The sequence below is a fragment of the Leptodactylus fuscus genome, chromosome 2 (assembly GCF_031893055.1).
Source record: "Leptodactylus fuscus isolate aLepFus1 chromosome 2, aLepFus1.hap2, whole genome shotgun sequence".
NCBI lineage: Eukaryota > Metazoa > Chordata > Amphibia > Anura > Leptodactylidae > Leptodactylus > Leptodactylus fuscus.
Genome location: NC_134266.1, coordinates 243,859,896 through 243,931,984, shown reverse-complemented (window position 1 = coordinate 243,931,984; position 72,089 = coordinate 243,859,896). Strand labels below are relative to the sequence as shown.

Genomic DNA, 72,089 nt, shown 5'->3' with positions numbered 1-72,089 from the left:
GGGCCCCTATGGGGGATAATACTGTGTGCAGGGGCCACTATGGGAGATAATACTGAGTGCAGGGCCCACTAAGGGACATAATACTGTGTGCAGGGGCCACTATTGGGGATAATACTGTGTGCAGGGGCCACTATGGGGCATAATCCTGTGTGCAGGGGCCACTATTGGGGATAATACTGTGTGCAGGGGCCACTATGGGGCATAATACTGTGTGCAGGGGCCACTATGGGGTATAATACTGTGTGCAGGGGCCACTATGGGGGATAATACTGTGTGAAGGGGCCACTATGGGAGATAATACTGTGTGCAGGGGCCACTATGGGAGATAATACTGTGTGCAGGGGCCACTATGGGGGATAATACTGTGTGAAGGGGCCACTATGGGGGATAATACTGTGTGAAGGGGCTACTATGGGGCATAATAGAGCGTGCAGGAATGCGTAGGAGGAGTATCCTTGGCCAATGGTTATGGGACAAAAATGGATCCAGAAGCAATAGGATGTTTTTTTTATCTGATGAGAGTGATTGTTCTGATATCAGAGTTCATATATATATCTATATATATATATATATATATATATATATATATATATATATATATACATACATACACACACACTAGCATTTCCTGCGACTTTGTCCGTGGCCCCCTCACCCCCGCGCGACCCACCTCCAGTGTAGCCCCTTCACTTGTGCCCCCGCAGGCCCCTACAACACTCTAGCACCCCCCGCGCCCCAGGACCCCCAACCTCCCCCCACCCATGGCCCCCTCACCACCACCACGATAAGCCGCCCACCCGTGCCTACAGTCTACACAGAGCGTGATTTCGGTGCTCGTGGTTGCCAAGCCCGGCAATATACTACTAATATACTATTAATATTAAGGCGCCTATGTTCGATTCCGGGTGCCATTCTAGGTATGTGTGAATTTTCTGTGTAATCTGTTCCCCTGTTTTGGTGTGATTGAGGAACAAACATCCAAACACACAAACTTTCACATTTATTAATTTTATATTAATTTATTAATATTAGTAGGATATATATATTTACTTATTTATTTATTTCATAAGATATGCTTTTACTGAGTTATTCCCACCTCAGCAAATCCCTGTTGAGCACAAGGGTGAGACTTACAGAAACAGCCTAGTGTTGCTGGTCTACGCAGTTTCTGTAACTCCTATAAAGGAAAGTGGGAGCCACTGAAACAGCATCGCTAGGTGTGCTATGCTGTTCCCATAACTCCCATTCACCTCTAAGGGTGCGTTCACACGATGTAACGTGCCGTGTGATATGGCACATAGACGGTGTGTGAGTGTTTGAGCGCCGTAAACGCTCCCATTGATTTCAATGGGAGTTAGCATTGTACGTATACGCTGCGTTATTTTGCGCCCGTGATTTTGCGGCTGCATGAATGTAGTTTTATGAACCGACACTTGTCATAATCCCAGCTGTGATTTCCTTATTGTAGCCGGTTTATTTTCTTTAGGCGACATTCACACTACTATTAGTAGTGTCTGTTACAACAGACACTAACAGATCTGTTAAAAATCTGTTGTTTGTTTTCACCAAATCCGTCACATGCCCGTTATTTTAGCCAGCGCCAACGTCAGCACACGGCATAATTGGGCAAGTGCCGGGGCCCACATAGCCTCTGGGGGCCCCCCGGCACTTGCCCGCCCCAGCACTTGCCTGTCCCGATTTCAGCTCATTGGCGTCCGATGGAGCTGAATACATAGGCGATTAAAGCAGGAGCGGTCACAGCTCAGCTCCTACTTTAACGCTGCGGTCCGGCTTCTGCATTCGTAGGCGCGATGTGATGACGTCACATCGGGCCTACAACTATATGAGTGGAGTGAGAGCGGCGGGGGAAGATGAAGGGGGGAGAACGGCATGAAACTGGGGACAGAGATGGAGGGGGGACATGAAACTGGGGGCAGAGGAAGGGTGTATATGAAACTGGGGGAGAGATGGAGGGGGGGGGCATATAATTTATGGGTAACTGTAGCAGGATTATACTGTGTGGGAGCATATGAAAAATGAATGAAAATGGGTGGAGTCAACATACAAGTGGGCGGAGCTAAATGTGCCATGCCGCACATTTTGTCCCTCTTTCTACTCTTCAAAAGTTGGGCGGTATGGCGTAGGTGACGCCGTGCTCCTGCGTGACGTCACTCGCTTCGTCCTCCCCGCAGCGGCGCGCAGTGTCCCAACTCCCGCCTTCTCCACAAGGGGCCTACTGAGGCTATGTCGCCCAAGGGCCCTAAAACCTGAAGTCCGCCCTGATTTTAGCGCAGGGTGCAGGACTTTAGTGTTCTTTCAAAATAATGGCCATACGGCAGACATGAAGAGTCCATTATTTTTTTAAATTAATATGTAGTATGGCTAACAGACATTATACTGTCTGTTATGACTGTCATTTTTTTTTTTCTGCACATGCTCAGAAAGCAGAACCAAAAAAAAAAAAAATGTTAATAATGGTTAATCAACAAATAATATATACCAAAATTGAAAAAAAAAAAAGCCTGTTAAGGAAAAACTCACTGTAAAATTTGGCAAATTGCAGGACACAATACCAATTGGCATGACATGTGAGACCCTAAAATAAACCGCAGATATTTGCATGTAACTATATGGTTGGCCCTAGCCCCCCCACCCATTTTATTTGAGCCTCATGAGTACATAAGGACAATTTGGGGACACTGGACTTTCATGTTATGCCTCTTCATATGTCATCATCTCAGTTACCTATAAAGGCAGTACTATTTTTTTTGGTTTAGTGTTTCTGCTCTCTGGCCTTCAACCTCCGTAAGATACCCAAACATTCTAAGCACATTACAGCACAACATGTCGCTACAATTTACTATGATAAACTCATATGGCACCTGTCACATCCATTACCATGCACAATGCTTCGTGCGTCACTGTAAATTACAAGGAAAGGTGGAGAAGACCTCACTGTCTGTTACACAGAGAATATCTGCCGCAATGGTACTTTGTCAAATTCTACCATTGTCGCCCCTCAATGAGAGAGTCCCAAAGCATAGCTATAAATGGAGTGTGGCAGACTGAAAGTCTCCAGCAAGCAGCTAAATTATTTAGCTGCCCAAAGTAGATCATTGGCAATGCAAACTGATGATCCCAAATCAATAGTATGGCCCAGAACAGAGGTACTCGACTGCTTTTAGTATAGGTCCCTTGACTGGGTTCCGCTATCAAGTAAAGGTCCGAGCTGAATAGGTGAACAGGCCCAGTATTTATGCTATTTTTGGGGCGAAAATACAATTTTGACAATCAGATGAACAAGAAAAATTAGCAAAAAATATTTCTTAATGTGGCACTATACTGTGTGCGGGGACACTAAGGAGCATTGTACTTTGTGTGAGACACTAAGGAGCTTTAAATGCGGTTACACGCAACCTGTCGGAATATGTGGATATTCAGCTCCAAAAAATTGTTGTTAGTCTCCCTTCTTATTTACGGGATTCGAGCAGTTTACTCACTGATTTATTAATGCAACAGTGGAGCCCGCTATATTCATGGGCAGTATTAGATGTGACATCTTTATACTCAAATATCCCCCATGTAAAAGGATTGGAGATGATTAAGCAATCGTTAGACACGAGATCGGGGTTACCTGAGAATCAGAAGGGATTTATAGTTGACAGTATTAAGTTTATATTGGAGCATAACGTTTTCCAGTTTCAGTAACAACTGTTTCTCCAAGTGTGTGGCACAGCTATGGGGACGAAGTTTGCCCCTAGTTATGCTAACCTTTATATGGGGGAGATTGAACAACAATTTATTCAAGAACACCCCGTCTGGTCCAGTCATATTGTGTATTTTAGAAGATATATTGATGATCTTCTGTTTATTTGGAAAGGAACATCAGAATTATTTAAAGAATTTGTAACATCTTTGAACAATAATGATTGGGGGTTAAAGTTTTCTGGAAAAATTGAGAGTAAAACTATAGAGTATTTAGATCTGATTCTTATAGGAACGGATGATAAGATTTCTAGTAAGACGTATTTTAAAGACGTTGATTGTAACGGTCTTTTAGACTATAATAGCTCACACTATAGAAAATGGAAAAATAATATTCCATTCGGTCAGTTTAAACGAATTAGAAGGAACTGTACTGCTGATTTAGATTATGAAACACAGAGTGGGATTTTAGCGCATAGATTTAAAGAAAAAAGATATCCACGCAAGATTATTAGCGCTGCAAAAATTAGGACAGACCAACTCACGCAAACTGATTGCTTGATACCTAGATCGAAGGTTAACAATGATTCATTTAAATTCAACTTTTTGACTACTTATAATAGATCGCATCCAGCGATCCGAGAGATTTTATCTAGACACTGGTATATTTTACTTAGTGACCAATACCTGAAGAATCTTCTCCCAAAAAAACCAAGCCTGACATTTAGGAGGGCAAGAAGTGTGAAAAATATAGTGGCCCCGAGCAGATTGAAATCTGAGGTTACTCAGTCCCTTATCAATCGAGAAGGGGTAAAGGGGAGTTATAAGTGTGGACACACACGGTGCAAGTGTTGTCAGTGTATAGGTCACGGAGTGACTGAGATTGCTAGCAGATAAACTGGAAGATCATTCCAGCTGGGTTACCGCATGGACTGCTCCTCGTCCTATGTGGTATATGTTGTGGAATGTCCATGCGGCTTCCAATATGTAGGGAGGACAATAATGAATTTGCGCATACGAATAAATAAACACAGATCGAATATACTCAACGGGTACCTTAAACATAGTGTTTCGAGGCATTTCTTGTATAAACATAATAAAGATTTTACAGGATTTCATGTTGTCCCCTTGGATTATATTCCAGAAAATACACCAAATAGATTCGAGGCACTTAAACGCCGAGAAATCTATTGGATATACCAACTGAATACACTGAGTCCAATTGGATTAAACGAGGCATTGGAAGACATAACCTCCTAAATAGCTAATCCCCGGGGAGGGGGTTCTGACAGTTCTGGTGAGTAGTTAGTTTATTTTATTCTATGAATACAGGGTATAGTTATTATCTCTATATGCATTTTCTAAATGTGGGAGTTTATGTAGTCAGTCTATTCTATCAGTATAAGGTATAGTCAATATGTTTATTATGTACTTTAATGTGTGTGAGTTTATGTACTTATTTGTATTTTTTACATATTTATCAATTTTTTAAATGTGTTTATGTAGTGGTAGGATTATTTCAGAAATATTTGAATAGTATTTTAGGGTGAATAATATGCATTTTTTAGATCGGATACATTTTATATTATTAGTCTGATTAAGACAAAAATGCGTGATTTTTTCTATTTTTAGTAGCTGATATGGGTGAGGTAATAAGTTTCCCAGCGATAGGTTTGGGTGGGAAGATCCTGGGTTGGATCATGCCACTTCCGGTGTATGGAACGCAGGGGCAGGGGGAGCGCGTGAGCCCTGCATACACCATTTCCGGTGGTTGGAGCGCACTTGCGCTCCACCGGCATATGCATGACAACTTCCGGGCGACCTTCCCAACAGCGATGTGTAACGGGGGAATGGTAGACGCCGCGGACATGTGCCAACGGAAGGTAATGACTACTTTTTAACTTTTTCTTATGCTGGTATGTTATAAATGTTTCATATCTGAATTGTATAACTTGTTGGGAAATGAGAATGATGTGGATATTCTGTAACGGAACGTAATGACGAGATGAGGGGGCGGGTCTTCCTCTGCCTCCTTGTCTCAGTCATTTGTATATATATATATATGGAAGGGACATGTTGTTTTTTACTACCCTTATGTACACCTGAAGAAGAAACCGGCTATAGGTTTCGAAACGCGTTGTGTGAGTGGAAGGTTTTAATAAAGATCTATTGGCAAAGAATTCAGTCGGTAAGTGCGGATTTCTTTCATTTTCCCTACATTGTCTGTGGAATTTTGAATTGGTCCAGGTCTTGATATTCTATATACGCCTAGTGCGTTTGTCATCTGCTGCTTCTGGCTTCTGTTATGGATTTATGTGTGGGGCTGTTTTGAATGCTGTGATCTCTCACAGCACCACAAGGTGATTACAGTCCTACTAATACTTGTTTTGTGCTGTTATCAAAGGTAATGCACCAGGTGCCGCGCGGTGCTTTTTTGTGTTTTTTTCTTATACTGTGACAGGGGACACTAAAGAGCTTTATACTGTGGGGGAAACTAAGGAGCTTTATACTGTGCAGGGGGAACTAAGGAGCTTTATACTGTGCAGGGGGAACTAAGGAGCTTTATACTGGGGGGGAAACTAAGGAGCTTTATACTGTGCAGGGGAAACTAAGGAGCTTTATACTGTGTGTGTGTGTGTGTGTGTGTGGGGGGGAACTAAGGAGTTTATACTGTGGGGGGACACTAAGGAGCTTTATACTGTGGGGGGGACACTAAGGAGCATTGTACTTTGTGTGAGACACTAAGGAGCTTTATACTGGGGGGGGAACTAAGGAGCTTTATACTGTGCAGGGGGAACTAAGGAGCTTTATACTGTGTGTGTGTGTGTGTGGGGAACTAAGGAGTTTATACTGTGGGGGGACTCTTAGGAGCTTTATACTGTGGGGGGACTCTTAGGAGCTTTATACTGTGGGGGGACACTAAGGAGCTTTATACTGTGGGGGGGACACTAAGGAGCTTTATACTGTGGGGGGGGGACACTAAGGAGCTTTATACTGTGCAGGGGGAACTAAGGAGCTTTATACTGTGAGGGGGGGGAACTAAGGAGTTTATACTGTGGGGGGGGGGCACTAAGGAGCTTTATACTGTGCAGGGGGAACTAAGGAGTTTATACTGGGGGGGGGGGACACTAAGGAGCTTTATACTGTGTGCGGGGACACTAAGGAGCATTGTACTTTGTGTGAGACACTAAGGAGCTTTATACTGGGGGGGGAACTAAGGAGCTTTATACTGTGCAGGGGGAACTAAGGAGCTTTATACTGTGTGTGTGTGTGTGGGGGGAACTAAGGAGTTTATACTGTGGGGGGACTCTTAGGAGCTTTATACTGTGGGGGGGGGACACTAAGGAGCTTTATACTGTGGGGGGGGGACACTAAGGAGCTTTATACTGTGCAGGGGGAACTAAGGAGCTTTATACTGCGAGGGGGGGGGAACTAAGGAGTTTATACTGTGGGGGGGGGGGCACTAAGGAGCTTTATACTGTGATGGGGGACACTAAGGAGCTTTATGCTGTGGGGGGGGGCGACACTAAGGAGCTTTATACTGTGGGGGGGACACTAAGGAGCTTTATACTGTGGGAGGGACACTAAGGAGCTTTATATTGTGGGGTGGTACACTAAGGAGCTTTATACTGTGACGGGGGACACCAAGGAGCTTTATGCTGTGGGGGGGGGCGACACTAAGGAGCTTTATACTGTGGGGGGGACACTAAGGAGCTTTATACTGCGAGGGGGGGGGGAACTAAGGAGTTTATACTGTGGGGGGGGCACTAAGGAGCTTTATACTGTGACGGGGGACACTAAGGAGCTTTATGCTGTGGGGGGGGCGACACTAAGGAGCTTTATACTGTGGGGGGGACACTAAGGAGCTTTATACTGTGGGAGGGACACTAAGGAGCTTTTTATTGTGGGGGGGACACTAAGGAGCTTTATACTGTGGGGGGGGCACTAAGGAGCTTTATACTGTGGGGGGGGACACTAAGGAGCTTTATACTGTGGGGGGGACACTAAGGAGCATTGTACTTTGTGTGGGACACTAAGGAGCTTTATATTGTGGTGGGGGGGCACTATGGAGCTTTATACTGTGGGGGGGACACTATGGAGCTTTATACTGTGGGGGGGACACTATGGAGCTTTATACTGGGGGGACACTATGGAGCTTTATACTGTGGGGGGGACACTATGGAGCTTTATACTGGGGGGACACTATGGAGCTTTATACTGTGGGGGGGACACTATGGAGCTTTATACTGGGGGGACACTAAGGAGCTTTATACTGTGGGGGGGGGACACTAAGGAGCTTTATACTGTGCAGGGGGAACTAAGGAGCTTTATACTGTGAGGGGGGGGAACTAAGGAGTTTATACTGTGGGGGGGGGCACTAAGGAGCTTTATACTGTGCAGGGGGAACTAAGGAGTTTATACTGGGGGGAGGACACTAAGGAGCTTTATACTGTGTGCGGGGACACTAAGGAGCATTGTACTTTGTGTGAGACACTAAGGAGCTTTATACTGTGGGGGGGACAGACACTAAGGAGCTTTATACTGGGGGGGGAACTAAGGAGCTTTATACTGTGCAGGGGGAACTAAGGAGCTTTATACTGTGTGTGTGTGTGGGGGGGGAACTAAGGAGTTTATACTGTGGGGGGACTCTTAGGAGCTTTATACTGTGGGGGGGGGACACTAAGGAGCTTTATACTGTTGGGGGGGGGACACTAAGGAGCTTTATACTGTGCAGGGGGAACTAAGGAGCTTTATACTGCGAGGGGGGGGGACTAAGGAGTTTATACTGTGGTGGTACACTAAGGAGCTTTATACTGTGACAGGGGACACTAAGGAGCTTTATGCTGTGGGGGGGGCGACACTAAGGAGCTTTATACTGTGGGGGGGACACTAAGGAGCTTTATACTGTGGGAGGGACACTAAGGAGCTTTTTATTGTGGGGGGGACACTAAGGAGCTTTATACTGTGGGGGGGGGCACTAAGGAGCTTTATACTGTGGGGGGGGGGACACTAAGGAGCTTTATACTGTGGGGGGGACACTAAGGAGCATTGTACTTTGTGTGGGACACTAAGGAGCTTTATATTGTGGTGGTGGGGCACTATGGAGCTTTATACTGTGGGGGGGACACTATGGAGCTTTATACTGGGGGGACACTATGGAGCTTTATACTGTGCAGGGGGAACTAAGGAGTTTATACTGGGGGGAGGACACTAAGGAGCTTTATACTGTGTGCGGGGACACTAAGGAGCATTGTACTTTGTGTGAGACACTAAGGAGCTTTATACTGTGGGGGGGACAGACACTAAGGAGCTTTATACTGGGGGGGGAACTAAGGAGCTTTATACTGTGCAGGGGGAACTAAGGAGCTTTATACTGTGTGTGTGTGTGGGGGGGGAACTAAGGAGTTTATACTGTGGGGGGACTCTTAGGAGCTTTATACTGTGGGGGGGGGGACACTAAGGAGCTTTATACTGTTGGGGGGGGACACTAAGGAGCTTTATACTGTGCAGGGGGAACTAAGGAGCTTTATACTGCGAGGGGGGGGGACTAAGGAGTTTATACTGTGGGGGGGCACTAAGGAGCTTTATACTGTGACGGGGGACACTAAGGAGCTTTATACTGTGACGGGGGACACTAAGGAGCTTTATGCTGTGGGGGGGGGGGCGACACTAAGGAGCTTTATACTGTGACGGGGGACACTAAGGAGCTTTATGCTGTGGGGGGGGGGCGACACTAAGGAGCTTTATACTGTGGGGGGGACACTAAGGAGCTTTATACTGTGGGAGGGACACTAAGGAGCTTTATATTGTGGGGTGGTACACTAAGGAGCTTTATACTGTGACGGGGGACACTAAGGAGCTTTATGCTGTGGGGGGGGCGACACTAAGGAGCTTTATACTGTGGGGGGGACACTAAGGAGCTTTATACTGTGGGAGGGACACTAAGGAGCTTTTTATTGTGGGGGGGACACTAAGGAGCTTTATACTGTGGGGGGGGCACTAAGGAGCTTTATACTGTGGGGGGGGGGACACTAAGGAGCTTTATACTGTGGGGGGGACACTAAGGAGCATTGTACTTTGTGTGGGACACTAAGGAGCTTTATATTGTGGTGGTGGGGCACTATGGAGCTTTATACTGTGGGGGGGACACTATGGAGCTTTATACTGTGGGGGGGGACACTATGGAGCTTTATACTGGGGGGACACTATGGAGCTTTATACTGTGCAGGGAACACTAAGGAGCTTTATACTGTCAGAAGGGACACTAAGGAGCTTTATAATGTGGGGGACACACTAAGGAGCATTATACTGTGGGGGGGACACTAAAAAGAATTATACTGTGGGGACACTTAGGAGCATTTTAATGGGGTGGGGCACTTAGGAGCATTATAGTGGGGGGGCACTATGGAGCATTATACTGAGCAGAGGACACTAAGGAGCATTATAGTGTGGGGGCACTAAAGAGCTTTATACTTTGCATGGGAGCACTCACAGCTGCATTATACTGTGGGTGGGAGCACTAAGGCACATTATCAGTTTGGTGGGGGCACTAAGGAGCATTATACAAGACAATTTAAGTAATTGATAGATTAAAACAGTTGTGTGTCTGACAGTTCGTTCTCTATGAAATCGGTCCGCCCTTGTCCCTGTAAGAAGTAGTCCTCTGCGCTTCCTCTCTTGCACCAGTTTAGAGCCTCATTCAGACAGCCATGTTATAGCAAATCTTTGTGTGCACAGGTAGTGCACAAGTCAAGCAACTTGCCGCTGCCTACACTATTACCCAACTATGCGAAGATCGACATGTTGCATGGACTCTAACATGTCTCAATGCATAACTTGCGGTTCTTAGCATAGTTGGATAATATTAACAGATGATCGGTGAGAACGCCATGGCTGCGCAGTCTCGTAGGCAAAAGAGAACAAAAATGTTACCACCGAACACTGTAAAAACATGGCCTACTCGGATGAATCCAGATTTCTGGTCTACCACGCTTATGGGAGGGTCAGACTATGGTGCAAACTACATAAATAAATGAAGCCTTCCTGCCACGTGACCGCTGGTGGAGTAATGGTGTATGGTGGAACGTTTTCGGGCAAACCCTGGTATCTGTGGATGTCTGTATACACCTAGATGAATTGCTGCAGTTCTGAAGGACAGAGGAGGGTGTCTCTAATAAAGTGGCCATTTGGTGATTGTAATCCTGGTCTCCTGTAGGTCGCAGCTGCCGCACTGCGTCTCTATACTTCTGTGTTAGTGCAAACTCAGCTGTGAACTGCTTTACTGTGTAAACAGCAGGTTGTCATGTATGATGGAAGAGAGCAGCAGCTGCTGGCTGGCCAGGGGGATAACATCTTCATTGTGTCTCCATCCATCTCCGTGTTCTGGGGGAGACGCCGGATGATGAAGTGTCTGATGGAGTCGCAGCTTCTCTGACTGGTGTGACTACTGTGAGCAGGGCTATGGAGTCAGTAAGCCAAACTACCAAATTCTAGTTTTCCCACAGTCGGACTCCTTTACATATGGCTTACGTCTCATAATTCATTAATAATATTACATAATAATTAACGTTACACATTAATAGAATTAAGACTTAGGAACTTTCTTAAACTTTTTTTTGTCTGTCCGCAGAGCTGGATGACGGTAGTGTTTATTGGTACTATTTTGTGGTAGATCTATCTCATTGATTAACTTTTATTAACTCTTTCTGAGAATAGAAAAAGAAAAAAAAATTTACAATTGCATTTTTATGCTACAAATTTTGCACCATCACCCTGTGACTTAAATAACCCCGAAAATAGTCACTAAATTTGTATAGTTTTTTTTTTCAAAGTTTTATTACTTTTGCAAAGAAAAAGAATTTATACTAAATAAAAAAAATTTAGTTCTTTCCAAGGCCTGTCATTTAATATTTTTTTTTTTTTGGTTAGCGGAATTATTGATGTTATTTTGGGGAAGGTGATGCCTTTGTGTGTCTGTTTTAGATGATTTTCTTTACACCGGTAAGGGTTTGTTTACATCTGCTTTTGTATTCCGTCCGGGGGAGTCTGCATGAGGACCCCCCAAAATGGAATACCGAGCGCAACTGCAAGCGGTGTGCCAGTAAAAGCACATAGACCCCATAAACTATAATGGGGTCCATGTGCTTGCCATTAGATCTCCGCAGGCATCATGCGGACGGGAAAGTAGTTCACAATCTACTTTCCTGTCTGCATGATTTGTGCGGGCAGCGCACAGCAAGCACACGGACCCCGTAATAGTCTATGGGGTCCGTGAGCTTTCACTGCACGCCGCTTGCAATTGCATTTGGTATTCCGTTCGGGGGTGGGGAGTCCCCATGTGGAGTTCCCCGGATGGAATACCAACACAGATGTGAACGAGGGGTAAGTTTGTGGGTGAAATAACATTTACAGTTGCATTACACAAGTCTTTACTTTTTCCTTTTGTCTGCAAAGTGTGGATGGAATTAGCCAGAATCCCATTCACTTTGCAGGTACTGTATAAATGCAGCATTTTTTTGCTGCACCAATTCCACAATATCAAAAAACACTGCTTTTTCGCAATGTGGGGCTTCAGCCTTACATTGAAAGCAAATAATAAGAAAAAAAAGTCTGTAATAAATTACAGAATACTAATTATTATAACATATAATAGATTTGTGAGTCCTCAGTCCTGCATATATATAAAAAAAAAAAAAAGGTAGAGACTAAACATAAATCTGAAAAGTCTCCGTTTGGGCAGGTTCACATCTGCGCCCGTGCGCGTTTTAGGCGATTCAGCTGGATTGCCGTCTTCTGCCCCGAGGACCTGGACAGGGGACAGAAACCCGGCAGTCAGTTTTCAAACCCATCCAAGTGAATGGGTTTGAAAAGTGAGCGCCGGTGAGCATTTTGTACCTGTCCGCAGCGGACACAAAGTCGGACATGCAGGACTTTTGTGTCCGCTTAAAAAAATGGTTTAGCCGCAGACAGGTACAAAACGCTCACCGGCGCTCACTTTTCAAACCCATTCACTTGGATGGGTTTGAAAACTGACTGCCGGGTTTCCGTCCCCTGTCCAGTTTCTCGGGGCAGAAGACAGAAACCCAGCTAGATTGCCTAAAATGCGCACAGGCACAGGTGTGAACACGCCCTATGCTATACACATGACATATGTAAATGTATTAGAGTGCATTCACACTACGTAACGCCAGCGTGTATCACAGCTGTACACGCCGGCGTTACAGCAGGGCTGCCGGACACTTCCCATTCATTTCTATGGGAGCCGGCATGCGAGCGCTCCCCATAGAAATGAATGGAAAAAAGCAGTCCATTCATTTCTATGGGGAGCGCTCGCATGCCGGCTCCCATAGAAATGAATGGGAAGTGTCCGGCAGCCCTGCTGTAACGCCGGCGTGTACGGCTGTGATACACGCCGGCGTTCCGTAGTGTGAATGCACCCTTAAGGTGACAGGTTCCTTTTAGATATGGACTTGGTTTGTGTGATGACACCTGAAAATGTTCCCCGGTGTATAATCCTATGAATACATGAAATACATACAGGGAAGGACTTTGTCTATGAAACATTTATTTCCATTGTATACCTATCATAACAATGATTTACAGGTTTATACTAATCGCTCAATTACTAAATACAGTAAAAATTAGCCCTTTTATACAACATACAGTAGTAAAACCATGGCAGGAATCAGTAGTGACTTGAGCGCATTGCGCCATCATCTGTAATACAATTATACATATATTTATTTGACATTTCGTCCAGTAATACCAGCTCTGAGAATGGCAGTCATATTGACCAGAAAGCCTGTTGGTTCACTAATAATCAGCAATCTTCAAGAAACAGCGCCACTCTTATATACCAGCTGCGTCTGGTATTGCAACTTAGCTCAATTCAAGTGAACAGGACTGAGCTGCATTACCAGACATCACCTATGGACAACAGAGGCGCTGTTTCTGGAAAAAAGTTTGTTTAATCTTTAGCAACCCTGGACACTAAATTTTAATAGTACAACCACTTTAAACATATTGTGTTATATAGATGTATATTATGAGTGTGGCAATTTAGCTTCACTGACCACGTGACATCATGTTCACCAGTCACATGACCTGATCGCAGCTCAGTCCCATTCAAGTGAATTGGCTCGGCTGCAATAAGAAGCACAGGCATTGCATAAATGTACAGAGTTGTGCTTGGTAAGTACCAAAGAGGCAGTGTTTATGTCAAGGCCTCTTCAAACAGCTGATCAGCCAGGGGTCCGGGTGTTAGACCCCTCACGATCTTTAAATGATGACCAATCCTAAGGACAGATCAACAGTTAGATCTAGGGCAGTGAAAACACATGAATTATAAAGTCCTATATGATTTACATGTGAATTGTTAGTGTCCTTAGGGTTGTCACTGAGTAACGCTGGCCTGTTCTGCTCAACTACTGGACCCGACAATAAGGAGGAATATTTTCCAGCTCCGATGTCAGGTTTTTATGCTGGTGTCCCATCCTTAAGGCCCCCTTAGAAATGGTTGATATCTGTAATGGCCCACGACCCGGGCAAACTGCAAAATTCTGACTGCTCACTATTCTGCCAAAAGTGCTGAAAAATATAATAGAAACTCCCTATGACTGCCTTGCAATTCCGTTCATTGGTATGTCTTAGTACATTTCTTATAGTGCAGTTTGAAAATCTAATATTTAAAGCATATATCTATTACGAAAACCGATTATAAATGACAAGTACAGGTGAATAGAAGAAACTTTGTAATATATTTTATTAGAGAAAAATGCTTCTTTCTCCAATTATCAGGCTGCTTTTCCCCACTCCCTCCATTGGATCAGTCTGTTATCACTAATAAAACCAGTATTTAGAGAGTAAAAACAGCTGGGCAGTCTCACACATAGACGTCTATGGAGAGAGGAGGAGGAGGTAGTTATCGGCTGCCAGCTAGTATGTCATTTATTGTCTCTCTCTCCCCCTTATCTTACTATAGGTAACTCTTCCTTTTGGAGTAGATTTAAAAATCGGCATTGATTTACAGTAAGCTGCCTTTCAACTGGTGGCGCTAGAGGCACATTTTCCTTTTCCCAACCAGGAAACCTAATATGTATACCTCTTTCCAAAATTTCTAGGGGAGAATACATGGCTTTGAAGTCTTTATATGGCAATTTCTTCAATGGCTTTCTCCTCTCTGCTACATGAACTGCTCGGTCAGAAGTGCATAGCTGTGGGGTGTTTGGCGAGTTAGCCGTCAGCATTGATTGTTCGGCCAGCAACTATCCTATGTGATTGAGGAAAGTATCCTGATAAACAGGGATAAAAGCATTTTTCCTTAATAAGATATATTGCAATTTTTTTTTATTATTCATAAGTTTCTTATAGTCCTGTATGAAAGGTTGTTTAATAATTGGACTTACACTTTATAGTATATCTAGTCGCTTTAAAGATAGTGAGATCTTTCATGTCCGCAGAGATGTGCGGTGAGCTGACAGTGTGCTGAATTCAGCTTTCCCAGTATGTGCCCCAGTGCTCAAGATATCAGTGGTGTTAGTTTCGGCACCAATAGCTCTCTGCTGTCAGAAAAGCGGACTTTATAGCCTAGTCATCAGTAAGGGGGCGTTCACACTACCGTCAGTGTCCAACAGGTAGTGTCCGCTCCTAGTGTCCGTTCAAAATCTCGTACGGACATTAGGAGCGGACACTAGCTGTGTCCGTGACACCTGTCATTCAATTAAATGGCGATCGGGTGCGTTCTTTTGCACTCCGTGCCTGTCCTTCACTGTCCGCCTGTAAAGATGTCTGACTTTTCAAGTGGACAGAAAAACCCGACATGTAGGTTTTTTCTGTCCGCTTGAAAAGTCGGACATCTTTACAAGCGGACAGTGAAGGAAGGGCACGGAGTGCAAAAGAACGCACCCGATCGCCATTTAAATGAATGACAGGTGTCACGGACACAGCTAGTGTCCGCTCCTAATGTCCGTGCCAGATTTTGAACGGACACTAAGAGCGGACACTACCTGTCGGACACTGACGGTAGTGTGAACGCCCTCTAAGCAGTGAGGAATGTACTTTCCGGGGGACGTTCCTTACTACTCGGCAGTGATACTACTCGGCAATGACACTAGGCCGTAAAGCCTGCCTTTCTGACAGTGGAGGGATATTGGTGCCAAAACTAACACGACTGATATCTCGGACACCAGGCGCATACCGGGACAGCTGACAGTGCGCTGAATTCAGTGGGCGTGTATATTACTGCACATTGATAAGGACATGTAGAGGCGGATGCTTTTGAGGAAAGTCACTGAATGCATTTCTTCACTGTGCACTAGGGACAATAAACAGGCATTAAATCTAGAAAACTTGCTGACAATGGCAGTTATATTTCCTGACATTACCGTAACCTAATTTTTTTTTTTTTTTTAACAAAAATATGAATAAAAATAATAAATTAAATTAAAATCTATGCTATTCACCATAAAATTAGTATTACAAAGTTTTTTTTCTGAAAAATCTGCTAAATATGATCACAGTATTTTGCACTCCACAGGCTGAACATAATCCAACACAAAGTTTTACAGTTTTCACAGTTTTTATCATAAAAAAAACAGCATAGCACTGAAATCCATACATGTTTCATGACGTTAAAGGTTATGGTTAAAGGGGATGTGTGAGATTAGACAGGGCCGCCATCTTCCAGCGTTACTCTTCTCTAATGGTAGTCTGGTATCTGTAGTTCAGCTCCATTCACTTGATGGAAGCTGCGATACCAGGCATAGCCTACGGACAATAATGGTGCCCTTCCTAGAAGACAGAAGCCGTCATTTCCAATCTCATGAAACCCCTTTAATTACAAAAAAACTTCAAAAAACTAATAACAGATCTATTCATATAACTATATAGTCACTTGCTCATAAGTAATAGACTGTAAAAGCGGCCATTTTGTAAAAAACAAAATGGATTCATTGGCTTGGAACCTGCAAATTGGAAAAATCTAAATTTTTATCAAAAAAATACAACAGGACAGATTTATTAAACTGTCTAAAAGAAGAACTGTCTTTGTCGCCCCTAGCAACCAATCACAGCGCAGCTATCATTCTCCCAGAGCACTAGAAGAAATGAAAGCTGCGCTGTGATTGGTCGTTAGGGGCAACAAAGACAGCTCTTCTATTAGATAGTCTCATAAATCTCCTCCATATGTATTCAATATAGTTTAATTCACATTTTACCATTTTGCAGGGGAATTTTTTTTATTTTTTTTACATTTGACATACACAAAGTCTGAACGATGAAAAAAAAAGAAAAATTAAAAATTAAATTTAACATAAAAATGATCTGATACCCACATTTTCTATCCGTGAATTCCACTCTATAGATATGGGCGTCTTCGTGCAGTTTTGCATCAAACTGAATAGATTTTATTTTTAACAAAAGAAAAAGCTAAAAAATGTTTGCGGCTAAAAGTCTGACCCTGAGGCACAACAACTCTCTAAAAATGAAAAGTTCTAGATGTGCTAAGTCCACACATGAACATATCTTCACATAATCAAATATTAGTTTTCATAAAAAAAACAAAAAAAAACAACTGTGATCCAGTCAAATTCCAGTTACGGAGTAAACGTACGGTCTAGGCACAGGGGGTGATGTGCAAGTGTTCATTTTCTCACCCCTTATTAGAACCCCTTCCTCCTCTGTACAGTATATTTGGTAAGATGGTGAGAAGAAAAAGGTCACTATTACACTTTTAGGCCAGAGCCCCACTTTCTGGAAACGCCACTTTTTTTGTTGCAGATTTTGCTGCGTTTTTTTGAGCCAAAGCCAGGAGTGGATTGACCAGAAGATAGAAGTTTAAGGGTTTCCTATATATTTCCTATTCCTTGTGTAGCCATTCTTGGCTTTGGCTCAAAAAACTGCAGCAAAATCTGCAAAAAAAAAAAAAAAAAGCTTGGTTTCTGAAACGTGGGGCCTCAGCCTTAGGGCCTATTCATACGGAGTAAACGCGGCACGCAAAACCCGAAACGCATTTACTCCGTGTGAATAGGCCCTTAGGGTCAATGGGCTGTGACAGGAAAGAGAGCAATGCCAATCTGTGCAAATCCTCTCTACTTTCCTACTTGGACTCTTGGGCTACATGAACAAGGCCGTGCACATGTAGCTACGCCATGATTAAACACACATGGATGACATCTGTGTGCCGCTGTGACTCCATGGCCGCATTCACTGATGTCAGTGAGCATGGGTTGCAAAATGGACAGGAACAGGACCTTCTTTTGCCATGAGACTGTTAAAATACAAGGCCTTGTATATGGAGCAATAGAAATGAATGCACGGACTGTGCACGAGGCCTTACAGGAGAAGATTTCTGCCCAGCATGAACCCCCATTGCCCATAACACAAATTAACGCATGTTTAATGAGATTTTCACATGGCCCGATGCAAACAGCGTGGGAATGAACTATTAATACAATTGTTTATCTCCATGCAGTTTGCATATTTTCAGTAGTCTACAGGGGAATATTTGTTGCCAACAACAGTGATTTTTGGGCCTGCATAAAGGTTATGATCAACACATGGTTCGGCCATTATTTGACACATGTAGAAGGCCCTTTGGGGCTGGAAAATCCTTCTAAACTGCCAGTGGTTACCACAGTTCAGTCCCAACATGTACAGGCATCCTAAGGGTGATTTCACACGGAGGAAAGTGGAGCGCAATCTGGCACGTATACATGTGCCTAGAGATGATGCACTCAAAATGCTCCCATTCATTTCAAAGGGAGTTAGGATCGTATACGCTGCGTTATTTTGCGGCCGTGATTTTGCGGCCACAAAATAACGCGGCGTATACGATCCTAACTCCCATTGAAATTAATGGGATCTTTTTGCGAGCGCAATCTGCATGAGGTTACTAACTTAGCACTTCCATGTTTCTTACATCAGCCTAGGAGCCTCATGTTATCTTATAATCACTCTCCCATACATAAGGTGGGCACATGATCCCCATGCATGTCATGTTAAGTACAATAGGGACTAATGTAAGGTACATGGGACTGCTATAATAATGTAAGACACATGGGGTTATTACTTTACTAACTCAATGTGCCTCACACCATTAGTAAGTAACCACGTGCCCCATTTTATATCCATACACCTGAGTCTAACCCCATGACCCCCAGGTTTATGGGGTGTCCCAGATGTCTTGGAAAAGAAGCGTCTGGCGTGTTGGATTTCAATGTCTGATTTATTTGTTCTCACAGATAAGCTTCAATCTGTGGCAGCGCCTTCCTCACGTTTTCCTATTAAAAATGGCCGTAATCTATGGTATACCACCTTAAGAGTCCACAGTGACAAATTACCTCAAGATTATCTGACCATGTGAAATTTTTGTAAGCTTGCTTGACAATGTTCCTTAGTATACGGGAACCTACTCCATAGAGGTAATCCTACCATTCTGCCATGCATGATGGGTGTCTCCTTGCCGCCATAGGTCACGAGACTAAGTATTTTGTCTGATGGAAACCATTTCCTTGGATGTGAAGCACCTGAATGGACAATTTTATCTTTGTGTCTATGGTCATCTTTGTGCCTTAGTGTTCCCCACATTGTGAGACTTTGTGCCTTCGTGTTCTCAGCAGTGAATTGTTAGACGTTGTGACATTTTCCACTACTGCATCATTTTGTACTTACCTGTAAGATCCCACTAGCGGTTAATATACAGAACCGACCCCTGTAAGTTCTGCACCTGATCCTACATCCTCTTCCAGTCAAATACTATCTTATTATGTCCCTGAGTTTCCACTTACAAATAAAAAAAACATTGGCTACAAAATCCCCCATATCCGTCTGCACAGTTAGCTAAGGCGTGCCGTGGCCTTGTTACTTATGTTACATACAGACTAGACTCTTAATATTATTCATGCTTGTCATGGACTCCATCGCACTTTTCCATGCAGAACCATTAGTCGGAGAAATACTTTATGAAGGACTGGGTGGGCGGCCATCTCTGACAGCGACCCATGTCCTGGGAGGAGGTCATTTACATCTGCTTGGTGGGCTCAGTCAGACCAGTCATTTTCATCAAACTCAGAATCATCCTCAGAGTCGCTGTACTCCACGGCGATGCGTCTGGACAGGATTGTCGCTACGTCATTCCCCACTGGTTCCCGTTTGGCTTCCTGTTCGCGCTGCTCTTGTACTTTTTTCAACTGGATTCCTGTATTAAAAGTAACAAATATATAAAAGTGAGATCCCGAAGTGCTCGATTTATGCTAGACAAAAGAGAACCCATGACAATAGGCAAGCAGCCGCCGTAAAAATATATATTATTACCACAACCTTAGTGTTTCCCTATGGGACAAAGCTGTGCATCAGTCATAACATGCTCACAATTCTGGTGATCGACAAAAGCTACCTGAGACTTGTGCTCTGTTCACATCTGCTTTTGTATTCCATCCGGGGAGAGTCCGCATGGAGACCCCCCCGAACAGAAGACAAATGCAATTACAAGCGCTGTGCTGTAAAAGCACAAGGATCCCATAGACCAGGCATGTCAAACTCAGGGTACCCCGAGGGCCACATGAGTAACAAGAGGTTGTTGCGAGGGGCGCACTCAGCAGCTAATGTCACACATGTATTTTAACAGCAGTCATGAAAACAAGATATGAAGTAGTAATATGTAACAGCAACATATATTTAACAAAAATACAGCAATTAAAAACTAAACATTTATTTGTTATAATTTTTTTCAATCTTTTTTTTAGATAAGTGGTGATCAGTCAGCCTTGTTCTCTGAGATTTTGTTAGTTTCATAAAAGAAAATTATCTGTTTACATATACACCCTTCATCTGCCCCCAGTTTCATGTCCCCCCTCCATCTCTGCCCCCAGTTTCATGTCCCCTCCATCTCTGCCCCCAGATTCATATCCCCCATCTCTGCCCCCCAGATTCATGTCCCCCCCATCTCTGCCCCCAGATTCATGTCCCCTCCATCTCTGCCCCCAGATTCATGTCCCCTCCATCTCTGCCCCCAGATTCATGTCCCCTCCATCTCTTCCCCCAGATTCATGTCCCCTCCATATCTGCCCCCAGATTCATGTCCCCCCATCTCTGCCCCCAGATTCATGTCCCTCCATCTCTGCCCCCAGATTCATGTCCCTCCATCTCTGCCCCCAGATTCATGTCCCCTCCATCTCTGCCCCCAGATTCATGTCCCCCATCTCTGCCCCCAGATTCATGTCCCCCCATCTCTGCCCCCAGATTCATGTCCCTCCATCTCTGCCCCCAGTATCATGTCCCCCCATCTCTGCCCCCAGTATCATGTCCCCCCATCTCTGCCCCCAGATTCATGTCCCTCCATCTCTGCCCCCAGATTCATGTCCCTCCATCTCTGCCACAGTATCATGCCCCCCATTTCTGCCCCCAGATTCATGTCCCCCCATCTCTGCCCCCAGTATCATGCCCCCCATCTCTGCCCCCAGATTCTTGTCCCCCCATCTCTGCCCCCAGATTCATGTCCCCCCCATCTCTGCCCCCAGTATCATGCCCCCCATCTCTGCCCCCAGATTCATGTCCCCCCATCTCTGCCCCCAGATTCATGTCCCTCCATCTCTGCCCCCAGTATCATGCCCCCAGATTCATGTCCCCCATCTCTGCCCCCAGATTCATGTCCCTCCATCTCTGCCCCCAGTATCATGCCCCCCATCTCTGCCCCCAGTATCATGCCCCCCATCTCTGCCCCCAGATTCATGTCCCTCCATCTCTGCCCCCAGTATCATGCCCCCCATCTCTGCCCCCAGATTCTTGTCCCCCCATCTCTGCCCCCAGATTCATGTCCCTCCATCTCTGCCCCCAGTATCATGCCCCCCATCTCTGCCCCCAGTATCATGCCCCCCATCTCTGCCCCCAGATTCATGTCCCCCATCTCTGCCCCCAGATTCATGTCCCTCCATCTCTGCCCCCAGTATCATGCCCCCCATCTCTGCCCCCAGATTCATGTCCCCCCATCTCTGCCCCCAGATTCATGTCCCTCCATCTCTGCCCCCAGTATCATGCCCCCAGATTCATGTCCCTCCATCTCTGCCCCCAGATCCATGTCCCCTCCATCTCTGCCCCCAGTATCATGCCCCCCATCTCTGCCCCAGATTCATGTCCCCCATCTCTGCCCCCAGATTCATGTCCCCTCCATCTCTGCCCCCAGATTCATGTCCCCCCATCTCTGCCCCCAGTGTCATGCCGTCCTCTCCATCTCTGCCCCCAGTGCCATGCCGTCCCCTCCTTCATCTGCCCCCAGTGTCATGCCGTCCACTCCTTCATCTGCCCTCTGTTTCACGTTCCACCTCTATGTGCACACACATTGAAGATGTCCTTCTTCACAGCACAGCCAATCGCGCCCCATCCCTCTGCTCGCAGTACTCGTCCATAGACGAGCATTATCAGGGATGGAGGGGGCGTTCCTCCCGGCTCTCACAGTACAGCGCGATTGGCTGTGCTGTGAAGAAGGACGTCTCTGACTTAGTGTCAGAAACGCCCTTCTGACCATAGAAGAGCTACGGTACCGGGACCGTAAGCTCTTCACACTGGGCCCACATCTGGAAAGCCGACAGTGCGCTGAACTCAGCGCACTGTCAGCTTTCCGGCAGTATATAGAACTGCCTTACCTCATCCGACGACTCCAAGTCCTCGCTCCCCCGCCGCACTCTCTCTCGCGCTAACAGTCGTAGACATGATGTGACGTCATCATGTCACATCACGTCTACACAGCAGCGTGTAGCCGCGTGAGTATTGCACCTCTGCGGCCCGCACAAAAGTTTCAAACTTTGTCTCTAAACTTTAGAGACAAAGTTTGAGACTTTTATGCGGGCCGCAGATATGCCTGTAAAGGGCCGTATGCGGCCCGCGGGCCGCATGTTTGACATGCCTGCCATAGACTATAATGGGGTCCGTGTGCTTGCCGCGCATTGCCTGCATGAATAATGTAGACAGGATTTGTGCGGGCAGTGCGTGGCAAGCACACGGACCCCATTATACTCTATTGGGTCCGTGTGCTTTTACAGCACAGCGCTTGCAATTGCATTTGTATTCCGTTTGGGGGGGGGGGGGGGTCTCCCCGGACAGAATACAAAAGCACATGTGAACAGGGCATTACCCTCATAAAGAATCCTGAAATCTTGCACAACCTGCTAGAATTTTACTGTGGTTACTTGTTGTGCAACCGAATATCACCATGGCTATATAGCATAAAACTCATTTGCAAGGTTGGGGGATGAGCTGCATCCAATTCAGGTCTACTTCTTTGACATATGTGTCTCAGCAGTAATCCAATGTGTTCTCGTAAAATCTCTATTTAATCCAACCTAATTGTAGCCTTCTGCCACCACAGTCTTAGGACAGCTTCCAGGTTCTTGCTTTTCACATCCACGTTACATTCTATAGTTTTCCTACATCTTTCAACTGTGCACATGGAGGGTTTTGTTCTATAGTCTAATCTATTTGCAACCATTAGGGTATGTTCACATTGTGGCTTTCAAAGAGGATTTAGAGGCGGTCTTCCCCCTTAACGTCCTCTCCAGAAAGCAGCTCTATTCTGCATTACATTGGTTTCAATAGGGGGCAGTGATGGATTCTTCTTTTTACATCATGCAGAAAAAGAAGTGTCCTGCTCACTCTTGCTGCCGTCTCCACTGAAACCGGGGTGCGCGTCTTCATGTTAAAGAGCCCCATTGTACGAGGCTAATCACACATGCAAAACGGCGCCAGAAAACCGAGACAGCCTTGGCTTTCTTCCATGGGTGCCACAGGGCCACCGTGTGAACGTATCCTTTAAAGGACTTTTGTGTGTTTATACATATAGACTACTGATCGGCAAGCATGAGCCTCAAAAAGGAAAAAGCTGAAGGTATGGGGGGAAAAAGATATAATGGTAGTTTCTAGAAATGGGACTATAGATGTATGCAAAGACATAGATGAAGTTTCTGTACATACATGATGCCATGAGATGCATTTTAGCTTCCATATACTGTAGCAACACACAGACGTACTATGCTCAGCTGGGATCTACATTCTGTTCAGGTGAGCCACAGGTCAGGGGTATGAAGGAACATATCGGTGATGCAACAGTACTCAGTCTTACAGCCCTAAAGGGAGTTTTCCAGCCCAAAATGGATTTTTCATACTGATGGCTGATCAGGATGGGTCATCAGTATGTGATTTGTGGTCTAACACTCTGACCCCGCACAGATCAGCTGCACCAGAAGCCTCTAGCCACCGGAAGCTGTTGTAATGGCCAGACAGCACATGCAAGATGCTCTTACAGGAATAGTTCTGCCGTCATGTCCACTGTATAGCCACGGTTCAAGGAAATTACAGTGCAGCTCCTATTACTTGTCTACTGCAACAACTTGAGGCTGCCTTAACAGCTGAACTGTGTGGGTTCATGTCCCGGATCCCCACATACTGATGGCCTTTTCTGTGCATAGGTCATCAATATGGAATAACCATTTGGGGTGGGAAAATCATTTGGGGCTAAAGCCCCACGTTGCGGAAACGCAGCTTTTTTTGTTGAAGATTTTGTTGCAGTTTTTTGAGCCAAAGCCAAGAATGGCTACAAGACGAATGGGAACTATATAGGAGGTTCTTATACTTCTTCTTTCTGATCAATCCACTTGTGGCTTTGACTCAAAAAACCGCAATAAAATCTGCAACAAAAAAAAAAGCTGCGTTTCTGGGGCCTCAGCGTGATAGGGATTTTGTCAAAAGGATCATAAGTGTCTGAATAGTGGGTGTCCGATCCCTGGGACCACTACCAATCACAAAAAGATTGGAATTGCTAAAGAGAAATAGTGTGTGCTTGAGTCCAGCAGTTCTATAAAGATGAATAATGCAGCATAGCCCATGCGCGACCGCTGCTCCATTCAGATGGGGGTAAAGAGACCTCCAGTCTTGTGATTGGTGGAAGAAAGTGTAAAACTAATGGTCAAGCATGTCCTGCAAGACTTTCACTCACCCATCCTAATAGCAGAAAGTAGATCACTACGAGCGTCACTTGTGAGGCCGAGGAGGTGCGCGCCGTCAAGACGTTTTGCTTCTAACACTTTGGCAAAGTGCATTGGAGATGAAGAGAGAGACAGAGCTGATGAAGGTGGCCCTGGTGGTGGAGGAGGAGGCCCAGTAGCAGCAGAAATGCTGACCCCACCAGGAGGTGGAGAATGTGCATATGGAGACCCAGACAACTGCCCTCCAGGGGATCCAGGGACTGGGTGCTGAAGTGGACTAACAAAAGCAGTCTGAGCTGATGGGATGACTGGTGGAGGTGGAGGTGGTGATCCAGCAGGATAATACTCCATCATCTGTGGTGGCAGAACCCGTCTAGGAAAATATGGCAAAACATTAGGCTTTTGTCTCCAAAAACGAGCTACAAATCAGATTGTCTGCATAAAGAAACATTACCTGCACTCTGTAGAAGCAAGCGGAGGTGGAAGAGGCCCATCCATAGTCGATGGTGGTGGTGGCGGTGGTGGTTGTTGTGGTCTACTCAATGTCCCATGTCTTAGTGTGCCAGTTGAGGATCTGTAGTCGTGTTCATGGATTTGATTGGTTCCTATATGATGCAGTGACTCTCCCGATCCTATATAAGTTGGGGTCATGGGATGCTGATGCATGGAGTGGTTTGGGGTTGCAGGATAGGAGTATTCCGTCAGATCAGATACATGAGACCTTAGAAAGGGAGAAAAAAACCATAAAACAGTTAGTTAGATCCAAGCTTGTACCAATAACAATACACGCCATATTGGTAGAAAGGCAACTATTCAGCGTTATAGGTAAAATATTAAACAGCCTTTTAGTGGATTAATTTCTTGTGTTAACTCCATGACATGCCATTACTACAAGGATATCACTAATGGTGGTTATGCAGCGAGGGTTACATTACAGGCACACTCATGGAGGAATCCACTGCAAGTTACTGCCTATGCCATGACTATTAGAGAAATCCCCATAGGTAATTAAAGTCACTGGCACTTCCTTAAGGGGGTCCCCTGGCACTGTGGCATGATTGATGGGTACAAGAAGAAAAAGAGCATAGCTGAGAAAGTGCGACCATAACAAACAAAAAGTCCACAAAGCCTACATTGCAGCCCTTACATTATAGAAGACCGATTTATCTGATGGATTTTAAGCTGGCCATATACTGGAGATATCAGACAGCCGATATCTAAGAGGTTCATCTTAGATCTTTGAAGCTCTCAGCACCTGCACCCAGGCGAAAACATTACTCATCGCTCCTCATGGAAATTAAGGTCACTATTACACAGCCTGATCAACAAGTCTATTATTGCTGATAAGTGTTCCTAGAAATGCTCTTTTCCGGTAATAGGCCAAGGTAATAGAGCTGCCGATCAGCTGACTAGCTCTGTGTGGAGAGGTGTGAGCCATGCTGACTAGCTTGCTTGTCCGCTCATTGCATCTTTTATACAAGACAGCACATGGATGGGCACTTCGCACAGGCGAGATTTGATCCTGGACACCCAGACCCTGTACAGATCATCTACTCTAGCCGCCTCCGAGTCTGGAAGTGGTTAGTGAACAGATGGTACATGTAATGCCACTCCTATTCAAGTAATAGGAGCAGTGATGGCGTTCCCCGGAACCAATACTATGCAGTGGACAGGGCTTTGCACCACTCCTATTACCCGAGTAAGAGGAGCATTACACGTGCCGTCCGTCCACCAGAAGCTTCCAACACCTAGAGGCTCCTAGAACAGAAGATCAGTGCAGGGTCCGGATGTTGGACCTTAACAAATCACATACTGATGACCTATCCTGTAGATAGGTCCTCAGTATGAAAATTCTATTTAGGGCTGGGAAAAAAAACCATATACCACCAAGGAACAGGGAGTAAGTGTCATATCAGTGGAGGTCCTACTGCTGAGATCCATTGATCATGAGAAAGAGGGCCCAGTGTTCCCCATCCCACATTCATATCCACATCGGTGGAGATCCCAGCGGTCGACCCCAACTGATCATCAATTTATCCTCTATCCTATGGACACACATTTTTCATGGTACAAACCCCTTTAAAATGCAGTGAGTCAGGACCACCCATTCTCATGATTGTTGAGGGTCTCAGCCATTAGACACTTATCTCCGATATTTTAGGTAGTTAGAAAACAAAAGGCCTCTAAACCATTTTACAACCAACACTGGAAAAAGAAGCAGAGACCATCTGAAATGTGTTTTATACTTCACATTTCGTTTAGAAATCTGCCAATTTCTGCAAACCATGCAAGTCTCACTAAGGCTCTGTTCACATCACAATATTAGCCTCCATTTGATGTATACAACCGGAGAAGTTCCTGATAAGTACATATAACAGAGGCCTAAGATGGTTGCCACACAATTGCATTCTTTGCCCATTCACTATACAGTACTATATACATCTATTACCTCTCTATACTTATTTTGTGGTAAACTGATGCAAAACTAGCAAAATAGGCTAATGGCGTTCTAAGAATACACTTCTAGATGTGTACATTGGTAGATTTTCCAGTTGTACATGCTAAACAGACATCACAACCATGATGTGAACATAGCCTTACACCAGTACACTGCAGGCACAAGCATGTCCAACTCAATAAAAGAAATTCAACTAACCCTTGTCTTATTTGTCTCCAGTATATGTTCCTATAGTGTTCTCTGGAAGAGCCTGAGCCAGCATGTTACTAGATATTCAGTCCTTTGGTATTATATTACAAGCGTCACTGGTACATTACATCAACCTATTTTAAATAATATTGTCTAGCACATGTTAGCAATCAACGTACAGTACTGGCAATTTTTTTGGACAATTCCGACTTATTATTAGGATCCATTGACAATTAGCAGATCACAAAATGTTTGTGGTAGAGATGAGCGAGTAGTATTCGATGGAATACCTCGCTCCCATAGGAATGCGTGTAAGAGGCCGAACACCAAGGGGTTAAACACAGTGAATATTCAATGTGCTTATATCCTTGGTGTTCGGCCGCTTACACGCATTCCTATGGGAGCAAGGTATTCCAACGAATACTACTCGCTCATCTGTAGTCTGTGGTGAACCTGGAACTAACTGCTCAATTTCCCTATAGCGCCATCTTTGGAGAAATTAGGCAGTACACAGTGTCAGTGTTAATGCCAGACAGGACAGGTCCTCCAAAGCGACAAACACTATCCAGTCTGATCAAGAAATAAAGATGAAGGGCAGAAGACCCATACTCTACGACCCAAACATCCGGTTTTGCTTTTTTGTCTTTACTCCAGTTTGGCAAGGTCAAGATATATGACCCTTAAAGAAGACCTTTCATCACCTTTACCAACTCCAACTCTTTGCATTCATCAATAGGCGCCGCTCCACTGATTGTGATGCTGTTTTATTCTCTTCTAGCCCCAACCATTCCTGAGTAATCAGTTCACATAGGCAGTTCCTATCTTTCTGCTTTCAGCTAAGACCTGCCCACTTGATGGTAGAGAGCTGAGCTAGCCTATTGGGTGTTGAAACGAACAGCACTGATTTATCAGGAATGGTGGGGGCTATAGAAAAAATTGCAAGTGTTCCGGAATCAATGAAGCAGGATGACAATAGCTGGAGCTGCTGGAGGTGGTGAAAGGTCCCTTTCGATTAAAGTTTAACCTAAAATGATGACTTTTTAATACAATGGGATGAACAGTGCCAGAATAGTGGCCTACAGCCTTTTTTGAGAAAAAAAACAGGAAGGTTCAAAAGGTATATGTATCTGTAAGTCACAATTTGAAGAATAATGAGTAAGATATGAATAAAAGTTAAATTTTAGTGTATGTTTAAAAGTATGAGTACAATAAACGAATTTGCTCTGAATATTGACTCATTAACTTTGTGTGTGGTGTCTCCAAGAATCAAAAAAAGCCAAATAGCCTCCCCGTAGGTGTTAATAGGTAGGTATCGAATAGTAATGGGTTAAACTAGCCTAGATTTTGCCAGTATTGTTACCAACCCAACCTCTCACCTTAAAGCACCCTTTTGTATAGGTTTGTGATAGGTTTAGTAAATAAACACCTGTGAACTAATAGAGCGTTAGGGAATAAATGGTAGAGGTATTGGGAGTCACACATCACGGCTGACCGGGCATGCGAATATGAGGCAGTCCCCAGCGCTCAAACAGCACTGGGGGTGTCCCCAGTGCTGCGAGAGAACTCATTTGCATACAGACGAAAACCAGGATTTCTACCGAACGGCGGCACAGAGAAGACATCTAAAGGTAGGAGAAGAATAGCCTTTCTTAAGGCTATTCCTATGTGTGATTGAGAAAAAAAATGTGATTTCAATGATAGAAACCTTTTAAGGCTTTATTCACACAGTCTGAATTTGGTCCATGATTTGCATCAGTGATTGTGCACCAAAACCAGGTGTGAGTTGAAAACAAAGAACAGGTGAAAATCTTTCCATGACCTTATAGGACCCAGATCTTGACCTAGCCAAAAATCGGAGTGGAGACATAAATAAGCTAAACTGGATGTTTGGGTCATTTCTTCTTTTTATGTTCCATTTCAGGCAAAATATTTTTTTAAAAACAGCCTATTAGAAAAATATATATTTTATTGACTCTCATCTAACTCTTGGAACCATCTCAAATGACAATTACAAAATTAAAATGACGTATAATCAAGCGCAAAGAGAAGTGAAGTGCTCAGTCACCAGGTAGGGGGGATCCCAAACAACACAGTGCAATGCTAAGATCCTGCTGAGTAGATCTGACAGAGTGAAAGACAGACCTAGTGTCCGGGGACATGGATCCCTCAGAGGACGCTGCTTGGTATACGTTTGGAGACAGCCTGTTGTCCGGCCTGAGCTCTTTGTCATAGGCCATTATGTTCCATTCCTGACGTCTGTTCCTGGCTTTCCTGACTTTTTTCACTTCACGAGTTGTTCCGTCCACGCGCTTTTGTTCCTGAGGCAAGAAAATAAAATCGGTTCATATGAAGTTTAGATAATTTAAGGGAATCTTCTGAACCAAATACATATCTTTAGATCAGAGGGTTTCCAGAACACAAGACCCCTGCTGAACATCGTCTATGGATGAATTACAGGGATGTGCCTAAAATATATCTTACTGCCCCTTTCTGTTTAGAAAAACAAAAACAAGTAGCAAGAAAAAACAAAAACAAAACTCAAGTGAGAAAAACCTATGCGTTCCGTGTTCCCATCACCATATTACCTTCTGCCGCCTTTTCTCTTTCCTTTTATCTTCTGTGTCCTGTAACATCTTCTCTTTCCAAAGGTCAAAGAAATAGGAAGGGTCCGTGTAAAACTTCAAGCCATCCTTTCTGTCATCCCTGACGACACAAAAGGAAGCAAAGGAGAAGAGGTTAATCCCAAAACTCCCAGAAGGAACCACCTATAGAAATACTATTTTCATTATGCTACTTTAAAGAGTAACTGAATGTTTGGACAACTTTAGATTTTTTGCCAGTATCTGTGTCATTGATAAATATTGTAATATACTTTATTAACAAATTTTGGTTCCTTTATGTGAAATCCTGTATTTTTTTAACCCTTTCCCTTGCTTCTGTATTGAGAGCTGTCCTCTACTTTTCATTGTGTACGGGTGTAGGGCCTGGACCTTCTGGGCATGGTACATCACTACTTCTGGGCTACTGCACATACCGGCTCTATTACGCAGGTGTGGCCCAGAAGAAGTGACACCCCGTGCCCAGAAGACAGGTAAGTATGATGTGGGGGGGGGGGGGTTAGTTAGGAAGGGGTGGGCTAGCTGGGGAAACAGGCAGGGAGTATGAGTCAGAAGGGGAGGGAGGGGAGTCAGCTCTGAGTTAAATACATCATGATAGTTGTAGGACAACATAAAACAGGAATGTTCCCATGTAAACAAATGCAGATGATGCCAGGAGCTTCCAGAGAAACCCAGAAATCGCTCAAAACACTGCTAAAGGCATTTGGGTGTACTTATTAACCTATTAATAGCACAGACCTTTTTTGAGAAAAATTATTTTTTGCATTGAAAACCCCTTTAAAGGATCACAGTCATGGTTGCAAAGACAAATCGATAAGACTAAACATTGATCTTCAGAAACTCCTTTAGACCACCTACCTGTACGGTGAGAGTATATTAAGGGGAGGTGGCTTGTCGCAGGTGTTGTAGATGTCCGTGATCGGGTGGGGAATGCTATTCTTAGAGACCACTTGCTGGTCTTGGATGGTTGAACTCTTGAAAGCTTTTCGCATGTTAATATCTTGAAGCGAAACTAAAAATAAAGGACCAATATTGAAAGTCAATAGAATAAAACAGGACTATTAACAGATACAGACATTCAGTAATTGTTACTTTTCCCTAATAATTTTGACTGTTTAGCTAATGTGCAAGGCACTCCAACGTGGACAGGGAAACCTTAGCGGTTGCCACATCCCCCTGGTGCCGACTACCAAGGGAGCGACAAGACAATTGGGAACTAGGCCTGAAACCCCACATAGAACACAATCAGGACAAGCTTCTAACGTCTCTCGAAGGGAACAAATAGACTAATATTTAAATATAGGTGGAAATTTTTAAAACATATTATCAAAAATTCTTACGAGTAACTAGTTAACTACTAGTTCATTGTATAAAATAATAATCCAGCAACGCATTGAGTGTGTTTCTTCTATACCGTCACGTATTGGGTGCGTACAGCTTTTGCACAGTCTTGTCATTATATGTTGCCCCCTTTGTAGTAAATACACTGCAGCTAAATCCACATTTGCTCATCTGGAGGGAGAAGTGGATCCAATCCCCTGAATGGCAGGCGACCAATGATAAACTATGTGTTACAGGACCAGATTCCTAAAGCAGTGCCATGTGATCAATGAATGGCGGGCTGTCACATGACCTGCTGGAGAACAAGCCCCATTCGTAAACTCACTGCAAAGTTATTTTTGCTAGTCAGGAATGTGGGACATATTGGTGTCAGAGAATCCCCTTTAAATATTAGCATATTATTTGTGGTATAAGGTTTTGGGTCACATTTTGGGGTCATAGAACTGATATGTTTTTAGTATGTATATTGCTGAAGCTGCAAAATAAAAATATAAAAAAATGAATATTAGCATTATAATACGTTACGGATATACAACAAACTACCGCTTAAAGGGGTTGTCCAGGAGTCAAACAAATCCCAGAGGCCGAGGAAGGTGTTCCTGGAGCTCCGGTGTCTGCCAACACCACCTTCCATTCTTTCACCTACCGTGTCTTCACAGGTGGAAGTCTGTGTGTCGCACAGGACTGGCCACAGGAGAGGACCTGGTGACTTATGTGAGTGCTATACCGATTGGCCTCAGCAATCATGTCTGACGCAGGATTTCTAGCTGTGAAAGCAAAGCAGTGGCTGATACTGGAATGCCGCAGACAGGGGAGGGTGTCTGATTTCTCTTTTTTATGATACACCTTCTCCAGCCAACTCTGTGATTTGTTCAGTTCCTGGATAACCCCTTTAAGGGTGCATTATGGCTGTGCTGTGCATGGCTGTGGAGTCAGTAGGAAAAAGCACCAACTCGGACTCCTCTATTTTTCCCCAGTCAATGTATAACAAACTATACATTGACACTAATCCTACAATCTTAATAACTTTAGAATAGAATTAATAATTTTATTTGATAGATGGAGTTGGTAAATTTTATCTGACTCTGACACCACCCAAAACTGGTCCCAACTCCATCTCTCCAGTCCTGGTGCTGCAGCCACATAGCAAGCTGTGATAAACACCAGCTTTATTATATAGCTACAGATAGAGGGGGGATACGTTCTATATCCAGAAGCCCTATTTTTTGACATGTACAATACTGACAGATCTGTTTCTTAAAACATTGTATTTAAACAAAAGCAAAATGTGCAATACCCGACGGTCTATTAACTTCCATTCGGTCCTCGGGGGCACAGAAAATACTCTTAAATCGTCCATGGTGCACTTGCCTTTCAAGGCCTCGGAGTGTGACGCTGAAGATTATACATTGTCTTGTGCTGCCACCTTACACTCATTGTACATGCTATAATTTCCTTCTATCTGTCCTCCTCCAGCTTCCTATCGGCAACATCCGTCTGGCTTTTGTATATACTGAATGAGCCAGACTTGCCAGCGGGGCTTCTTTCACCTCCTAATTTCATCTCACAGTATGAAGCTTCTCCAGAAAGCTTCCTCACCTTCCTCCCCACAGATGTGCGTCCACCCTGCTGCTAATCTGCGCGCCACACTCCTGAATTGCTTCTAACGGACACAGATTTTGCAGCCAATACCTTTTAGGATCACCTGCAGGTTACTATACGACACACTGGCAGATATCGCATACACCCTACATATTGCTTTTTCCTGTTCGATTCGCAATGAAGCATTTCTCACACTTATTAAAAGAACAAAACCCCATCTGTAACAATCATTGGCTTTGATGTCACTAAAAAATAAATTCTGAATGTAAAAATAATTGTTGCATCTGTGCTACTATAAGAGGTGGAAACCATCAACCAAAACCACTAATATTTCCCAGGACTTTAAACCACAAAAATGACTATTTTGTATTATTTCCATGTATGAACTGATTAGGAGGGCACTAGAGAAGAGGCTGGACAGAGTGGGGGCTGCTTTTATAAAGTTTACCCAGCATTAAAGGAGTTGTCCAAGGAGTTTTATTTTACTTACATGCTGCAGGCAGTTTTACCCTGCAGGACCTGGGGGTTCTGGGCTGGTTCTGATCCTGGGTTACATGAACTAGTCCCTGGGTTGCTCTGCTTAAACCAGGGGTCCTCAAACTGCAGCCCGCGGGCCACATGCGGCCCGCCAAGCACTTCTGTCTGGCCCCGCCGACAGGCGTGCATTTATAATGAAGCTCCTGGGGAGCTTGGGCCAGGCCATAAAGCACACTTCACTTTACCTATTGGAGGGCACCGCTCCCGATGTCTGTGCGACCTGCTCTGCCTCCGGCCCACTATTTAAAAAGTTTGAGGACCCCTGGCTTAAATTAACAATAGTCTGATGCGCCCGACACCACTCAAAATGGAGGAGAGAAAAAAAAGCCATTCACATGACCACTGTTCGATTTAATCTCCTCCTCACTACTGTCAGGAGAAACTAGGAACTTGGGACCACCGTTCTGAGACTGGGTAGGGGGGTGGTCCCAGGAATCATACCTTTGTTATATATCCTGTGGATAGGTGATAAATATTTTTCATAAGATAAGCCAATTAAAACTTAGTAAATAGTATACAAGCACTGCTTGCCCTAAACTGCTTCTTCACTAGTGACCTCCTAGTCAGTACAAACATGGAAATACACAAGATAAGGGCAAACAGAGCTGAGAATATAACCTCTGCTCCAGTCACACTCCTCCTTACTGCTTGGACAACCTATTCCAGCGATCAGTGGAGTGCCAGCACTGTAGCCCCTTTGGATAAATGTTTATCATAGGTTAACCCCTTCAAAGGAATTTTCTGAGAGTTTAATACTGATGATCTATCTTTACGATAGGTCTTTACCATCAGATTTCCAGATTTCTAACAACCAGCACTCCCCAGATCAGCTGTTTGAAGTGCTTCTTCCACTTTACAGATCTATGATGTTATGTTCACAAGCTCAAATGAATAGGGATGAGCTGCAATACCCAGAACAGTCACTATACAATGAATGGCGCTGTGGCTGGAAAGCAGCAAAGAGGCCACAGAACTTGTCCAACCACTGTGGCCTCTTCTAAAAACTGATCCTGGTGTTGTCAGGTGTCAAAACTTCAGCGATCTGATATAAACAAATCACTTATATCTTAGGGATGGGAAACTTTTGTAATACATCAAAAATGACCGCACCATCTATTGTATAAACTTTAAACTGCAGTGGGGAAGAGCGAAGATAAAAATCTGCAGAGAAAGTTGTGCAGCTTATATTGAACTGATCCTGAGTCTCCACTGTCCCATTGCATTATGGGAACTCAGTCAACCTTCTAGGGTTGTGCCTGTCCATTGCTGACTGTTTCCAAAGTCAACCACAACATTAGAAGTAATATGTGACTCTAGTGGCAAATTGTGTCTCCTACTTGCAAAATTTACACCATGCTGCATGTATGTGATAAGATACAACAATTCAATCCCTGTAGGACTAGAAAAGGAAATTACTATCGGTATAGCGTGTGTGGGAGGAAACTTGGCTGCTTCTGAATTAGTGTGAACAAGTTTTCATACAAATTATGGAAATACAGTAAGTTACAATATGTCGCTGGCCAATTAACATTTGATACGGCGACGGCACGCTCGGCTTCCTAAGAAGACAGCGGCGATCCCCTGCTAAGAAGCAGCTGCTGCTGGGTAATTAATAGCATTTCTACGTAAGGCACTTCCAATAGAGAGCGGCGCCTGTGCAGTCACCCACCCTCTTCCACCGTCGAATCCAGCTGGGTGACTTTGACAGCGAGCCGATCGATTCTGTCTTGAAGAGAATTTGCTCTGATGTAGAAAGTATTCGCCTCATTAAACAACTCGCCAAATATGTCTTCTGCATGTTTGCCTGCCAAAGAGAGAAAATATGTCAACACACACTGGCAAGGATTGCTGATCTGACTGCTGCTTATTTCGAGGCTTACCCCTCCCCAGACACTCATCTCATCTAATTCTTCCACCATTTAGAAGGGACTTATTAAACGTGAACAATGGAATTAACTACGACTTACCGTTTATTAAAGGAAACTAAATAAGAGATTTAAGACTTCACTGCCATTAAAGGGAACCTGCCAGGACCTTTCAGCCCTCTAAAACACAACAATTACCTTATAATACACCAGGCTATGCTTGTAAACATCCCACTAACCCAAATTTGCGTTCCTGTACTATCTAAAAGAAGTAGTTTACATGATAAGTCGGCCATATGGTTATTAATGAAAACTAAAGTTTTGAGGCTTCACTGCTATTAAAGGGAACCTGCCAGGACCTTTCACCCCCTAAACTGCCACTACTATGTTATAGTGCAGGAGGCTATGCTAGTAAACTTGTCACTAACTCAAATGTGAATTCCTGCATGATCTAGAAGAAGTTTACCATGACAAGTTGACTAGGCTGGTTCTTTAAGATAAATATCTGATCTTAAAGAGCACCTTTCATGCACTCCAAGATAGGACATACTATATAGCATTGTAAATATGACTTAGTACACTTTCATTTTTCCAAATATCTGGCTCCGATATCAATGCTGTTAGTTTCAGCCACTGAGATCTCTGCACTGTCAGAGGCGCACTCCCTACCACCCTGCGTTATCAATGGGCCATAAGGAACGCCCACTTGACTATACAATTCTACAGTCTTGTATTGTGAAGGGAGGACGTTTCTCACTGACCCGGTATGACGCTAAGCCATGAGGCCGACCCTCTGACAGTGCAGTGATATTGGTAGCTGAAACTAACAGTGTCAATATCTATGGAACCGGGTTGATGCAAAACTGGAATTGCGCTCAATTCAACGTACAGTCAGCTTTGCAAGGGTATACAACACGTCCTATCTGAGGGGACATGATACATCTTCTTTAAAGCTCCATGCGCATGTGTATTATTAATAATTAGCACACTAGACCCATTATTTTCTTATGGCCCCATACATACGGTTGTTTATTACTATGTGTCTATGTAGGGGCGGTGGGCTCAGAGCACGCCCAGGACAGGTCCTATTCCTTTCCATTTTGTGGCCTGGGTTCATTAATAAAATGAATTGGTCCAGCCCATGACTATCATCCATCTTTTGTCCATGCCATCCCATAGCATTTCTTCTTGAATCATCAGGTCATTAGGTCAACCACAGCTATTCAGTCATATGATCTATTATAATAAAGTGTCCTTACTTAGGCTGCTTAGTTGTCGTATGATGGCGGCAAGTGAATTATTGGTCACACATTCCAGTTCACTGGTTATCCCGTCAGGCACAGTTCCCCGGCAGAGGTGCCTGGGTTCTATGTTTCTCTTGACCAGCGGCATGGCTTAGTATCTATAGGAAATTTTAAAGAAAAGTAAGAAAATGAGATCACACGTCAACATAGAAATGGCAGCTTAAACACAAAATGGAGTTGTCTAATAAGAGTCTTTCCAAGGTTACAATCTGTGCAAGACTGGTGCAGATGGAGAAAGATCCTTTAGGGCCACAGCACTGGCGTAGTAGAGGAGACATGACGTGATATCATCATGGATAAAATGTTCCTGTAGCAGGTGTTAAATGACTATGATGCTTTGTCCATGCCCATGCCCCAGTCACTGACCGCCATTTTTGGAAGCAATGGAATATATATTTGTTTCCACTTTTTATGTGTAAAATCCTTTATTTCTAAATTCTTAACACCCATTAACATTAAATTAAAAAGATTTTTTTTAATACAACACAACTGGAAGAAAAGTAAAGAAAGTAAAAACACAATATTGGTGAACGGTCAAGGGACGTCCCACCCTTGGTAATCTAAACCACAACTTCCTTTCTTTAGTTTTGCTGACTGCGTAGAATTGTTTGGAGGTTTCTATAAATGTCTATGGAAGTACGTCCTGCTGGGCCGCCACAAAAAAAAGAAAAAGTCATGCTGATTTTGCCCACCCTTGACCTATCCAGATCAACACAACAAAGCTGTGACAATGGGGTTCTTCTTTAGGCTAGGGTCACCGACAAAAAACACACGCCCTTTCCACAATGGATAGCCTCAGTCTGAAAAGGTTTTTCCACTATAGAAAGTACCAATATGAGACGCCATAACTTTCAGATCGAGTAGGTCCAACTGCTGGGACCACCACTGACTCCAAGATCTGTGGTCCTTTCACTCATCGTGCAGGGAACTGTAGTAGAGTAGAATTCACTTGAACAGAGCGGAGTTAGAGTACCTAGCACATTAGGTGGTCGTCCCATCTACGTGTAATTGATTTTTCTATGGCCTTTCAGTAAATCTGCCATGCCCGAAAATGGCCAATACAATGCACAGAGTAAAATATGTGGTGAATCCATGCTCAACGTGCTGTAAAATCTGCATGTAATGTGAAACTGGTGGTGAAAATTTTCACGGAATTGCAATGACAATTCTTCCACCGCGTCTGAACATACACTATGAAGTAAACAGTCACTTCTACAAGAACGTGTACTGTTCACATGTCCGGGATATAAGTATGTCTCCTTGGCACATGCCAACCTCCTCCATTTTATCAGGGTTCTTCAATCCAGGCACCATGAGAACAAATGCAAGGTCTGCCCAGTTATGTGTTCATTCTTGTTCTCCCAACACCAACTAGATTAAAGTATTAGGAAAAGAAGATGCTGACCTGTTAATCCTCTACTTATAGACACTCGCTCTGAACTTCTACACATCCAGATGGTTCACGAGGGGGTCCCTAGAAGTGGGAGCTGCTCATTCACTGAGTGCACTTGTACGCTAGATGTCTATGGTTCCAAATAGTTCTTACCCATCAAATACACAAGTGGCTTTATTGGGGGGTTTCAGAATAATCTTCACCATTTCTAATCAGCCATTGGACGAAAAGATGGGGGGGCTGGAGAGCGGCTACTAAGAACTACTGTATGTAGAGGAGTTGCTGCACAAGGCTCCTAAGAATCTACTAAATATTGAGCGCCATACAGCTTTTTTCCTTAAAGAGGGCCACTGACCACATGTTTGAGACGTTTTGGCACTTAGTTGGCTTGACCTTTTTATGGATATTAATAATGCAAATATGGACATAATTAGGCCATTTCTTGACTGGGAAACTCTGTATCAACTTGATTTACGATCCCAAATTCGGCTTGTCACTTCACTTTAGTGGTGCTGTGGGTGGGCCAGTAAGGGTCTATTCACATGGCGTTTTTTTACATCCTTTTTTGCATTCAGATTTTTACGGGTAAGAATGGCATAAAAAATAGTGATGTCTAGCAATGCCAGTGCTTCAGTTCCAACTCTTCATGAGTCCCCTCTGGTCTCTACTTTCTTGTCCCTCTTAAAAATATCTAGCAAAGTTGGCGAATGGCAGCAGAGCTATAGCTATATACAGCTTATTTCTTCTCAGGAAGTGACATCATGTCTATGGGCGACGTGGCCATGCTGCAAGCTCAGTCCCATTCATTTTTATTGGATGGAAATGTGGTATTGCCATGTGACCAACAGACATCTTTATATCTCCTATAGCAGTTGAAGGAGCGCCTTAGTTATAAGAAGGAGCACGTCGTCTCGAATCAAGCACACCCTAAACTGGGTCATGCCCTTGTACTGCAATCTATTACAGGGATTTCAGGGATCATTAACACCAGTAAACTGGCATAAATGATCACAAATCCGGCGGGGCCACAACACACACCCTTTCAAGAAGACAGTAGGGATGGAAAAAAAAGGCAAAGAAGTAAAAAAAATTTGTGCAAAACACAATTTTATGCTGTGTATGCCAGAAAACTGGAGTACAAGGCATGATAAATCTCCCCCAATGAGTGCCATAGTGAGTACTAATCTATTCACTAAACTGCCCCTCCTATTAGTGAACTACATGTATCTACCTGCATTGTACACACTGGCCAAGAGGAATACGGTATTACTCTAGCATGTCTCCACCCTGGCAAAAGTGAAGCCCCGTTACGCTAGCATGTCTCCACCTTGCCAACATGCATTATTGTTTTATATAATAAACAGCAGGCACCTATCAATAATTCTGAAGTAAAAGTTCGGCCGGCCATTTATGATGTTGACATTACGAGAGATTTTTAGCCCAAAGATAATTGATGGCAAGCGCAGCTTTGATCGAAACTTTGGTGTGAGACTTGCCATCTGCTGCAACTGTGGCAGAAAAACGAACACAACTGATCATCCTGCGAGGCGCCGCAAATTTCTTCCTCAATTATAGCATTTTTGGCTGCCCTCCACTTCTTGCACTTGCTACAATGGAAACCTTCGTAATCTCTCTGACGCATACGCTTGGATCGCTTGCTAACTGTTCCGATGCAACGAGGGGTGTCAAGAAAACACTGTTGTTAGAAGTAAGCCATTTTGACGAGCGGCGGACTTAGAAGCTAGTTTCTCAGTGGATATTAGAGCACAAAGCTCGAACATACTAGGATCTTGCAACGCCATTTCGGCTCATTCACAAAAAGGTATAAGCCACAAAAACAGTATTGTACATTATAAATGGCCGAACTTTATTGATATACTAACGTGGATACATTTTTGTCAAGGTGGAGAAATGCTAGAGTAATGGGGCTTCACTTCTGCCAAGGTGGATACGTGCTAGGGTAATATCGAGGAATACCTGGCTCTCCAACTTCTGGCAAGTAAAACTAAAACTGTTTTTATACAGTACCTTTCTCCATCTCCACCAGCTCTGGAGAGATTGGAATTATTGTTCACAAGCCCCCAACCATTGCTGAGCAATGAGTGCTGTTATTTTCAGCACCCAGTTCAGTATCAGATGGTTGGTCCCTGTATGCATTTCCAGTCCAGGACCACCCACCTGACATTAATGAGCCTAGTTAGCATATTGGATACTAAAACCGACAATACTGATTGCTCAGGAATGGTGTGGACTAATAGAGAAAAATTCCAATCTCGCCAGAATCTGTGGTGTCGCCTACAGAAGAATGCAGAGAGTTCAGTTGGTTAAAGGTTCCCTTTAAGCAAGTCACATGGTTGAACCCTTTAAAGCTCCCTGCAATCGGTCCTACAAGCACAGTGCTATTAGGAGAGGATCCTTTTTCCATGAATGAACACCATGCAAGTAACCAGCTCCGTACATAGAGGAACATGAGAATTGTACTTACCTAAGATAGTCTATAATATAAAGCAGGCCAGTATGGAGCAGTACGCCTTGTGCTAATATCAGAATAGTGACAGCCCAGCTCCGTACATCAGCCATGAACTTACAGGCAGGTGAATATATAATATGCTGATAACCGGGAGTTACCATGACGGCAAAGGGAGGCGAGGGCTACAAATTATCGCCTTGATTCAATGGCGCGCACCTGTTCAAGACAGAGCAATAACACTTTACAATCACTTCAAGGGCTCAGGAATATCAGCGACATATGCCAAAAAAGTAAAGAAAATATGGAAGGCAGCGCTATATCTATAACACAGATGAAGTCAGCAACGCCGCCAAGTGAACGTCTATACAAGCGACTTCTCAGATTCTCTACTTTATTAGTTTTATGTAGTATGAGCCTGGAAAGAAAACCAATAAGGACAGCCAGGTTGTGGAGTCGGGGTTGGGACCAATTCTGGACGCAGACGGTACCAATATTGGGTGTTGTCAGAGTAAGGGTGCATTCAGACTACGTAACGCCGGGCGTGTATGAGAGCCGTACACGCCGGCATTACGGCAGACTGCCGAACACTTCCCATTCACTTCAATGGGAGCGCTCGTAAACGCCGCTGTTACGAGCGCTCCCATTGAAGTGAATGGGAAGTGTTCGGCAGTCTGCCGTAATGCCGGCGTGTACGGCTCTCATACACGCCCGGCGTTACGTAGTCTGAATGCACCCTAAGGGCGTAATCACATGGAGAAATTTGGCAATGAATTTGAAGCCGAATTTGCCAAGAAGAGAATTTCTTCTTTAGGAATTTGAAGTAGATTCTGCTTGACAAAAACTCATTAGGATTGACACTGAATTTGAAGCAGAGTTTGGAGAAATTTGAGTGGATTTTGACAAATTCAGTGTCCAATTCTGCTCAATCAGTATTTCCCACCTTCCATTCATTTCAATAGGATTTCTTAGGCGGAGGTTCAGGATGCTTATTTCTGCCCGATGAAGGTGAAAAAGTTATCCCCCTCATCCACAAGGCTCTCCATAATGCCGCATCTCCCTACATTTCCTCCCTCATCTCTGTCTACCGCCCAACCTGTGCTCTCCGTTCACTCAATGACCTAACACTTGCATCCTCTATTATCAGAACTTCCCACGCTCGTATACAAGACTTCTCCCGAGCTGCACCACTTCTCTGGAATGCTTTACCCCGGACAATCAGACTAACTCCCAATTTCTACAGTTTCAAACGCAAACTAAAGACACATCTTTTCAGACAGGCCTATCACAATTCCTAACGTAAACCTTTCCGTACTGTCATTAGAATCCCCAAAATTTAACCCTCCTCTGTTCCCACTCCCACAGTTCCCCACATGATATGATGCCATTTCAGGCTAACTTTATAGGTCCAAGCACCATCCACATGTTAAAGGACAAGACTGGTGACAGCTCATAAAGTCTTATGTTTGTGTAATGACAGTCACCTCTATTACAAAAGTGTCTGACCTCTGCATAAGCAATGCCGCCCCTGCTACCTCTTGTGTCACCCCCTCTACCTCATAGATTGTAAGCTCTTGCGAGCAGGGCCCTCAGTTCCATGGTGTGAAGTGACTATTTCTTTGCAATGTATCTTCTTGTCTGTATTTGAACCCTACAAATTGTACAGCGTTGCGGAATATGTTGGCGCTATATAAAAAAATTTTTTTTATTATTATTATTAAAAAGCGGAGAGAAAAGCGCTGCTTGAGAGGGAGTAGAAGCGCAAATGTCAACCGAGCCTTACAGATGACTGGAGATGATGTAGGTGGTGATGGTGATAACAGTATGGTGTCCACAGCTCCTGTGCATCTCCATGATAGAAGGATCCATCAAAAAAGGCAGATTAGGATATGTGCGGTGTAACCATTTGTAGCCTAGCGCTAAGAGTGGTAACACGTCCCTCATTCTCTCCAGTATTGACAACGCTCAGGGATCCATTGCGGCCAATCAACCGCTGCATTTCACATGTTAGGGACCAGGAACGTCACCAGTACCCAACATGGGACCACCGTGGTCAAGTCAGTGCTAGCTCTGGAGAGAATGAGGAACACAATGGCAGAACATATACTGCATATAGATCTTACACATATACCATCTCTTGCGTGCCTTAAATGCCTTTCTTTGAAGCCTCATCCCAGGGGTTCACGCACGTGGCCATATTACCACTACGTGCTAGATCTGTGTGAATAGTGACAAGGACAGGATCGGACCCCATTATAGGAGAACAACCAGGCTCACCTACTCTGCTTCTCCTTTTAAGAAGAATCCGAATTAGTGAGAGTATTAAAAAACAGACAATACTCCTGAATTATTAACAAGTACAGTGGAAAATAATTCATGAGCCATCCGGAAGTATGGAAAAAAAATAAATCAATCATGGCTTTTTGAGATAGGGGGAGGGGATCAGAAGCAGAGACAGATGAGACCAGATCCTCTAGAATAGAGATCATGGCAGCGCCACACTCCTGTAAAGGTTTCAGATACCAGTCCACAAATCTTATAAGGATATATTCACATGCAGCAGAGAAATCTGTTCCATTCATCTTAAAGGATCCCTGCAGCTCCTATGTGAAAGAACAGGACAGCTGAAGAACATCCTCTTACTCCTGTTTTTGGGGAACAATAAAAAAAACTTACTCCGGGCATTTGTTCAATCTTGACCTGGGGGTTCCGGGCTGGTTCCGACCCTTGGTCATGTGATCGAAACTAGTCCCCACCCACCGGGTCGCTCTGCCACCTCCCTTCTCCGAGTTACCTGTGCTATGTGGGCTACCATGAAAACAGGACAGGGGCTGGTTCCGACCAGGTGACCGGGGGGTCGAAAACAGTCCAGAACCCCCAGGTCCAGCTTAAGCAAATGCTGCATTTTTTTTTTTATTAAGTTCTACCCCTTCTCTTCCACGTAATCTGCACATACCAGAATGAAGTCTCATGCACACGACAGACGTGTGTCACATGTAGAACAACGGAAGTCAATGGATACACACACAATGAAGTTTATGGAAGCTTACTGATGGAAAGCGAACGTTAAAAATGGACCCCGTCATCTGTCTTTAATGTCTGGGTTTTCTTCAACATTTGTGTGCACAAGACCTAAATCCTCTGCAGTGAGTACCCTACTCCATTATCTCATCATTGCACTACATCTCCCAGCATGCCTAGCTGCCGCGTCTTACTCCAGGGAGCTATCGGTGCCTGTCTATATATTATTCAGTGTGTGTTTTCAATACGCGCGTGCATTATTTATATACTTTGTACATCTGATTGGACTCTATATAAATGTATACTGCATATTTATGGTCTCTTGCACCATCTTACCTAGATATACAAATCCAGTCAATCATGTTACAGTAATTTTTTTGCGGTGTTTTGACATGTAGGGTGCGCCATGTCACTCCCCATTTCTATAATGTATATAAAGTCTTAGTGTTTGTTCTATCGGCTGTATATTAAGGCCCGCTGTCGAAACGGGTAGCCAATCAAAACAGCAGCACTTTAACCAATTCAGTACTGGGCCAATTTCCCTGGTGCAGGACCAGACTCATTTTCGGGTTATTTCATACGTGTGATTTTGAGGGCTATAACATTTTTTCCATGTGGGTTATTCAACTCATTTTTGCCTCTTTTTTCGGTGACATATAGTGTTTATATCTGTGAAAAACGGATCACGTGACTGTCAGGTCAAAGGGAAGCTGCATTGTGGCAGTTCCCAATAACTGTATAGAGCACGCAACCACTGTGTATACAGCAATCGGGAAGGCAGGGGCAGTAATAAACCTTGTAGGACTGAAATAGCAGATCAGACACCAAAACTAACTGCGCATGTGGCGCAGAAACAGTAGGGGCTAGAGAAAAAAGAAAAGATTCCAACTTGGATGGGCGGCAGCTATTCCCATGTTGATAAATGGAACAGTTGAAGAAATGTCTGCCATATGGAAAGATACTGTTAGCCTAGATTCACACCTGCAGCATGAGACATTCAGCTGATCGGTACGACTTATTTAGGGCTGATCAGCGAGTGAAAGATGCAGCGGGCATGGGGAGCCAGAGGGCCAGACACTGAATTCCTATTCAATTTCCGCCATCTGAACCAACCTTTAGGTTAAAGGGGTTGTCCCATCACAAGGATCCTATCTATACTGCTAGTTTATGTGGATTTAAGACTTTTCCTAAATACACTGCTTTATCAAAACTGCATTGTTTGGCCGCTATCTTAATTTATTCACTTCATTGTTTACACTCCGTTTCTATGGCCCTTGGGATTATGCTCATTTGTCAAGTGATGTAGGGGAGGTGAGAGCTCTGGAATTTCTGAGCTCTTATCCGTTGGTTTAATTGAATTTGGCTGATAAGGGCTGAGATAGGGGGTCCATTACCTCTGTATGTAATGCAAACTGACTCAAATCCAGCTCTGCTACATCCGCTTCACACTGTGGTAATTCATTTACAACCAATCCCGTGCAAGTGAAACCCCGCCCACCAATGTCCCGAGAAAAGCAGGAAGTGAAGAGAGCACAACAGCCTGCAGGTTAATGAACAAGCATCATGGGAATACCCCTTTAAGGACACACACTGAAATTTTTTGATGTGATTTTTGAAGCCTAAACCAAGAATCGATTGAAAAAGAAGAGAAGTCCCACTTGTCCTTTATAGTAGTGTTGGGAGATTATGACCTAAATAAAAATCACAATCGGTTTACAATTAATGGTGAAAAAAACAAATAGTATGAATAGGTCTTTCATGCAGTTTCATTTCAATTGAAAATGTCCAAACATGAAAAGGTAATTTACAGGTAAGCAAACATGAAAAATAGTGTTACTCACCTCCCCTTGGCTCTGACCCTGGTCCTGAACCTCTTCCAGCCAGACGTCAGGGACCGCTGAAGTTTTGCGTCGTTGCATCACAATGCCATTGGGCCTCAGCAATCTTTAATTCATCCAGGAGGCCGGAAGAGGACAGAGATCAGTGCAGAAGCCTAGGAGAGGTGAGTAACACCTTTTTATGTTTGCTCACCTCCTTTGGGACTCCACTAGTTGTATTCTGGGGACTGCAGAGATCCTAAAGTATAACAGCAGTTCTAGTTCGGACATTTTCAGTTCAAACAAAAATGCAGGAAAAACTCAAGAATTGCTGAACTGAATAAACCGACACGCACAAAATCACAATGGGTATCTGGATTGACGGAAGGTTTGGTTATTTTTCGATTTATTGTCCACTTAATAGGTTTTCTCCGTTTATGATCCACACCTGGTTTTGGAATAAATAACTGCAGAAAAAAACCTCAATGTGTGTCCTTTCCCTTAGGCTGCATTGCAGTCACGAACCCTGTCCCGTACTTCCAGGTTTATAGACCATTACAATTCTATAAAAGTTTGTGTCAATAGATCTATGGCCTGGACAGGATATGCAGATGTATTACAGCCCTGTAAATTTAGCCGCCAGTCGAGGCCACACGTGCCATGAGAGCTGCAGGTTAGATGTCATGAATCGTGTGGACTCCCCCCACATGCACATAAATATACAGTCCATTTTCCGCATTTGGAACTACATGATAACCAGGAGGACATGTCACCCTACATTAGCTCATCCACCAAACACGAGATCTGGAAACAGAAGGATCAATTACAGTCATTCATGGCATCAACTCTAGCCCAGCTGGATAACGTCCAAGAGAAAATCTCTGGCCAAGCCCATGATTATTGCAGAAGACCTTGCGCGCAGACACTAAAATTACAGATTACACTTTCCGATGGCAGGCTAGGTAGCATCAAAGAGAACCAATCTATATGGAAGCCGGCTATTAGTGGTGTGATCCTGTCAGATGATGCTGAGGCAGCTGAAAGGTACGGCGAAATCTACAGCAGTCCTGTGTAACGCCGCGCAGTCCGCTGCCAGCACAGACTTAGAATGCTGATCAAACTGGATCTTTTGGCAGCATTTGCGGTTCAGCGTGTTGGCCGGCTCAACAGAGAAAGTGCTAAGAGCTTCAGAATGAACAAGACGTAATTACAATTATTGTGCGTGTCAAAGCTGGAGAAGCCACGAGCTGAAATGGATTGTGGCTGGAAAGTTCAGGAAACCTGAGGAATATGGGCTTAAAGGGGCACTCCTATTTGGAATATTTATGCCAAAATTCGCCATAAATGTCCAATATTTGCAGGTTCCAGAAAACAATGCAACAATGGTCAATGGTTAAAGGGGTTTTCTGCGACGTATAGGTTGATGATCTGACCTTAGGATGGGTTATAAATAGGTTTGTGTAATGTGGGGTCGGACATTGGAGTCTCCCAGATCAGCTGAACACTAAGCACAGCATCACACATATAATAGGGGCTGTGCCTGATATTTCAGCTCAGCCCGATTCACTTGAATGGGACTGAGTTAATGTTGTACCATGTGACCAATGAATGTCATGTCATGGGCAAAGAGAAGAAGCTTCAACACTTGTGACCACTGTAGTCTCTTCAAACAGCCGATTAATGAGGTTTCCAACAGTCATCAATCACATATTGATGACCTTATCTTAAAGGGGTTGCCCAGGGAGTGAAGTTTACCTCCCTTCTTCCGAGCTGGTACCAACCTCAGGTCACATGATCTAAACCAGGCTGACAAGCAACGGAGCTCCTCAGATAGGAGAGGGGTGAGGTGAGAGCTCCGGATTACTGTGCTGTCTATCTTCAGCTTTTCCACTTATCAGCCGGTTTAATTGAATTTGGCTGATAAGGGCTGAAATAAGGAGTCCTTTACCTCTGTATGTTATGCAAGCTGACTCAAATCCAGCTCTGCTACATCAGTTTCCACATCAGCTTTATACTGTGGTAATGCATTTACAACCAATCCCTCAATTACTGACTGCAAACATAGCAGATAGCAGATCCAGTGAAACCCCCGCCCACCAATGTGCCGAGAAATCCAGGAAGTGAAGAGAGCACACAGCCTGCAGGCTGCAGAACAAGGGTTATGGGAATACCCCTTTAAGGCTAAGGCCCCACATAGAGGGCCACAGTAAAAAAGAGCTGCGGTAAAAAACACAGCGGCAACGCATCATGGTTTTCCCCGCAGCACTTTCACAGGAAACCTCTGCGGACTTTCTGCTTCCATTATACCTATAGGGAAACCGTAGCTATAATTGACACCCTTCGATTTCCAAAACTGCATTGGTTTTGGAACTCGCAGTGTCTCTACTGCATGTATTTTTCCACCATGTGTGGATGGGATTCGCTAGAACAGTGAACTACCTTATGAGGGACACCAATGATGCCCAGTGATCCCCATTAACTATAATGACTTCAGTCAGGTTTCCATCATGGTGTGCAGCATTTTACCTTACAAAAACATGACACACTGCAATATTTTACCCGTCATTTTTGTGAGAATCTGCAACGGCGCCTCCGACACAGATCTGAGGTGTAAGCAGTATCTGCAGCTCTAACCCACAGATTTCATTAGCAGGCTTTACCATTTTCCCAGGAGTGCCACAAATAATTGATGGCCGCCCCGCACCTCGCAGGGCATCACATCAGGGGCATAATCACTTTCCAATTAGGAATTCTCCAGGCAGTGGAGCTTCACTGGAGGCCCCTCCACTCCTACAGAAAGGAAAACCGAGTTCCCACAAAAAGCTTTCTGGGGAGAAAGAAGAAATCTGAATGGATGAATCCTGCTTATAATGAAAAGCATTTACCCGGCCTTCACAAAAGGAAAAAGGAGGCCACCGCTGCGTAACTAGTAAGAATTATCGTCCCTAGAAGAGGGGACCCCATGTTATTAAGAAAGAAGACCTCTTCACAAAAGACATGTCCCCTACTAGACTCAGCCCTGAGATGACAGATAAGACAGATCCTCATGGAGATGGTGGTCTGACTGCAACGCGTCACAATATAAATATAAGCCATACACCCTATTATAACTAGCATATTACACTTTTCACAGAGCCCTTCTTGAAATGCAGAGAAGACACACCAGCAGGTGCTTCAAATCTCCAAAAATGGGCTTATCAGAACGACTTAAGGGTTCTCTAAGGGTTGGTTCACACTAGCGCTTGTATTCTGTCCGCAAGGAGTCTGCATGGAGACCCCCCCAGACGGAATACCAACACTAATGCAAGCGCTGTGCAGTTAAGCACACGGAGCCCATAGACTATAATGGGCTCCGTGTGCTTGCCGCGCACTGCCATTCATTCATGCGGGCAGTGCGCGGCAAGTACACGGAGCCCATTATAGTCTATGGGCTCCGTGTGCTTAACTGCACAGCGCTTGCATTAACGTTGGTATTCCTTCCGGGGGGTCTCCATGCGGACTCCTTGCGGAGAGAATACAAGCGCTAGTGTGAACCAACCCTAAGGCCGGGTTCACACGGGTTTTTTGGTCTGGAAACTGAGGCAGCCTCAGTTTCCAGACCAAAAGACGGGTAGCTGCAATTTGATGCCAGTGCAGTGCACCAGCATTCAGTCGCGCACTCCGCTCCGGATTAGGCCTAATAAATGGGAACAAACTGACCGGCTCCCATTGATTTCAATGGGAGCCGTCTTTTTGGTAAGGATTTTGAGGCAAATTCGGCCTCAAAATCCTGACCAAAAAACTATGTGTGAACTCAGCCTTAGGCTAAGGCTCCACGTAGCGAGATGCAAGTAAAAAAAAAAAACGCTGCAGAAAAAAACACTGTGAAAACACATCATGCTTTTTTCCACAGCGTTTTTCATTGCGATTTTGAGAGTTTTACTTTCTACCTCATTATACCTATATGGAAAACGCCAGCATTTTACGAAAACGCAGCTTTTGCACTCTGGATTTTTTTCCTGCAATGTGAGGATGGGATTAGCCAGAATCCCATCCACTCCGCAGGTAAAGTTTCGCAACGTGGGGCTTCAGCCTTAGACAATATACCTTGGCTGCATCCACCTGTAGAGTTGACGCTACTTCAAATAGGAAGTCAGCACGCGCCAGGTACAGCCGGGACGAACCATTTAATAAATATTGGCCAATACATTTTCAATGAAACCAGGCAAAGGATGAACAAACGTCCAGGAACTTTAATGTGTCCCCACAAATTTAGGTTTAAAAAGATGTGGGGCCACCTTGGACATACAATTGCCTTCTCCACTAGACTTACCAGGTGTTCCATTTTTGCTATATGGTATTACACCTAAGTTTTTTGGGGCGTTTTTTTGCCAAAAATTAAAACTTTTTTTTTTTTTTTTCACACTTATGAGCAACGTTCAATCTCAATTTTCATGCTTTTGCTTAAAGAAATGTAAAAAAAAAAAATTCAGTGAGCTGGCATGGTAGAAGACGTCAGATATGCCTGATGTAGCTTCCTAATCTGACTGCCCAACTACCAACAACAGTGAAGAAACTGCGTAGCGTGCGGCAGAGATTTTCTGGAGAAAATCGGAATCACAGCTTTTTCTTTTTTTTTTGTATATCGATATCATTAGATTAAATGCACGGCCCTAATTCCACTAATCACACCTATGTGTTGGCTCATGTATGGGTCTTGTTTTTGCATTATTATTTAGGTTATACCTGATATTGCAGGGAGAGTATTATTTATAGGCAGTGTACATGTGTCCTTGGTACCCTTGGTGTCCTAGGTACCTGTATTTTTTGGGTATGCACTATAGCCTTGCAGAGCTGAAGTCAAATCCACCCAAGGACAACATCTGCAAGCAGTCTGTATGTTCTTTCCGCATTTGCATGGGTTTCCTTCGGGTACTCCTGTTTCCTCCCACACTCTAAAGACATAATGATGAATTTTCACTGTACATGTGCAGCCCCTCTCCATGTCCTTGTGGCTGTGAACAGACCCCTGTGGGGCCCAGATGTGGCATAAGTATGACTTTTCCTATTCCGCATCACAAATAATTTTAACGTTGTCGAATACAATGTACAGAACATTAAATGATGCCATTTGAAAATAAAACTGGTTTTGCAAAAAACAAGACCTTCTACGACTGCATAAATGAAAAAGTTCTTGGAAGGCATGAAGGAGTTAATCACATTAGCCAAAATATTTGGCTACTTTTGGACATCCCACAGAAGTGAATAGAGAGAACGGGACACCTGCCAGATACTCTCTGCTAATTACAGTTGCGAGAAGGGGGTTGGGGACCCCTGTTTTTGGGACAGATGCAGGCCCCAGAAGTGGTACCCATGTCTATTGGACATCCTCTTGATATGCCATAAATGTCTCAGATGGTAATACACCTTTAAGACCTAAAGTGCAAGATCAGTGCAGCCACTATTAATATACACAATCCAGTCATATTAATGTGACCACCGCCTACTTTTGACGTCAACGTTAAATAACCAATCGCAGAAGGCGCGTGTCATCAGCCATCTGGGTGCACTCATCACTGTGGAAGGCATGATGGATGAACACAAGTATGCATCTATCCTTGCGGCCCATGTTCACCCCTACATGTGAATTGTTTTTCCTCAGGATGATGGCATCTACCAGCAGGACAATGCGACGTGTCATAAAGCCCGCAGTGTACGTGTGTGGTTGGAGGAGCACCAGGATGAGTTTACTGTACTTCCTTGGCCAGCAAATTCCCCGGACTTGAACCCAATCGAGAATCTGTGGGACCACCTTGATCGGGTTGTTCACGCCATGGATGCTCAACCGCGTAACCTAGTGCAGCTAGCCACGGCACTGGAGTCGGCATGGCTCAACATCCCAGTGACCATCATCACAACATCCCCTCTCCTCCTGCACATCTCGCAGCGGTCCGCTCTGCCAAAGGTGAATTCTGGATTTTGCCAGGTGATCACATTAATGTGTAGAAACTCCATTTGTGTCTATATTCTATTGTAAGACCAGTATATATACATATAGTTGCACTACTTAGAAGGAATGGGTGTAATGGCCGTATATAAGCCTAGACATCCAATAATTGTCAATGAGATCTCTTGAACTCTAACGCTTAAGGGGCCAGTCAGGCACCCATGTTTGGGATGAAGGGGGGGGGGGGGGAATAAAGTACAAAAGAATCTATCTGCCCTCTAGGTCTTGCTACGCAACACATAATAGTAACAAGTAGGAGACACATGGATGGGAGTATGACAGCATGATCAGACTACAGAGGGTTTGTTTGCAGTCTGTAACCATGGAGTCACACGGGTCTGTACAGGAGCTGTAGACAGAAAATTGTGGAACTTATTTTATTCAAAAATAAGCCAAAACTAAGTAATTTTGTCATTTTAGAAGATAGGAGACAAACTGGTATAAAGGATACTATGTGGTATAACTATTGTAAACCCTTTAAAGGGGGCTTCTCTCCTATAGCACAAGGTATGCCATACATATCTGATAGAAGGGGGTCCCACCTATCTCTAAAATGACCCATGCCCCCAAATCCCATCTTGTGGATGCTACTTCACCCCATCCCTGCTAACAAATTGAGTGGTGGTCAGGTTATAGAAGCAGTCAGGGACGACATATCCCCCACATGTGCATGGAGAAGTGATACGCCTTTACAGAATGGGGTCATCTTCTGATTCTGGTCTAAAAAAAAAATACTACACACTCCGCCACAGTCTCCACATGAAATCGATGGACAGAAAAGTACAGCATGCACAGGTTCTTCATTCACCGCTTTCAGTTCTAAAACATCAGCCAAATGATGGATCCCATAGTCAATGGATGCGACAGGTTCTGTATCAAATGGCTATTTTAGAGGTTCGCCTGTCCATTGTTCTGCTCCTTTGATGGATTAGAACAATAGACAGACAATGTTGGTGTGAGCCTAGTGTAAATGAGTTTAGCACACACCCCTGAGGAAGTCTTCTGATGTTCTGCTCCAGTATTTTTACAGCATGCTCTATTCAGAACTATTTCACGGATCTGAGCCAACCGCTCAGGTTAGGTTCACACTTGTGTCTGGACTCCTTTTGGGGTTTCCATTCCCGAATCCGCTTCAAAAACGCGGACAGAAAAGTCCTGCAAGAGGGCTTTTCTCTCCGCGTTTTTTGGGCGGAAACCCAGGTGACCACATTAAGTCCATAGGGTCAGGAGGTTTACGTGGGTGACCACTTTTTAAGCGGATTGTGTTTTCTTTTTTCAGGTCCCTAAGTGGACCCAAAAAACAGAAACCTAAACATAGGCGTGAACCTAGTGTCAACTCAATGTAAAATGGACTGCCGGATTCCGTCTCCCGTTCAGTTTCTCGGGCAGAAGACGGAAACCTGCAAAGCGGAGACCGGGCGCAGGTGTGAACCCGACCTAAGTTTGCCCCTTTGTGTTCTCAGTACCCAGACCTAGTGACACAAAGGGCACCCCACAACTGTTTCAAGCAGCACACAAAGCAAGACTGTCTCCATATTCGGGCAACAGTGGCACCACCATGGGGAAGTTCAAAAAGTTACGTGCCTACCACCCCGTGCCCATACAATAGGGCACTGGAGAAGACAAGACAGGGCAGAATCCAGTCCAGACTTTAGGGCTGTTTATGTGCTTGGCTAGTCTGTACAACATGAACGTGGCCCCAAGTAAACAAAAAACAAGTGGGCTCCCTGCTCATTATTCTCATACTTTAGTAAGTGATGCATTACCAGTCCCGCCATAACCAGTCTGACTTTACTCCCCACACTGGAAACACTTAGCGGCAGGGATGTAATGGATTTGATATGAAATATTTATGGTGTGCCACCGACGTCCGCACAGTGACAGGTTGCATTTTGGCAGATTTATCTGTGCAGTACAAATTTCAATTCCCCTGACTTCTGAGGTTGGAGCGTCACTGATACCCTGTGGGAGGGATCCATGCCACCTGCTCCACCACGTCCACGCTAAAAGGATTTCAGCGTGCCCCGCAAATTGCCCGCACACGAGTCGATGCGGAACCCGCAATCCCACGCACGGCCGGGGCTAGATCAAGCCCGAATTAACTCTTAAGCTGCCAAACAGCTCTAGTTCTCATAATCACTTGGACTCGGGCAGAACTTCATCTTTCCAAATCCCAGCTTGTGATCAGCCACAGACTGCGGGGACAGCTGGACGGCCAGAGAGATCTGCACGCTCTACACATGCCCATCGCCTGGCAGGACGAGCGAGCGGCTACAGGAATTCCTGAGGACACAGCACGGAGAGAGGAGCATGCTGCAGCCGGATCTAGTCACCCAGAGACAATTGTGCAAAGAGGCGTGAGATCACACCAGGGCTCATTCCTCACCAGACTATGAATGAGTAGAACAATGTGCTGTCTGCTCCCTATTCACACTACGTTACAAATGCCCTTCACATAACATAAAAGTGGCCATGAATGCAAAGATCGACCGTCCCCCAAAAATCAATACCACTGAACATTGCAGTGCTCCATGCGTAACATTATAAGTTAATAGGGGCAAGGCTGGCATCGCAAGGGGGGAAGAGACGTTGATCTTGGACGCCCAAAAAAAGTCAACTCAACCTACTGGGGCTCAGATTTCCACAACAGTCCTGAATTGGTACAGCCATTGATTGACACACAATGAACATCTAAGAGGGCGCAAGTACGAGTGCCCCTTCATCAAGGGAATCAAAACATCAACTCCCGCCGATGATGACATCATCCATGACATCACAGCTTTTATATGGAAACCCCCTTTAAATATTACATCAATCACCAAGGCAACGTCCTATAATTGTTGCAATTTCACTAATACCATCCGCAACAATAACAATGAACACAAAATTGCAATGGAAACCAATGGGAACCCCTGAAGGACTGGTCAGCACAGTACAGATATGGCAGATTACAGCCTGTATACAGAGGTTACTAGCCCAGGGCCTAAACAGAGCAGCAATAACAACATCCCCCCAACCCCCCTCTGCAGGTCCCCCGGGGATTAATAACGTACAAGCGACCTTGTAGTGAATGAGGGCGCCCTGTGCAAGCACACACTGAGCATCATTACAACCCACCGTGCAAAGCCTCTGCCCCGCTCCCGTGCTCTGCCGCTTCAAGGAAGGATAACGGTGCAGCTGGCCGCAGTCACTGTCCTCCCCCCGGTAATCCCACTCTCCATCGCTGTCCTCAGCACTGGCCGCTCACACAACACTGTGAGGGAGGGACTAACTAAGCAGCCGTGACGTAACCTCTCAACTCCACCAATCCGAGCACGAGGCGGGGAATCACTGTGATAACCCCGCCTACTGATTTTGATAGATCGCTAGGAGAGCCAATGGAGAAGCGCTATGTGAGGACTGTCAGCCAATGGCATGACAGAGTGCGGAGTGACGTAACACAGTGTTGTGCGTGTGTGTAGTTAGCGGATTGTGGTCCTGTTTGTTCTGTGCTGCTGGGCGATAGTAATAGGGGTCAGCGGTGATGGAGAGATGCGAGGGCTCGCCTTGCTGTAAGGGTATATTCACACAGTACGGGTTTGGTTCAATGCAGTTTTTGAAGTAGTACAAAGTTTTTGGCTGCATAAAGCCGCACGTGTGAACATACCCCTATAATAGGAATGACGATGTATGTGTCCAAATAGCAATAAAGTCAGTGCAGTTCAATATTTACAGTCATTTGTGGCCATGACACAGATAGCAATGAGTTTTATCCAACCCACCTGACACTATTTGTGCCGCTGTGTCCGTTATTCTGGTCCTCGGGAGGATTAGAACAATGGACACATGAACCGTTAAAATAACAGCCACCCACCTTGCCGGATGGACCCCATTGGCTATAATAGGATCCTTCTGGTGGCCGTTTTTATGAACCGAAACCAAATGAGAAAGTCGGACCTGCAGCACTTTGTCATGCGGCGATTTTTGACACCCAAAGCGACGGAGACTTCAACGCAGATGTGAACGTAGCCTGAGAGGTTTTCTTGTTTCTAAGGCTAGGTTTACACTTAATCGTATTCCGTTTGGGGTTTCCGTCCCCGAATCTGCTTGAAAAATACTGAGAAAAACATCCTGCAAGCAGGGCTAGTCTCGCCGCGTTTTTCAGGGAGAAACCCGTCAGACCTCATTATAGTCTACGGGGTTTGCAGGTTAGGGCTCGTTCACATCTGCGCCCGGTCTCAGTTCTGCAGGTTTCCGTTTCCTGCACAAAACAGAGGCAGGATACGGAAAGCTGCAGGAGTCTTTCTCATCCATTCATTTGAATGGGTTTGAAAGCTGTGCGGCGGTGAGCATTTTATGCTCTCCGCCGTGAAACCGTTTTTTTTTAATCCGGACACAGAGTCGGACATGCAGTACTCTGTGTCTGAATTTTTAAAAAACGGTTTCGCGGCAGAGAGCATAAAACACTCACCACAGCTCACGGCCGGACCCGGTCTGTGGTTTCCGTCTTCTTGCATGCAGAAAACGGAAACCACAGAACGGAGACCCGAACGCAGGTTTGTAAGTGGATTGAGTTTGTTTTTTTTTGTTAAAAATCACAATTGCAGTGTAAAAGCAATGAAAAAAGCACTTTTGCTGCTGCGCTTCTGCGGCATTTTTTCCATAGCATTTTTTTTTAGCTGTGTATTTGCACCTAATGGCCTTAGGGCCTTCTATACAGGATTGAGTGTGCAGGTTGATGTTCCGTTGACTATAGAACAGGTCCTATCCTGCTATGTGGCATCCAAATGGAGCAGAACAGAGTCTCCATGGAAATGGAAGCCACTCACAACACACGGTTGTCATCTGAGCACATTTTGGTATTAAATCGGTCCCCCCCTCCTGCATGCACACTTGCACTGGCCTCCACACAGAATTATACTGGCCCCCACACAGTATTATATGTACCACAGTGGCCCCACACAGCATTATGTGCCCCGTAGTGGCCCCACACACAGCATTATGTGCCTCACAGTGGCCTCCACACAACACTATGTGCCCTGCAGTGGCCTCCACACAGCATTATGTGCTCCATAGTGGCCCTCACACAGTATTAGGGCTAGTTCACACGTGGGCAAAGGGGAGGTTTTTGACAGCGGAATTCGCTTCAAAAACCTCTCCTTTAACATGGTGGTCTATGTAGACCACTAGCTTTTTTTTTCCTCCTAGCGTTTTCCGCCTGAAGAAGCGACATGACCTTTCTTCAGGCGGAAAACGCCTGAAGAATTGCATAGAAGTGAATGGGAGGCGAAAACCGCGCGGTTTTTGCAAAAAACCGCGCGGTTTTCGCCTGCAGTTTCTATAGCACATATAGGAAAAAAAAAAACTAGCGAAAACCGCTAGCGAAAACCGCGTCAAAAACCTCGTCAAAAACCGCGTGGAATGCAAAAAACAGCGTCAAAAAAACTCCCCGAGGTTTTTTACCTCGCACAAATAAGCTAGGCGGTTTTCACGTGTGAACTGACCCTTATGCTCCGCAGTGGCCCCCACACAGTATTATATACTCTGCAGTGGCATCCACACAGCATTATGTGCCTTTCAGTGGCCTCCACACAGAATTATGTGCTCCATAGTGGCCCACACACAGTATTATATGTTCCACAGTGGCCCCCACACAGTATTATATGCTGCATAGTGGTCCTTACACAGTGTTATATGCTATGCTAGTCCCCACCACCACCAGAAATGGTGCTATTATTATACTTTGGGGTCACATCAGACCCCAGAGTATAATAATCAGAGGCCCAGGAGAAGTAATTCAAAATAACAAATACTTATACTCACCTTACCTCGCCTCTCCTGTTTATCCTTGCTCCTTCCTCAGTCTTCTTCTGTGTTGTGACTGAGGTCATATGCTCCAGACATCTTGTGGGGCACGATGACGTTATTATGCTGGCTATACCATGTGTCTGCGAGGGCCAAACACAGGTCCCAGCAGTGTCGTCTGGGGAATGTGACCTCAGTCACCAGCCGGACGAGCTCCAGAGTGGATGCTGAGCCCAGGAGAGGTGAGTATAAGTATTTTTTTTATTTTTCATCATTTCCCCTGGGCTGGCATCCATGGTTAAGGAGCCCAGTTATCATCCGGCCCATTTCTATTAGCAGTATGTATAGTAGTCGAGAAACCAGGTTTTCCCCAACTGCTATCATGGTGGTTTGAGGCCCTGGCCATTTCCAGCTGGCCGTGGGCCCTGTACCCTACATCACTGTCGAGTGGGCCCCCTCAGAAGCTCGGGGCCCCGGCACTTGCTAGAGTAAGTCGGGTGCTGACGCCAGCCCTGGGAGCATCTGAAATACTCAGATGCTGTAACTACTCTCCGGGGTTGGCACAGTGACATGGCTGCTCTGCTTGCACTGCACTCCTATTCAGCTAATATGCCAGTCACCTCCAACGCTGTCACCCAGACATCCAAACACGTAACATGAAGTTGTTGAGCCTCATTGTAAAATTTGTATTGTACCTCTACATGCCTTGTGTTATAATGCAAAAAATAGAAAAAAAAATGCGTTTTTTAATTCACGTTTTCATTATGTTTTTCTTGCCTTTCACTTTTTGTATGTTTTCAACTATTTTTTATTGGATCATGAATTAAAAGTTACATTTTATGGAAATCCAGAGTGATGCGGACCTTTCTCTACAATTTTCCTGTCTACCTTGTGTTATGTAGAATAGTGGTATATTCTTTGTGGCAGAGGGACATTTGGTGCCCCTCAGCGTCCAGGGACTGGTTGGGGTCTGTCTGTACCAGCTTTGCACATCTAGAGACTGAGATTTTTGCCCATTTTTCTTTGCAAAGTAGCTCAGGCTCAGCCAGATTGGATGGAGACGTCTGTGAACAGAAATGTTCATGTCTTACCACAGATGCTCAATGGGATTTAGGTCTGGGCTGTGACTGGACTGTTCTAACACAAGAATATTCTTTGATCTAACCATCTACTGTGGTTCTGGCTCTATGTTTAGGGTCATTGTCTTGTAGGAAGGGGAATCTCCTTCCCAGTCTCAAGTCTTTTGCAGCCTCCAGCAGGTTTTCTTCCAGGATTGCCTTGTATTTAGCTCCATCCATCTTCCCATCACCTCTGACCAGCTTCCCTGTCTCTGCTGAAGAAAAACCTCCCCCAGCATGATGCTGCCCCCTATGTGTCACAGTGGGGATGGGGTGTTCAGGGGGATGAGGATGTTACCTTTCCACCACAACTTACGTCTCATCTGACCAGAGCACCTTCTTCCATATGTTTGCTGTGTCCCCTCTGTGGCTTGTGGCAAACTGCAAACAGAACTTCTTGTGTCTTTTGTTCAACAATTATTTTCTTTTTGTCACTCCTCCATACAGGCCAGATTTGTGGAGTGCACGACTAATAGTTGTCCTGTGGACAGATTCTCCCACTTGAGCTGTGGATTTTTGCAGCTTCTCCAGAGTGACCATGGGCCGCTTGGCTGCTTCTCTAACCAGTGCTCTCCTTGCTCAATCTGTTAGTTTAGGTGGACAACTGTTATGTCAGTCCAGGTAGCTGCAACGGGGCTAAGGAATAGCAGTAGGAAATCTCGCCCTGCACTACTCCCACTAGCTATCCCGGTCCCTGCCTCACGGGTGTGGGTCGGCTGTTCTCAGGCTAAGCCTGACCCCGACAGCTCCTCTCTCACTGATACCGTAGGCCTAGAGGGAAGTGGGAGAAGGAATGCCCTATAAGACCTCTAGGGACTGGAGACTAAAGGGGGTCACCCCTAACGAACAAGTGAAGCTGCTACTGACAGGGACTGACAAGGGTGTGCGCTGACTAACAACACAAGCAGCACACAGGAAAAATGTGGGAAAGGATTCCCCCAAACCAATATGGGAAGGAACCTTACACTAGGAAACAAACACAGGGAAACTGAGTAGAAATCAAAAGGATAAGGCAATTCACTCACACAGTCAATTACACACAGAGGTAGGATTGGTGAACACAGAAGGGAAAACACACAAACCAACTCGTTCACCCAAAACCTCCCAAAAACCAACCACGGAACTTCCTCTATCCCAGATAACCACCTACTCCTCCTGCTAAGGCCTAGCTCTGTAAAAGCGACACTCAGCACAGAACCATGGGAGGCATGGGTTTAAATACAGAGTAGCGACCACTCCTCCCAGGTGCAAATGGGAGGACAGACTAATCAACCAGGAAATCAAGCTGCCTACCAACAGTGCGCGCGTGCAAGTCAGAAGGTGTGCACCAATACCCACGACACAAAATACTCCTAACAGGATCCTCCCCTCAAGGAGAAGACTCCGGATTCTCTAGGAGCATCCTTCTTCGGGAACTCCTTGTGGAATTTCTCCACGAGTCTGGGGGCTGACATATCCGACTCCAGAACCCAAGAATTATCCTCAGGACTGTATCCCTTCCATGCCACCAGATACCGTAGCTTCCCCCGAACATATTTGCTATCCAGAACTCGGGATATCTCATACTCCCCGGACTCAGAAACTGGTGGAACCTTAACTGGAGACGTTCCCTTCTTGGCCTTCTTTAACAAGGAGACATGGAACACCCGGTTTATCTTCCACCTTTTAGGTAGTTGCAGCTGCGCCGCCATTTCATTTACCATCTTGATGATCTTAAAAGGACCCACAAACCTGGGACCCAGCTTCTTGCTAGGAACCTTCAACCTGATATTCTTGGTGGACAACCAAACCATCTCACCAGGGAAGAACTGCAACTCTCCTCTCTTCCTATCCGCCTGGACCTTAGCCTGGTGCGACGCCCGCACCAGATTCTCTCGGATACGGGACCATACCCCTTGCAGCTTTTTAGAAAATAGCTCCTCCTCCGGAACTGGAGAAGAAATGGAAGAAAATACTCCGAAAACAGGATGTCTACCACCGGAGCAAAAAAAAGGTGTGGTACCTGTGGCGTTGGAATCATGGTTGTTTAGGGAAAATTCTGCCAGGGGAAGAAAGTCAGCCCAATTATTCTGATTCTCTCGAACAAAACACCTCAAAAACTGTTCCACATCCTGATTCTTCCTCTTTGTTTGCCCGTTAGACTCCGGGTGAAACCTGGAGGAAAACGACAGTGTAACTCCCAACCTGCTGCAAAAAGCCCGCCAGAATTTAGCCACAAATTGCGGACCCCTGTCCGAAACGATTTCCTCAGGAAGACCATGCAACCTTACAATTTCTTTAATAAATGCCTCTGATAGTGTCTTGGCACATGGCAGCCTGGAAAACGGGATCAAATGGCACATTTTCGTGAAGCGGTCAACGACTACCCAAATGACCGTGAAACCCTTAGACACCGGAAGGCCCGTGATGAAATCCATAGACAGATGAGTCCAAGGTGCCTTAGGAGGTTCCAATGGATGTAGAAGACCGTGGGGACGGGTATGCGACGCCTTGGCTCTTGCACAGACCGAACAATTTTGAACAAACTGCAAGACATCCTTACTCCACCCTGGCCAGCAAAAATTCCTAGACACCAATCTCATGGTCTCTGAAACCCCCGGGTGACCAGCAAGAACCGACTCGTGACACTCCCTCAGGAGACTTTGTCGGAGAGTAGTTGGGACAAACAGCTTGTTTCTAGGTATCTTGGAAGGTGCAGCGTGTTTCGCTTCGATCAAGGCCTTCTCCAATTTTGCGCCCAATACTGCTACCACCACTCCATCCCCAAGAATAGTGGCAGGCGCCTCTCGTTCCTCCTCAGTCGACATATACCGGGATAAAGCATCAGCCTTAACATTCTTCGAACCCGGCACATAAGTCACGGTAAAGTGGAACCGCGCAAAAAATAGAGCCCATCTGGCCTGCCGTGCATTTAATCTCTTCGCCGGCCCAAGATAAACCAAATTCTTGTGATCAGTAAATACCTGGACTGGCCTTCTGGCCCCTTCCAGGAAATGACGCCAATGTTCGAACGCTAGTTTTATTGCCAGTAGTTCCCTATCTCCGATGTCATAATTCCGTTCAGAGGCAGAGAATTTCTTAGAAAAGAAGGCACAGGGATGCGTACCCTCCTCGAACTCCTGAGAAAGTACTGCTCCCACCCCCACCGAGGAGGCATCCACCTCCACTCGGAAGGCCAACCTCTCATCCGGCTGTCTCAAAATGGGAGCGGACGAGAATCGCTTCTTCAATTCTTCAAACGCGGCTAGCGCCTCTGGCGACCACTTAGCACAGTCAGCCCCCTTCTTAGTCAATAGAGAGATACCGAGCACACTTATAGTGTAGATGGTCTATTATAAATATATAGATGAATTATCTGGTGTTTATGAAAAGAACTCAGGACCTGGTGGCCTCTCACCTGATCGGGTTGTGACTCCGTTCACAACTCCGTTTTCAGCAATATTAGGCTTCGTCAGAGTGAGAGTGGCAGCACGTCTCTATAACACTGGTCAAAAACCAGGAGGATGCACCAATGGAAGAACAAAAGGACGGCGCTCTCAGGTCCAAAGGAATTTATTCGGGTGTGGGTCGGCTGTTCTCAGGCTAAGCCTGACCCCGACAGCTCCTCTCTCACTGATACCGTAGGCCTAGAGGGAAGTGGGAGAAGGAATGCCCTATAAGATTTCTAGGGACTGGAGACTAAAGGGGGTCACCCCTAACGAACAAGTGAAGCTGCTACTGACAGGGACTGACAAGGGTGTGCGCTGACTAACAACACAAGCAGCACACAGGAAACATGTAGGAAAGGATTCCCCAAACCAATATGGGAAGGAACCTTACACTAGGAAACAAACACAGGGAAACTGAGTAGAAATCAAAGGATAAGGCAATTCACTCACACAGTCAAAAACACACAGAGGTAGGATTGGTGAACACAGAAGGGAAAACACACAAACCAACTAGTTCACCCAAACCTCCCAAAAACCAACCATGGAACTTCCTCTATCCAAGATAACCACCTACTCCTCCTGCTAAGGCCTAGCTCTGTAAAAGCGACACTCAGCACAGAACCATGGGAGGCATGGGTTTAAATACAGAGTAGAGACCACTCCTCCCAGGTGCAAATGGGAGGACAGACTAATCAACCAGGAGATAAAGCTGCCTACCAGCAGTGCACGCGTGCAAGTCAGAAGGTGTGCACCAATACCCAACGACACAAAATACTCCTAACAGACAACCATGTGTTGGTACGTTTGCAGTTGTAGAATACTTTTTATATTTTTGGATGATGGATTGACCAGTGCTCCTTGGAAGCTGAAAGCTTGAGATATGTTTTTATAACCTAACCCTGCTTTAAACCTCTCCACAGTTTTATCTGTGACCTGTCTGGTGAGTTCCTTAGTCTTCATGATGCTGTTTGTTCACTAGTGTTCTCTAACAAACCACTGAGGTCTTCACAGAACTGGTGTGTAGGGGGCGGAGCCTAACCGTCGTTCTGGATGGAGTGTTGAGCCTGCAGCTCTGTCCACACTAGTGCCGGATTCCAGGTTTTCAGACCGCTAAACCAACGGAGGATGGGAAAAAACAACAGGGATAGGTCTGGGGATCCCCCAGGCACCCCAAGTGGCAAACATCAATCCTCGGAGGTACACAAATTCTTTAGAAAGAAGAGCCAGCAGTCGCCGACAGTGGCGCGCAAGATGGCGCCGGCCGAATCAGTTATGGGAGAGACAGCGGACGACTCCGATGCAGACAGCATAGTGAGTACAGATAAAATGGACACTATGGCAATACCCATCACCCGGGCATACTTGAAAAAAGCCCTCTTTCAAACTATTGCACCTGTACTAGCAGAGATTAAGGAGATGAGGGCAGATATGCAATCAATGGGGAGGAGAGTAGACACACTTGAATCCTCCACCTCCCAGCTCTCAGACCATGCGGCCTCCTCCGCTCAATTCCTCAGCTTGCACCACAAGCACATTAACAAAACATATGATCTTATAGAAGATCTAGAAAACCGTAACCGTAGACGGAACCTGAGAATCAAAGGCCTACCTGAGTCTTTCACTCCGGAATCTCTAAGAGATATAGCCATGTCACTATTCTCCACCTTGCTGGGTCAAGAACGAGCTGGATCTGTTCAAATAGAAAGAATTCATAGAGCTGTACGCCCAAAACCCAGGGAGAATGACCCGCCTAGGGACATAATCTGCGGTCTACTTACCACAGTTGATACGACCGCCATCTTGACTGCAGCACGGGAGAAGCGCTCTCTCATGTACGAACAGCATGAACTGCAGATGTACCAAGATATAGCCCCCTCCACGCTGGCCAAGAGAAGACTTCTCCGTCCGCTCCTGGAGACCTTGAAAGAGAAAGGTATTACATATGCTTGGCTCTTCCCCTTTGGGCTGGCCATCCTCAACCAAGGCAAAAGATTGATAGTGCGTACTCCGGATGATCTAGACCCGGTATGGGCAGTCCTAGATATCCCACCGATCCCTATACCGTCCTGGCTACCGGTACCGGAGGATGTCACCTCACTTCCTGAGCTTCCAGACCCTGCTACCTTCATAAGAGATGTGAATAAATCACCGAAAGCAGGAACAACCACAGGGAGACACCGTTCGCGTGAAAGGGACTGAGACAGCTTAACCTATTATGCTCCATCAAAGGAAGTTGAAAATAGCTCCCTAACACTCTGGACATGTAAGTGCCTGTTATTCACATTTGACTGCCATGTTTAGGTCTTGACGACCCCTCTCCTTGGCCCTACCCATCCCCCCCCCCTTTTTCTTAACTCCACACCATGTATAACTCTCATGTCAACTCGGATAATGAGGTTCCTGGACTTTCACCAACCCCCTCCTCCCCCTGTTCCCCTAAGATATCACTTGTCCCCATGGTATCACATCTTTGCGAGAGCTTTAAAACTGGATGGTCTCTCACTGGACATTTCTGCGGACTTGAACGTCCAGAACTAGGATACCTGTTTCTTATACCCACCTTATGGGGTGAATGTATACTGCTTCATAGTAATACAACTATATGCTGCCTCGAGCTTAGGTTCTAGTTACATACTGTGTTAATGGGGCGTCTCCCCCGCCCGAGTCCTTGGATATCTTCCCCGCATTAAGCGGAGGGTGCGGGGCCTTGGGTAGTGGAGAGTCCTCAGATCAGACCTTTTTTGAAATGAACACCTCTCATAGGGTAGTTGAGAGGCTCCTCTACTACATGTATAATCCCTGTCTCTCCCGAGCTTCATCATGCTTTCTAATTCCACCTGCATGTTACGTCCTCTTCTGGCTCATTGTTTGTCCTCCTTCTGATCTCTTCTGAAGTCTGACTCCCTTTCTTACTTTTCTTCCCCCACTCCCTCACCCAACTGCCACCCGCACTCTTACTTTTTTCTCCCCCTTTCTTCTGTTACTCTTTTTACTGAATATGTTATATCTTGCCTTTGTTATTGGGCTGAAGTATAACCCCTCGTCTATAAAAGAGTTTATATAAGTATCTTGTTTATCGTTTGAATTGCAGCCTTCTTTTGGGCGCAAAACTCATATGTGTTATTGAAAAAGTATATGGGACAAAACAATACCCCATATGTTGGTTTAATTGGTTAATATAAAAACTGGTTCATATTATATGCACTCAAGTTTTTTGTTAGGCGCATTATATACTTAGCTGCCTTACTTGTTCCCTCCCCCTTTACTATCCTTATCTCTTCACATGGCGACCATCCTGCTTGACCAACATTTCTAATTGCGCAACTCAGATCTTCCCTTGCCGCTCATATTGTCTCCAGTTCCGCCCACATCCCTCGTTGGTTTAACTTACCACTTCTTCTCCTTTTTTCTTTGAGAACCTGTTTCCAGGCAATACCGATTAGGCATACTCTTAACCTCCCCACTCACGCTAAGTCCAAATACGGACATTTAGCATTTCACTGAATCAACGAACAACAGGCTCTGTCGTTGATTCCCAACGCTCTGTATAGTATATTCCCAATTTTCTAAGTGCTCTAATATATTGGCATCACTTATCCACCTGTCTCAGCTAATACTATCTCAACTTTCTCATCCTTTCTCTTTTCTCATTTTCTAAACTTTCTTATAATTTCTCACCATTCCCTACTCCCTATCTGGGCTATAAGTTTTCTCTTCCCGCCCTATTTACGTAAAATTCTCTCTACTCTATTAATTTTAAATTCTTTCTTTCCCTTGGCTACTTGAGGGGGTCTGCTGGGACTACACCTCCCTCCTCTTATATACCTCGCTCGGCTATAATAAGTAATTTTGTCATGGCGGACCTCATTTTCACCACCTTTAATACACAAGGGTTAAACTCCCCAAACAAACGCTCGCAGATCTTTACCATTCTCAGGAAACTCCACTCCCATATCGTCTTTCTACAAGAAACGCATTTCAAGGGAAAAAAAATTCCTCGTTTCCCCACAAATATGTACCCACTGTCCTTTCATGCTACCAATCCTGTTAAATCGACCTCGGGCGTCTCCCACATTGTTTCATCATTCAGTCCCTTTTCTTTGCTCGCAAAAATATGAAGACCCAGATGGCAGAATTTTAATGCTCAAAGGAACCATTGCTTCGTCCAAGTACACATTCGTAAACATATATACACCTAACAAACATCAAGTACCATGGCTCCTTGAAACATTGCAGAAAATTGAACTATTTCGGGAGGGACAACTGATACTAGCTGGGGACTTAAATCTCACTCTCGTTCCACATCTTGATTCCTCATCTGGTGTTTCTGGGACATCACAAAAAGCTTTAGGTAAACTCCTACAATCACTTCAGGATCTCAACTTGGTAGATCTTTGGAGAACACTTAACCCATCCACAAAAGATTACTCTTTTTTTTCCAATCCGAGACAATCCTATCAGAGATTAGACTATATCTTTGTCTCAAATACTCTCCTGCCTTTCTCTACAAAGTCTCGGATAGAATCCATCACAGTATCAGATCATGCTCCTGTCTGGGCATCGGTTACCCTTAAACAACTACCCAGAAAGGACTGGTGCTGGAGACTAAACGAAACACTTCTTGACAAACCTGAACATGTCACACTCATTAGTGAACAGATTAAAAACTATTTTGCCACCAATTCAGACACTGAAGTGACGCCGACGGTTGTCTGGGAGGCACATAAATCCGTCATAAGGGGAGAACTTATCTCCCTTGCCTCGAAACTAAAAAAAGAGTCACAAGCACACATGGACAAATTGCTAGCCGACATAGCGAAGATCGAAAGAATTAGGAAAACTAGCAAACAAATTTCATTTCAGGCTGAACTACAAAAACTGAGAGAAAAACTAAAAGATATGATCAATACCCGTACTGCCAAACAATACCTACACTATCAGCATAGGTTATATGTGCATGGAGATAAAGGAGGGAAACTTATGACCTCTATGCTTCGCAAGCGCAAATCGAAATGCTTTATCGCTTGCATAAAAGATAGAGAAGGTCGCCAGCAGAAATCTACTCCGAATATTACCTCTGCTTTTCTCTCATATTACACTGATTTATACAATCTAGACAAACTAGACACTAGTGAGGTTACAGAACTAAAAAAATCTAGAACTGTCTCATTCCTCGACTCCTTATCACTTCCCACACTAAAAGAGTCAGATGCCAACGCTCTTATAGATCCAATTTCCCACGAAGAAATAAAAACTGCACTCGCTTCGTTCCCAACTGGCAAAAGCCCTGGCCCAGACGGCTTTCCTTTACATTACTATAAAGTCTTCCAATCAGAACTTATTCCGCACCTTGCTCGCACATGTAATGCCTTACTGGTGGGCTCCCATCTCCCTAGACAGACTCAAGAAGCACAGATCACCCTGTTACCAAAAGAGGGGAAGGATCAGATGGAATGTGGTAGTTACCGCCCCATCTCGCTCTTAAACCTGGATCTAAAAATCTGGGCCAAAGTTCTAGCTCTCAGAATAAAACATCTCATCCCCACTATCCTAGACCCCGAGCAATCTGGGTTTGTTCAAGGAAGAGAGGGAAAAGACAATTCCCATCGCTTGATACATGCCATCACATACGCCAAGAAAATGGATTCAAAACTGGTTCTACTGGGCCTTGACGCAGAAAAGGCGTTCGACAGGATCAGCTGGACGTTCATGAAAGCTGTGCTATGCAAATTTAATTTCCCCACCCAATTCATCTCCGCAATACACACCCTTTACGATCAACCACATGCGAGACTCAAAATAAACGACACTCTATCCCCATACTTTGACATACATAATGGCACTAGACAGGGATGCCCTCTTTCTCCCTCTCTATTCATTCTCACTCTAGAACCATTACTCCAAGCGGTCAGAGAACATCCAGACATTCGAGGACTAAAGATCGGTACAAAAACTCTCCAGTCTGCTGCTTTTGCAGATGATGTACTATTTTTGGTATCGAATCCAGAGGTAGGTCTTCCAGCCATTCTGAGGATACTAGACCAATACAGCTTTATTTCGGGGTACAAGACAAACTTAGACAAATCGGAAGTTCTGAATATTACTTTATCACGTCACAGGATAAACAGCCTAAAATCATCTCTCCCTTTAAAATGGAGTGATAAGTCAATCAAATATCTGGGTATTAAACTGACGGCTGACCCAGCTCGCCTTTACGAGGAAAATTTTCTTCCCCTCCTAGCAGACATTAGAAAAACCCTCCTTACTTACAACCTCCTCCCTTTTTCATGGTTCGGCAGACGCAATTTGCTTCAAACATATGCACTACCCACCATTCTATACCGCCTGCATATGATACCTATACGTCTCCCTCCCTCCTTTTTTAAATCCATAAGATCCATTTTTGCAAACTTTTTATGGAAAACGAAACGTCCCCGTCTCCCCCTAAAGCTCCTAATGAAACAGAAACTTGCTGGGGGTATAGGACTACCAGACGTGAAAGAATATTATAGAGCAGTTCAGCTTAAAAGATGGATTGAATTAGCTAATCCGAACCCGAAACCAATGATCTTTCAGACATCCTTGCTCACTTTTGGCCCAGCTTCCATAGCAGATCTATGGTTATACGGAAAACTCGGACATAAATCTAAAAATATTGACCAATTGCTCCTGGGAGCGTGTGAAACCTGGGGTGAACTTGCCGAGACTTTAGCTCCAGACGTATCCCCAATTACTCCTGTAGGTGTTATTCAGTACTGGACAGATAGATCGGGAGGGAAACTTGATACACTCTGGCACAGACTTTGTCAATACACACTACTAGATATCTTAGACAACTCCGGAGAACTAGACATTGACAAACTTCTATCTCTAGCGACACAGGATGACTTGACCTTCCTACATAAAATACATTTAAGGACACTCTCTCAAAAATGGTTCAAGTCACACACAGTTAGAAAAGCGCCTACCTCCTTTGAGAGACTTATTGTAGCTGGAAACAAGTTACTTCGAAAGACCTCCTTTGTGCTGCATAAATTTGTAAATCAACTGAAAATCTCAAAACCGACCTTTCTCACATCTTGGGAAATTGATCTTGGAATCAATCTCTCGGATGAACAGGTCACTCAAGTCTTAAGATTTTCCCATGGTTTTTCCACCTGTGTTCGCTTACAGGAAACACATTACAAGCTACTCACAAGATGGTATCATACTCCTCAGTGGCTACATAGAATGAAGCTTACTGATTCGGACACATGTTGGAGATGCAAGGCACATACTGGTTCCCTGTTACATCTTTGGTGGTCCTGTCCTCTAATAACTGGATTCTGGTCAGATGTACAATCACTGATTAGAAAATGTTCGTCCCACACGTTCCACCTTACACCAGAAATAGTTATCCTCTCCCTGCCAACCGCGGAATATAAGCCTTCCAAAAAGAACCTAACTTCCTACCTAATCTCAGCAGCAAACTCTCTTCTTCCGAAAAAAATGGCTCGACTCATCTCCTCCCACTAAACTCGAGTGGATTGAGAAGGTAAAGCAGATTGCGAGATTTGAAGAAATTTCCAGTTGGAGAGACAGACGCCATGATAGCTTTATGAGGATTTGGTCCCCCTGGCGAGCATTAGATCTCTAGTTCTGGTGGACCTCATGCGGGATCCGCCTATCGTACTGGTGGAGCCCAGCGGACCCCCTCCTCCTTCTTCTCCTTTTATTCTTCTTTTTCCCCTTCTCTTTTTCCTCCTCAATCATCTATTCTCCCATTTCCTCTTTATGCTTCCCCTCTCCCACTTCTCATTTCCACGCCTGCCTCACCCTAATTATACCCCAGTAACTCAAATCCATACAATTTTACACGCCTATCAAACAATCTCTATCAACACTCCCATCAAATTTATCCTCCTCCCTCTTGCCCCTACTCTACCCCTTATGGCCCTTCCATTCTTATTTACATGTCATTAACGCCACAATGCTTTACTATGTTTATTTTTTGATGCCGATGTTCTATGACTCTTTGAATCAAATACCAAAAGATGATTTATCTAATGTATAAATGCTCCAAACTTGTAAGTTATACCGAATATAACCTCCTGTTATTGTCATTCAATTTACATGAAACTATGTATATGTTTGACTTTCATTTAATAAAGAATTTTGAAAATCAAAAAAAAAAAAAAAAAAAAGAACTGGTGCATTTATACTGAGATTAAAGGGTCTCTATTAGAGATGAGCGAACAGTGTTCTATCGAACACATGTTCGATCGGATATCAGGGTGTTCGCCATGTTCGAATCGAATCGAACACCACGTGGTAAAGTGCGCCAAAATTCGATTCCCCTCCCACCTTCCCTGGCGCCTTTTTTGCACCAATAACAGCGCAGGGGAGGTGGGACAGGAACTACGACACTGGGGGCATTGAAAAAAATTGGAAAAAGTCATTGGCTGCCGAAATCAGGTGACCTCCATTTTAGACGAATAGTGGATTTCAAATCCGGGTCATATGAGAATGTGAACTTTGTGACTATGAGACAGGGATAGCTGTACAGGCAGGGATAGCTAGGGATAACCTTTATTTAGGGGGGAATGTTATTAAAAATAACTTTTTGGGGCTCTATCGGGTGTGTAATTGTGATTTTTGTGAGATAAACTTTTTCCCATAGGGATGCATTGGCCAGCGCTGATTGGCCGAATTCCGTACTCTGGCCAATCAGTGCTGGCCAATGCATTCTATTAGCTTGATGAAGCAGAGTGTGCACAAGGGTTCAAGCGCACCCTCGGCTCTGATGTAGCAGAGCCGAGGCTGCACAAGGGTTCAAGCGCACCCTCGGCTCTGATGTAGGAGAGCCGAGGGTGCACTTGAACCCTTGTGCACCCTCAGCTCTGCTACATCAGAGCCGAGGGTGCGCTTGAACCCTTGTGCACACTCTGCTTCATCAAGCTAATAGAATGCATTGGCCAGCGCTGATTGGCCAATGTATTCTATTAGCCTGATGAAGTAGAGCTGAATGTGTGTGCTAAGCACACACATTCAGCTCTACTTCATCGGGCTAATAGAATGCATTGGCCAGCGCTGATTGGCCAGAGTACGGAACTCGACCAATCAGCGCTGGCTCTGCTGGAGGAGGCGGAGTCTAAGATCGCTCCACACCAGTCTCCATTCAGGTCCGACCTTAGACTCCGCCTCCTCCGGCAGAGCCAGCGCTGATTGGCCGAAGGCTGGCCAATGCATTCCTATGCGAATGCAGAGACTTAGCAGTGCTGAGTCAGTTTTGCTCAACTACACATCTGATGCACACTCGGCACTGCTACATCAGATGTAGCAATCTGATGTAGCAGAGCCGAGGGTGCACTAGAACCCCTGTGCAAACTCAGTTCACGCTAATAGAATGCATTGGCCAGCGCTGATTGGCCAATGCATTCTATTAGCCCGATGAAGTAGAGCTGAATGTGTGTGCTAAGCACACACATTCAGCACTGCTTCATCAAGCCAATACAATGCATTAGCCAGTGCTGATTGGCCAGAGTACGGAATTCGGCCAATCAGCGCTGGCTCTGCTGGAGGAGGCGGAGTCTAAGGTCGGACCTGAATGGAGACTGGTGTGGAGCGATCTTAGACTCCGCCTCCTCCAGCAGAGCCAGCGCTGATTGGTCGAGTTCCGTACTCTGGCCAATCAGCGCTGGCCAATGCATTCTATTAGCCCGATGAAGTAGAGCTGAATGTGTGTGCTTAGCACACACATTCAGCTCTACTTCATCAGGCTAATAGAATACATTGGCCAATCAGCGCTGGCCAATGCATTCTATTAGCTTGATGAAGCAGAGTGTGCACAAGGGTTCAAGCGCACCCTCGGCTCTGATGTAGCAGAGCTGAGGGTGCACAAGGGTTCAAGTGCACCCTCGGCTCTCCTACATCAGAGCCGAGGGTGCGCTTGAACCCTTGTGCACACTCTGCTTCATCAAGCTAATAGAATGCATTGGCCAGCACTGATTGGCCAGAGTACGGAATTCGGCCAATCAGCGCTGGCCAATGCATTCTATTAGCCCGATGAAGTAGAGCTGAATGTGTGTGCTAAGCACACACATTCAGCACTGCTTCATCACGCCAATACAATGCATTAGCCAGTGCTGATTGGCCAGAGTACGGAATTCGGCCAATCAGCGCTGGCTCTGCTGGAGGAGGCGGAGTCTAAGATCGCTCCACACCAGTCTCCATTCAGGTCCGACCTTAGACTCCGCCTCCTCCAGCAGAGCCAGCGCTGATTGGTCGAGTTCCGTACTCTGGCCAATCAGCGCTGGCCAATGCATTCTATTAGCCCGATGAAGTAGAGCTGAATGTGTGTGCTTAGCACACACATTCAGCTCTACTTCATCGGGCTAATAGAATGCATTGGCCAGCGCTGATTGGCCGAATTCCGTACTCTGGCCAATCAGCACTGGCTAATGCATTGTATTGGCTTGATGAAGCAGTGCTGAATGTGTGTGCTT

At 44.9% G+C, this 72,089-nt stretch overlaps 1 protein-coding gene across 1 annotated transcript; it reads right to left on the bottom strand.

Annotated features, from left to right (window-relative positions):
• Positions 1-18,745: 18,745 nt before the first annotated feature.
• On the bottom strand, positions 18,746-54,527 carry WASF3 (WASP family member 3). Its single transcript, XM_075265963.1, has 9 exons — positions 54,393-54,527; positions 36,547-36,689; positions 35,092-35,226; positions 30,801-30,954; positions 29,910-30,027; positions 29,467-29,642; positions 25,132-25,398; positions 24,689-25,050; positions 18,746-19,900 (listed from the first exon to the last, which is right to left on the bottom strand). Exons 2-9 carry the CDS (start codon positions 36,677-36,679, stop codon positions 19,743-19,745), a joined length of 1,503 nt encoding a protein of 500 aa, XP_075122064.1. The 5' UTR covers positions 36,680-36,689; positions 54,393-54,527; the 3' UTR covers positions 18,746-19,742.
• Positions 54,528-72,089: the final 17,562 nt, after the last annotated feature.

What these genes read in the sequence shown, in the direction of transcription:
- WASF3 (XM_075265963.1), bottom strand. Translation starts at nt 36,679, where the DNA reads ATGCCGCTGGTCAAGAGAAACATAGAACCCAGGCACCTCTGCCGGGGA. An exon ending in TCCATGTCCCCGGACACTAG is followed by an intron (nt 25,399 to 29,466) that starts GTCTGTCTTTCA and finishes TCCCTTTCTAAG; the next exon opens with GTCTCATGTATCTGATCTGA. An exon ending in ACTTTCTGCTATTAGGATGG is followed by an intron (nt 19,901 to 24,688) that starts GTGAGTGAAAGT and finishes CTTTTAATACAG; the next exon opens with GAATCCAGTTGAAAAAAGTA.